The following is a 72,089-nucleotide window of genomic DNA, read 5'->3' as shown; positions in this document are numbered from 1 at the left end:
AGCCACGAATTAACATGTCTCTGTAATAATCAGTGGCGGTTCTAGACCAGAGTAACTGGGGGGGCCGAGCAGGGGCCACTTGTACTTTTAGGGGGCACAATTTAACATACATCACAAACTATTTAAACAATTATTCAAAGTCGTTTTTAGGCATAACTCTGCAGTCTTCATAAACATTCATTCATTAATTTTCTTTCCAGCTTAGTCCCTTTAATAATCTGGGGTCACCACAGCGGAATGAACCACTAACTTATCCAGCATATGTTTTACGCAGCGGATGCCCTTCCAGCTGCACCCATCTCTGGGACAACATAAACAATTTAGCTTAACTAATTCACCTATACCACATGGTTTTGGACTGTGGGGGAAACCCGAGCACCCCGAGGAAACCCACGCCAACACGGGGAGAACATGCAAACTCCACACAGAAATGCCAACGAACCCAGCCAGGGCTTGAACCAGAGACCTTTTTGCTGTAAAGCGATTGTGCTACCCACTGCGCCACTGTGCTGCCCTGTCTTCATAAATAAGCTAATAACTTGAACTTGAAATAATCTTCCATGTTTATTTATTTGACAAGTTACTTTGTATTGTAGGATAACACATTTCTAACATTCAAGTACAGCAAGGCACATTTTTACACCTGTGAACTTTAACAGATTCAGTTAAAGACCATTTTTTTGCCCTCCCATTAATTTAAAATTGTGTTTCCCGAGTGATCTAAATTAAACCAAGGAGATTTTCACAGTATTTCCTATAAAACACAAATAATTCTTCTGGAGTCATAAATAGTCTTATTTTTATAGTTTATTTCTTCAATAAAAGCAGTTTTAATAATAAAAAAAAACAAGTCAGTTATTAGCTTCCTTAAGAAATATTTACTGTATATTTTACTGATTGTCTACACAACAAACCAGTTATACAATAACTTGACTAATTATTCCAACTTTCCTAGTTAACATAACCTAATTAATCTTTAAATTACACTTTAATCTAAATCAAAGACTGTACTTAAAGGGACTTTGTCTGAATACAACTATCTTGCTAAATAACTAGTAAAGTATTATGCACTAAATGGGAATTCAGTGTACTATGTCACCATGGGAAAGATAAAAAAGTAGTTATTAGAAATTAGTTATGTAAACTATTATGTTTAAAAACGTGTTGTAACAAATCATGTGTTGATGACTCGTGCTTTATGTCACGACTGAAATCAAAAACGAATGAAGGCAAAACCATACTTGGCAACCGGTACTTGCCAACCGTTTGTAAGTTCAAGACTGCATTTCTGAAGGTAAATCTATGTACACTCAATTACTGATTATTAATACCTCTGCATAGCCGAGGACTTCCTCTATTAACAGTTTTGAAATCGCTATTAAAAACAGAAGTCTAATATAATCAACAGTGGACATTTTGATAGTGTTTCACAACATGAACATGACTGAAGTTGAGTATTTTTATTACCTGTGTCAATTTGGGGGTTAACTTCTGACGAATGCGGGGAACTGAAGTCACACTGACAGAGAGAGCGAGAGAAAGAGCGCAAAAGCAGAGAGAGCGAGAGCATACGACTGCGCGCGGCACAGAGAGTGTGTGCCACCGATGGCTGATCTCGCTTCTTCGTGGCGTTTTGACACAAAAATATGCGTCCAAATTTAGGGGGGCCAAGCTTGTTGACACGGGGGCACCGGCCCCCCCTGGCCCCCCCCCTAGAACCGCCACTGGTAATAATGCTTATAAACATATCATCAAGACAGGAAATGTGTAGAGTAACTGGGATTAAAAAATCTTTATCACCACAGCCGTATGTCAGTACAATATAAAAGAAGGCGCTTCAATCCTGGTTTGTGGACATTAAAGCAGGTTTATTTTGTACATGAATCTAACGGATGTTCATGCAGCAGTATATATCAATGTGTATCCTTTCACATTTGCCGAGCAAAAACAGTGCAAAGCTGTGTGTGTGCCTGTTGTGTTTGTGTGTCTGTGTGTGCATGAACTTTGTAACAACATTGTGTGTGACTCATCGTTGCAGAAAGGCTTGAATTAACTCCACAACAAATTCATTAAATAGTCATTGAAAAGTTCATACTGTAGTATTTCTCACAAACATTAGGTGAGATCTGCTTCATGTCTGTCACTGTGCTGTTTATCTGACGCAGCCGGAGAAAGTGATTAATAAAATCATGATACCTACACCCAGGATTGATGTAAACTTGCTTTGAAACTGAATTAATCTGGCTTTATAATACTGGAACAGGTGTTTTTTTGTTTTTTGTTTTTTTTTTCTTAAGCAATCACACATATTGTAAATTTTGGACAAAAAAACCCAAAAGTTTGCTTTGATGCACTGCAGAACAGCTGGTGACCAGTGACTTTGTGTTTTATTTTTTTAATAGTTGTGCAAAATTCTCAATCAATTTTTGTTCTGATGCAAATGATGAAGGATAAATCAGATGAGTACAGATGTCTCTTTAAATGTTTTATTTTTATCTTGGAGTTTTGGCCCATTGCTTTTGGGAAATAAAATAGTTAGCGAAAATAATATATTTTTTAAAAAAGCTCAGAAAAGCTTTAATAAACAAGACAAAATTGTCATTTGAACCACAAATAACTTATTTATTAACAAAATCCCACTCAGTTTGCAAAAAACAGAACATGAATGCTCAACTTTAATCATTACAGCTGGCCTAAACCATAACTTTGATAATCTGATAACCTACAATATTTTCACACTAAAAATATTCATAGGTCTTCTTCAATCCTTCTTCAATCCAACACTTAAAAATCTCTGAAAACTCAAAAAATCAACATTTTACAGTGCTTAAACCAACCTTGGGTCATGAAACTCTAATCCAGAGACACAGAGTGTGAAAGGACGATTGTCACAATAATAAAATGTGTGTAACACTTTACAATAAGGTTCATTAATTAATGCATTTAATAACATGAACTAATCATGAACAACACATGTACAGCATTTATTAATCATAATTGAACATTTACTAATGCATTATTAACATCTAAGTCCATGCTTGTTAACTTTAGTTAATGCACCATGAGTTAACATGAAGTTACATTGAACTACTGTATTTTCATAAACTAACGTTAACTAGCATGAACAAATACAGTAGTAAATGTATTGTTCATTGTTTGTTCATGTTAGTAAATGCATTAACCAACATAAGCTAATGAATCTTATTGTAAAGTGTGACCAAAATGTTTTTTTCTTTCTTTTTTTTTTGTGCTTGTTTTTTTCCTTTTATTCCTAAAGCAAAGTTATAGGTTATAAAATTGAGGTGTAGAAAAAGAGAACAGCTAGAACACTGTCACACAGACAGGTAAGGCATGCCTCTATTGCAGCAAAACACATTTATATTGAGATCCTGGTCTGACAGAGGCCAGACTACCTGACATCCTTATGAACATACAAGTCATCAGCAGATAGTGTCGGTCATTGTCTTATGAAAATGAAATGTCAGATAGTCAAAGACAGATGAGGGATACTTTATAGAGATTTATGTTTTATTTAAATGACTAGAACTTGGTGTCAAGTTTTCTTCAAAACTATTTTTACTCAGAAAAAGTAAATTTCATAATTATTTACAAATATATAACATTGAATAAAACATTTTACAATTAGAAACTCTAAAATAGCATTTTTTTGTAAAATACACCGTAAAAAGTATCTGTTATTTAACAGTTTTTGTATTTTGTGATTCATATTCTGTTTATTTTACAGTTGTACAGTAAATTGCATTATGAGACTTGATCTCTGCTCTGTCCACTTTTGATGTTAAAAATTCAACTCTACAGTTTAACAAAGTGACTTTTATTGACATTTTAGTAGTTTGAAATAATATAATGTTTAATAAATAATACAAAAAGAAATAGTCCATTAAATAACACAAAATGTACTGGCAGTATAACAACGTTTGTGTAGCGTAACATACAACACCAACCCAAACAATATTTAATAATTTCTTCTAAATTTTTTTTATTTTTTTAATAATTTTAAATAACTTTTCAAGATTAAAAGTTGTTGGAAGAAAGTTCAAGGTCTCGTAATTGGATTCAAAACCATAAATAAATGGGAGAAAATAAAAACATGAAGATAAAGAAAACTGCTATTTCTCTGATTTTTTACTATTTTTTTTTTTTACATACGGATAGGATTAGTATACAATTTATTCATCTTATTAAATAAAAAAAAAATGCATTAAGGATTGTTGAGATAAAATCAGTTTTAATAAAAATTCTGAATATATTTGTAATAATATTAAAAACCTCAGCAAGTTTATCTCCCATTTTGTTTCTCTCACATTTGTGAGTTAAAATTACTACTGCAAATTAATATCTCACAATATTCTTCTAATCTCAAAATGTCTATATTTGTTTATGTCTTGGAATTTTGGAAACTTAGTTGGCAATTAAAATTTCACAATTGTTTTTTTCTCTACGAAGAAGTTTATGTTTAAATCTTGTAATCTTTAACATGTAATTTTATATAACTTACAAATTCACTGATGCTAAATCTCACACTTATGTAAGATACATTTACAGTGAATTTTCTTTGAATTGTAAGTTTATATCTTTTACAATTTGCAGTTTTAAATTCACAACTGAGACTTTTCTTTGATTTCTTTTATTAAGAATTTATCACAAAATTAAAAAAAAAAGATTTACAATTTTTTGGTGGTTGTAAACAATTTATTTGGGCTAAATATGAACAAGCAAATTAAGTTGAGCAATACTAAACTTAATTTGATTGTTTAAATTCAACCCAAATAAATTGTTTGCAACAATTTTTGCAGACATAATTTTTTTCAATGGATTGATTTCTGCATTAAATGATTGAATTAAATTAGTTGAATTAAATGTAGTCATGTTCAACTTAAATTGTTTGCTTAAACTCAGCCCAAATAAATTGTTTACAGCCACTTAATGTAAAAAAAATTGTAAATCTAAGGAATCATCTTTGAATCATTTTTTTAATGCAATTAACACAAATAAAAAAAGACGAAAGTCAGAACTTCAAGAATTGAATTAAATTAAGTCAGAATTCTACTTTTATCTCTTTAAATATTAAGTTGCAATTTATTATTATTATAATGTAGTGAAACATGACTACATATTAATTTTCAAAAGTAAATATTTACTTTCATTACTGACACATTCAGAAAGGCACTTATTTATATATCATTTTTACGTCATAAAAAGTCAAATAAGCCAACTATTTTAAACAAGCAGCAATATAATGATCATTCCTAATGTCAAATTCCCCAATTGACTCTTTTCTGCATGACTGATTTTAATTCGTATAAGCTATTTTTTGCTTGACATTTCTAAATTGATCTGTTTCTACATGAGTAGTTTTAATTCATATAAGCTATTTTTGCCTGAGTAATTTTCTGTCAAAGTGCTTTGGCGCAAGTTAAAGTCTCAGCTACTTTTTTCCCCATATTGGTCTGCCAGGTGGATTCAGAGAGGGTTAATCTTCACCCCCTATGACTGACACACACACACACACACTGTACCCCTCATCTGCTGCCCACCAAAATGCCAGCTGTCAGTTAATGACGAGAAGCTCAAATTCATGGCATCACCAGGGGTTGTCCTTCTGGCCTACGCTCAGTATGCTGCTGCTATGACGTGATTTATGAAGACTGTGGTCATCAGTGCTTTTTTTTGCCTTTTTGTTGTCACAGTATTTCCTACAGTGCCCCCTCACTAATGACATCATGCATTATGGTCGGATGATTATTCTCCTTAAGTAACCACATTACTAAATTATGTGTTCTACAGTTATGTAAAATAGTAATTATTTGGTTTATATAATCTAAAGCTGATGGTTCATGGCCTCAAAATGGGTCACAAACTCCACTGTAAATTATATATCACTAGTTCAGAATTATGTACAATCAATGGTCATTACTGCAAATTATTACACGACTCTCAGGACCAATTGATTGTGATTGGTCAGTCATGCAGGTTTATTCAACATATAATGATCAGGCAACACAGGTCATACGACAGGTGAATGGTCAGTACAGGCAGCAAGCTACATGGGCAAACAAAACAGAGCGAGGGTCAAAGCAAGGCAAAGAAAACTCGTAATGTTTACAGTACCGACAAACAAGACTCAGCACTGATGCATGTGTGTGCTGTTTAAATAGTTCTTGTAATCAGTCTTTGACAATCCACCGGCTGTGTTTGTGTGTAATCAATCGTGATCCGGAACAGGTATGTGTGGTGCATGACAGTAAATGCAATTGTAGTCCATGTAATGGCAGATTTGTAGTCCGTTAGCGATCTATAGCCGCTAGATTATTGATAATCATAACACATTCATTCATTAATTTTGAATTGGCTTAGACTATTTCAAAGGTTGCCACAGCAGAATAAGCAACTATTTTGCATGTGTTTTACACAGCAGATGCTCTTCCAACCGCAACTCAGTACTAGAAAACACCCATACACACTCCAGTCAATTTAGTTAATCCAATTCACCTATAGTACATTTCTTTGGACTGTGGGGGAAACCAGAGCACTCGAAGGAAACCCATGCCAACACGGAGAGAACATGCAAACTCTACACAGAAATGCCAACTGACCCAGCCGGGACTCAAAGCCACTGTGCTGTCTGTACAAACATCGGCTGACATAACAAATTCAAAACTTATAAATAGACAAAACGATTCTAAACTTGAGCTGTCAGACGTTTAACAATAGTCTAATATATAGTCATTAAATAGATAGGTATAATTGACAGCACATGAAGACCCTATCCCAATTCTATTTTTGTACCCCTCCACTTCCCGCTGACCCTTACAACTGAGGGTTAAGGGGAATGGCTTCAAAAATTACCCCTAAGAATTGGGATAGCACTACAGCACCTGCACACGTCATCATTAGGGTTGGGCCGATACACGATGCCATCTTCCATCACCGAAGGACAATAGACAACACGATGCTGAGCCCGCATCGCTGATCCTCCACCCCGGCCCCGTTGCAAACCCGCTCACGAAAAATACACACAAGGCCCTGTTTACACTAATACGTCTTATTAAAATGGCATTTATGAACGAAAATGATCCACGTCCACACAGTGTTCATCACATCACGTGATCACACAGACACAGACACAACCACAGCCACGCACACACACACACAACCACAGCCACAGACACACACACACAGCCAGGCGTTCCTCTGAGCTCCAAAGAGCAGTGCACGTGGGACAGTTTATCAAGGATGTACCACTGGATTGCGCATCACTATAATTGTTAAGCGTGATATTTAACTAATCTTGTCTCTATTTAACAACACTTTGGTCTTTTGAATCTATTAGGTAACGTGTCACAGCAGCTGTACAGTGCTTCAATCTTTCACTTTCACACTTGTACTTAGTAATTTAAGTGAAAACCTCAGATACTGTTGGTTGTGCACCTTTTTTACCGACCAACCTCCTGCAGAAAAAGTGATTGACAGGTGGTCATTTGTGTGCAACTTATCTTTATTCATTTACGATTTGTTTATGGGTAAAACAAAGACCATGCGTGTCAGGTAGTTAAAACGGTAGGCTACAAATAATTAATTTGTTAGGAATTATTTAGTTATTCATAAATAATTAATTCAACTCCGCCTATGATGACGATGCCATCGCCCATCGCGATGTTTCACATTAGACATTGTACGATGCCATATTGGTCGACATCGCCCAACCCTAGTCATGATATGTCATTGCCATCTCTTGCTTCATATGAGATCAGTGGATTGCGACTGCTGTAGTTATTCCAGTTGTGCTATTTTTTGGTGTTTATCATCAGGAGATCACTAAAGGCATATATTATGTCTTCATAACGATCTAATGTGCCAATTAGATCGTAACTATACTGTGCATTTATACAGTGGCCATACTCATCTATGTAAACACACCAAAACAACATTAACATGATAGCAGACACTGTAAAAAGCTCATTGACAGCCACTAGACTTTTCTGACAGGGTATTCCAGTGTCATCAAGTGTCAGAATGTTGTGGGATTGCTGTACAGAAGTTATTATTAAGGATTATAGATCAGGAATAGATTGCAAAATTTAGCGTTTTTTTTTTTTTTTTTTTTTAAAGCATGATGGTAAAACATGAATGCGGTTATGAATATATTAAAACATGCGTTTGTTTGTTGTAAAAATTTGTTATAACGACAAAAAAAATAAATACCAATTTGTGGATCTCCTTACTCCTTACTTGCAGTTGTGGCTGGTGTATTATGGAAAATTTCTCTTACCCCTGGTTTCGAGTGTGGTCCTGGAAAATCTTCGTTTGAAGGGGTGTATACCCCTTGTCCTTAGCCCTTCGCCTTCAAGCTAAAGAGAATTGGACCACCACTACCCCTTCACGGGCACATGCAAAACGAGGGGTAGGGGTAAGGGGTAGAACTGGGATTGGGCAGAAGTCTGTTTAATCTGTCTATTTGATGACTACTTTAGACATCTATTTTAACTGACAGCACTAATTTTGACTTGTTTTAGTCTAGAGGTCTTTATTTGGGTGTCTATTAGATGTCATTTAAACCCAAATTTGCTTGGTGGGCAAAGTACCCCCTGTCCTTGTTGTGAAAGCTTGCTAAAAATTATAGCCAGGGGCTTTTATATTAAAAACTCTCTTTCGCTCAAATACCAGCCCTTCATAATCACAATCTAATCATTGCTGGGACACCACTGCGGACCCTTGACAAATCACTCACGCATGTCAACAGAGACTCAGAGCAGTCAGATCTACAAAATGAGTCGTAAGAGTGATTGATTGCTTGTGAAGGTAAATGGAAACTGAAATCTTCACTTTCTACAACACAATTATTCTCCTGTAGTGCAATGTAGTGTGTGTGTGCAGCTTTTGACACAATCCCTCTGATCCTGCTGTGGTTAATGGTGTTATCTAATGCAAATCGAGGCCGGAGAGCATTAAGGCAGTGATTCAGCCCTCTTCATACACTAATGATGCTCTACCTTCCGTCCATGTAATTCTGTCACGCTCCCTCTTTCATAATTTCTCCCTTACTGTCAAATAATCCACAACGGAAGAGAGAATGAGGGAGACAGGAATGACGCAGTGATGGAGCTAGACAAATTGTAATGATACAACAGGGCAGATGTATGAGAGATACTGTAATTTCTGTGATAAAATAGTACTGCGTGATACAGTGACCACAGACAGAGAGCATGAGACTGGCAGAAGAAAAGGACATCAAGATACAGTGGAGGACCGTGTTAGATTGTGATTCGTCCCGCTTTATGGTGATTGATTCAGTGCTCAGAGGGAGCGACAGACCGATAGATGATACCAAACATTGATGTGTTCAAATGAAGGGAATGCCACTTACTGTACCTCTGAGGTGGACATTATCAAAAAAAAAGGACAAACAGGGTTCCCACTTACCAAATATAAAATTCCCTTTACTTTTCCTGGACTTTCACTGACTAAAAAGCTGAATTTCAATGACATCTAATGAATGGAAAAACAAGCTGCTGTCGAGCTTATACAGTATATTATGAATATAATATTAAAATAATATGTCAACACAACATGATTTTAAAATGATATGTCTAAACAACATGATATTAAAATAATATGTCAAAACAACATGATATTAAAATGGTTTTAGCTCGACAATCTTAGCATGACTTTAATAGCCACTATGAGGACAACAATAGATAATTTACCTCAGATTCGGAAAATATACTGTACATGGCTATGGGAATGAATGGGAATTAAATTAAAAAACGATTTAGCCAATAATTTAATAGCATTTTGACATATTTAAAAAAAAAACATTTTGAAAACATGCTTTAAAATCTTTGGGGATAAGTTCCAACAAAATACCATTAAAATGTCAACCGTGTAATGGACTACAAAATCGTGTTTGTGCTGATGACATTAAGAGTGGCATTGCCAACTAGGCCTGGCAGTGTTTTTAGAAATGTCTTTGGATCATTCAGAGATTGTTTTGACAATATTGCCTTTATGCACAGCTTTATAAAAGCAAATACATAACTGAAGAACTGTTCTTTGGGAAACCGAAAATGGCTCTTATATTACATCACTTTGAAACACCTTGAATTCTTTCATCTTCAGGGTGATCTTTAAAAGGACATTTTAGATGTCTGTGTTAGTATTAAATTTGTCATCCTTTATAGTTTCATTTTATTTAACTTCCGTTGATTTGATTGGTTTAAATTCATTTTAATGAATTTATTTAAATTGTTTTAGGTTTAGATGTATTTATTTTCATACAAGGGGTGACACAGTGGCTCAGTTGTTAGCACTGTCGCTTCACAGCAAGAAAGTAACTGGTTTGGGTCCCGGCTGGATCAGTTGGCATTACTGTGTGAAGTTTGCATGCTCTCCCCATGTCCACGTGGGTCTCCTCGAGGTGTTCCAGTTTCCCCCATCTGCGCTATAAGTGAATTGGAAAAACAAAATTGGCTGTATGTATGTGTGTGTAAATGAGGGAGTGCATGGCTTTTTCCCAGTACTGAGATGGAAGGGTATCTGTTGTGTAAAACATATGCCAGAATAGTTGGTGATTCATTCCGCTGTCGCAACCCCTGCTAAATAAAAGACTAAGCTGAAAGAAAATTAATGAATGAATATTTTTATGCAATGTACACTAAAATAAAATTTTGCAACTAGCAAAATAATCAACACAGGCTCAATGAAAATACCTGCCTCAGCCTACATTTTTGCAAAATATAATATCCATTGCTCTGGGTACTTTTTGTTGCATATTTCTGATGACAAATCCACTAGAGAGTGTTGTCTAAACATTTGCAAATGCTAAATACACATTTTGATATATGTGTCTTATTTTGCACTTCAACAAAAAATTGAAGCTTGTCATAATGAATAATAGTGTTTTCAAAAGCAAACGTAAGAGAAAGTTCGTCACAGACACATTGTTTTACTTTGATTTACATTGCTTTTATCTCTTTTATGAAACTCTGCTTCACTCAAATGCTTTTTATTCGATAAGAAAAGATGCGCATAAACTATGACAGAAACACTTTTACCAAACAAATTCCAGTGTGTGCAATTAAAAAAGTCATGTGATTTTGTTATAAGAGATCATGTGATGATAAAAATGTGTGCGAATGGACAAACCAGCAGGCTGAGCACACTGTAGAACATCTGAAATATTGTTTTGGTCATTTTAAATGGTCTTAACCATCTCAGTAGTGTTATTATATTATTAATGATCTCCAGAATCAAGAGTGCCTGTGCTCCATGTCTCACACCTTCAAACACCACAACGCGTTCACTGTGTGTCAGGATTGCCTTGTGAAGTGCAAGTCATTTATTAAATGGAGAAAAGATTCACGCAGTTTCTCCTACGACAGCAAATTCTGTTTTCACTGTAGATATTTGGCGCCAGTTAATTAGGAAGTGACGACTTTGTTCTCACGTCTTTTATACGAAACATAGCTAATGTGAGCTACTAAGCAAACTGACCACACCAGAAAAGTTGTCAATATGGAAATAGAAAGGTGAAGCAAATGTATTAGATTACAAATGATTACACGCTTGTAACCTAGACTCTAGATTAAAAATGACGTCCCCACCAGTATCCATCTATTATTGAAATGTCCCCACCAATAATTTAATTCACTTAAAAAAAATTTCGCTGTCAGTAACATGACGAAAGGGTTAAATCACATCTCTCCTCTAGTCGCATATGAACATTGTGATTGGCTCTGCCTTTCCCTGCTGTCATGTGAGAGCCCATAGCAGTTCAGATACAAGCAGAGCCAAAACAATTGCGCAGGATAATTTTCCATGCAAGAAGGTGTGTGAGGTGTGTGACACACACAAGTGGGCATGGCAGCCGCATAAAAAAAAAAAAACAAAGTGAACATAAGGAGCTTTTTTCAATGAAAAGTGTAAGTCAAGCACATAAACTCAAGTTTGCTACGGAATAAGTCTATCATAATAGTGCTGCCCGTGTTTTCCTCCGCTTTAACGCACAGTCTATCGTTATAGCAGGCTGACAGTCTGCATAATATGCCCTAAAAGCTAACTGCAGAATAAACAGTTAAATGTATATACAGTTTAAGTCAGAATTATTAGCCCCCCTTTGAATTTTTTTTCCTTTTTAAATGTTTCCCAAATTATATTTAACAGAGCAAGGAAATTTTCACAGTATGTCTAATAACATTTTTTCTTCAAGAGAAAGTCTTATTTGTTTTATTTTGGCAAGAATAAAAGCAGTTTTTGATTTTTTAAACAACATTTTAAGGACAAAATTATTAGCCCCTTTAAGCTATTTTTTTTTCCAATAATCTACAGAACAAACCATTGTTATACAATAACTTGCCTAATTACCCTAACCTGCAGTTAACCTAATAAACCTTTAAATGTCACTTTAAGCTGTATAGAAGTGTCTTGAAAAATATCTAGTCAAATATTATCTACTATCATCATGGCAAAGATAAAATAAATCAGTTATTAGAAATGAGTTATTAAAACTACTATATTTAGAAATGTGTTGAAAAAATCTTCTCTCCATTAAACAGAAATTGGGGAAAAAAATAAACATGTGGGCTAATAAATCAGGGGGCTGATAATTCTGACTTCAACTATATATATTTATATATATATATATATATATATATATATATATATATATATATATATATATATATATATATATATATATACAGTATATATATATATATATATATATATATATATATATATATATATATATATATATATATATATATATATACATACACACACACACACACACACACACACTGTTAAGTTGTTTTGTGGTATTTATTTGGTGCTGTGCAAATAATTGCACAGCAATCATCTTTTATTGTTAAGTCAAATCCTTTAAATCCTAATAACTAATAACTTATATTAATAATGTGTAAATATTATTAGTGTGAAAAGGAATAAAAGCTGTTGGTGTCATACTTCCCTGTAGCATTCATTTTACCAAGTAAAATATGTGAAAGTTAATTTGTGCAGTTTCAAAAAAACACATGGTTCCAATAAGTATGATTACTACTACTAAAATATTTATACAAAACTAATGAAATGAAATTATTATCTTGAAAAGAACTATCTGAAGGTATTTGTATACCTACCTTAGCATAATTGCCCTTTGAAATATTAGAAAATAATGCACTCTCCTAGCATCAATTACTCCTACTATTATTATAATCCAGTTATCGTAACTGGAATGCAAAAAACATCACCATCCAAGATCTGTTTTCTAATACCTATTTTTCAGATAAGAGAAATTATGTGTCATGATGCAAAATGACCTCACAACACAGCACTTGCAACTGCACGAGGCAGTCAGCCTTTAATACATGTGCAATATTATGCACTATAAGCATATAGGGTCCATTTGGCAAGCAATAATTTCTGTAACAAATCAGTAGCAGGAAAAAAAGGCCAGTTGTCCTGGAGAAAACAGCAATGATTCATGAGGCCTGTTTAGCAAACATGAAGCTCACTTCACTGAGATTGCTTCATATTTCTCGCCAGAATCTCAAAAATGAATCTCACCGCAGACCATGGGAATAATGCGTTTTTAATCTGCGCTAGTAATTGATAGTTTGGTTCACTTGCGTCTGGGTTTGTGCATCTGAACCATCGCAGGTAAGGCACTGAATGGGTAATTAAAGCAGGTGTCAGGTGGATGATGCATGTTCCATTAATCCTCCTCCTCATCTTTAGATCAGCCCATTTATCTTAACCAAGACAAGCAGTAAAACTCTTTCACGCAGCTGCAGGAAGCCAATGCAAGGCCCTGTATATGAACAAGACAGACTCCACTGACCAATTGAATTATTAAAAGATATTCGTGTACTGTAAATGGACTGTCTCACTGCAGTCTAGACACAGGGAAAAATGTGTAAATCATGAATAAGAGAAAAGCATCATGTGGTAGAATCCAACATTGTATCAGCGTTATGAGAACAAATCACAGTTGTCCGTGTGAAGACGTGTTGTTCTTGTAATGTTCTAACAACTCAGATAAGCAGTCTGTTATCTACTTCACTATGCTGAAGGAACATGGCGGCTGGACAGAAGAATAATGAGGTGCTTACATCTCCTGAAGTCTTGGTCTCTAGTACTAACTAACACATATACTAGAAAGAGACACACTGAAAGTAGACGCAGGAGACAAAAGTGCACCTATTTGAATGATTCTTGATTTTGTTTTGAGGGTCTCTTATAGAACAGGGGGCTGTTTCCTAAAAGTTGTTTAGAAAAGCATGGATTAAAGTAAAAAAAAAAAAAACTGACTTCAATGACCCGAACGAAAAGCCCACGCTTAAATTGGTTCCATAACAGCAAGTTGAAGATCATTTGATCTAACTAATCTGAGTTCTGTTCACAGTAAATAGTCTAGATAACTACTCGTACACGATACTGTCGAGAATCTTAAAGGTTGTTTATAGATGCATCGGTTATGTTCTGTGCTACTATGGCAACTACGATGAAAGAAAGGGCTCTGGAATGAGACAGCTATGTTCACAGTGAGTGATCCGCATTTGTTGTTGGAGATCAAACATATAGTAATTTAAGCATAATAATCAAAAATGATGCATAACAACAATGCAAGAAAAAAAATGCAGATTGTCTCATTAGGCTACATATTTAAAAAAAAAAAAAAAAGAATAATTAAAATATAAGCCATTATTTAGGCCGATTCACGTTAAATTATATATTTGTCATGATACATTGAAATTGTGCTTGCGTGCATGCGAAAGAGAATAGGAGCTTACAGTGAAGTCTTGTTTGCAAGAAAAAGTTTTAATACATTGCAGGCTCACTGTAACCTTCATTAAGTTATCTTACGTTAAGCGCATTAAGTTTGAAATAATGGCTACAACAACCCATACACGCACAAGTGGTGGGATTTTTAATTTGTTCTGTAAAAAGAAAAAAATTTGCATGTCAACATGAAAACACAAAACTATGATGAAGTGCTGTTAAGAGAATGCCAAAGCAAACAGTGACAGTATAACCCCTAAGCAAATAGCCATGTTGGCCAATAAGAAGCCTGATGTCTGATACCCAAACGGTTTGAATGACATGTTCCCTGGAAACGGTGTGCAATGCGGTTTGAGATTTCATTAAAACGTCAGCCCAATCAGAAACAACGTGTATAAAAACAGATGCTATTAAAGAGACAGCTTGTGAGCACAAGAATAAGTAACTGTTTGCACATTTATTTACATTAAACTTTTATAGAAGTTTAGACTGTGTAAATATATTATAGTAATTGCAATTACTTTTATCTATATAATTTATTTAATAAGGTGTGCTATAAAGACTAATTAATGTGAAAAAAAGAACTTTATACACTCATCAGTCACTTTATTAGGTACACCTTACTAGTACCGGGTTGGACCCCCTTTTGCCTTCAGAACTGCCTTGATCCTTCGTGGCATAGATTTAACAAGGTACTGGAAATATTCCTCAGAGATTTTGCTCCATATTGACATGATAGCATCAAGCAGTTGCTGCAGATTTGTCAGCTGCAAATCCATGATGCGAATCTCCCATTCCACCACATCCCAATGGTGCTCTAATGGATTGACTTTGGTGACTGTGGAGGCCATTTGATTACAGTAAACTCATTGTCATGATTGAGAAACCAGTCTAAGATTGTTCGCGCTTTATGACATGACACGCTACCCTGCTGGAAGTATAGCCATCAGAAGATGGGTACACTGTGGTCATAAAGGAAGCAGTTAGACTTGTGTACCTAATAAAGTGGCCTGTGAGTATAGATATTTTTAATTTTGCGATTGAATTATGGAGTATCTCCATAAACTTTTACTTCTCTGATTATATAATGATACACATTATATCATTGTCCAGATTTGTAACATCAATAAGCCTAATACAGACAATACAAAAAAACGAGATCATACAGCACTTTCTCAGAGGGTAATGCATTATCCTTCACCTGAAATGTTTATATTTTATCCTGAAATGCGAGGTAAATATTGCATCACAATAATTAGTTCCCATTTCCATTCACTTACTTGTCCTCTTTTATTCTGGATGGCAAGGACAGTGATTGTTACATCGAGCACATTGTGCAGTATTAAACACATATTTACATCAATTTCATCTGACTACGAAAATTTTTCATTAGGAAAAAAAGAGAACAAAAATGACTTCTCAGCTGTCAAAGTTCCAATGCTAAGGGTCATGAGAACACTGTGTTCAAAGCACCACAGTTCCCAAAAAAACATTTTGCCACAATTTGTAATGTTTTGGTGGCTCAATCCAGCCCTGACATCGAACAAAGAAGATAACAGAGAGCACTCTGACGTCTAATCCAAAATCTCAGGTTTCACCAGCCACATGACAGCACTGCAAGCAGAGTTTCTGCAAATCTTCATCTTGGCTGGAGTTTTCCAAAAGGTTTGGTTGCAGTGACCTGATACTTTGTTTGCGTATGAACGAACAGCTAAACCACATAGAAAAAGCAGAGGTTTTGAGAGTGCCTCTGTTTGAGTGGACAGGGCCTGAAAGTTTGAGGATTAAAGTTTTAATCTGAGATAGACAGAAATAATTAGTATGATGGTATAAAAATAGATTTAAATTTTATGTTAGCATAATTAGCATATTGTAATGATTTATAGGGTACAACGGCCATTAGTAGCATTTTAACACATTCTTAACATTAAATGGCTTGTGCTTGTACCTAGCAAGTAATGAATTTGCATACTACTAGCATGTTTCTAGCATGTTGTTAGCATGGCTAACACATGTCTAGCATAAATTAGCAAGTTGATAGAATATTTCTAAGATGTTTAGCATGTTGCTCCTACAGTATACTTTAACACTATGTTAGCATATATAGGTATATTGCTACGATGTTCTTGGAGCCATAAAATGGTTGGATGCTGAATGACAACTTTTAAAAATGTTAAAAGGAAATAATATGCTGTTAAAATGTTTCTAGCATGCTTAGCTATTTGTTTAAATGACATGTTGCTAGCAATGCAAGAATCTGCACATTGCTAAAATGGTTTTAGCATGTTTAACATGCTGTTACTATTTGAATTGATTATTGATATTTTACATTCACAAAAAAGCTACATTACATTACAAAAAAAAAAAAAAAATATATATATATATATATATATATATATATATATATATATATATATATATATATATATGTATATATATATATATATATATATATATATATATATATATATATATATATATATATGTGTGTATATATATATATATATATATATATATATATATATATATATATATATATATATATATATATACAGTTGTAGTCAGAATTATTATCCTCCCTGAATTATTAGACTGCTTGTTTATTTTTTCCCCAATTTCTGTTTAACGGAGAGAAGATTTTTCAACACATTTTTAAGCATAATAGTTTTACTAACTCATTTCTAATAACTGATTTATTTTATCTTTGACATGATGACAGTAAATAATATTTTACTGGATATTTTTCAAGACACTTCTATACAGCTTAAAGTGACATTTAAAGGCTTAACTAGGTTAATTAAGTTAACTAGGCAGGTTAGGGTAATAAGGCAAGTTATTGTATAACGATGGTTTGTTCTGTAGATTATCGAGAAAAAATATAGCTTAAAGGGGCTAATAATTTTAATAATTTTCCTAAAATGGTTTTAAAATAATCAAAAACTGCTTTTATTGTAGCTAAAATAAAACAATAAGACTTGAGTAAAAAATATTATCAGACATACTGTGAAAACTCCCTTGCTCTGTTAAACATCATATGGAAAATATTTAAAAAAGAAGAAAAGAATTCGAAGGGGGCTAATCATTTTCTTTTTGGAAATTGCTGTTCAGGTGTACCTTAATCTATATGTGAATTGCTGCCATTATTAACATTTAACAGTGTACATTTTAGGCCTACTACAAAATGACATTTTTCACGAAACGCGATATCCGCCAGACCAGTTTCTTTATAAAGTGCTCCAAGTTTGCTCATTGATTTAGCGATAGAGGATGAAGCCTTCAACTTCACAAAAATGTATAAAAACGCTACAAAAGTGGACCAGAGTAGGATACTTCTGCGTACTCGGTGACACCGCAGCTCTGATCATACAGGTTTGGTTTTCAGCAGAGGTGTGAAGGAGCCACCCTCCACTCTCTCTATAATAAGCTACAAGCCGTTTATCTAACTAACTTAATCTCACTTATCTAACAAAACATTGATTTACTAGCTTTTCTTAATGGTATTACTGTAGTAAAATAAAATATAGCTTAAGGTGGATATATAGCGTTTTGCAAAAAAAGTCATGTTATGTTATGTTGTGTAGCTACATTCTGACCAATTCTAACTCAGAATCTTATTGTTATTAATTAATCCTTGAATATATTATTCCATATTATTCCATATATTTAGGATGTATAGTTTTTTTAACCAATTTAAGATGCTTGACAATGTTAAGATTAATGTGTTGCATTTTGGCATGGTTTTTTACTTATTTATGAACTATTTATGGACATGAAATTAAATAAAAAATATCCTGTATTTGAAAATATTGTGTTTCTGTCCTTCACTTTGCTCAAGTGATAGTTTGATGTACAAAAATTGTGAGTGAACTTGACTGTTGATGTCTTAAATTCTAATGTCAAATAACCAACATTTTTTTAAATGGATATATCTCCTTTTGCAATATTTATTAATTTATTTAAAAATATATAATAAATGATATATTAATAAATTATAAAATTACATACAGAGCACCCGGAGGAAACCCACGCTAACACGAGGAGAACATGCCAGCTCCACACAGAAATGCCAACTGACCCAGTTGAGGCTTAAACCAGCAACCTTCTTGCTGTGAAACGATTGTGCTACCCCCTTCGCCATCGCCCTATAACTTATTGTTCCAAACTAGAAAAAAAGTAAATTTGTTCAACTGCATTGACAGAGTTGACATTAAAGTCCAACAGTGCAATTTAAAAGTGTAAATAAACTCTTGTCATTTAATTGTGACTTTTTACAGTGTGTATTAAATATAATATGCAGAAAGTATAATAGGGGCACTTTAAGTGTCTCATAACCTTGAACACTGACCACTGTGAGTGCTATAATGAAGCAAAGACACAATGAGTGATGTTCTCCTGTTTGCTGCATGACAGATCCAATCTAACGTGATCAATAAAAGCGGTTCAATGAAAAGCACTGAATAAAAATGATGACAGATTTCATGAATACATGGCAGGACTGCAATTATCACCTCACAATTCATTATTGCACTTTTCTTTTTTTTATTTCTTTTTTTTATTTATTTATTTTTTGTTGGTTTTGATTTTATATTCCACACAACAAAGGGAATAATATTTAAATTTTTTATCTAAATTTAACATATTTACTTCTTCAGATTTGGTTCTTTCTTCTCAGAAGGTGAGATGAGCGGATGTTGCGATATATTCTTTGTGCTGGTCAGACATTGCTCATTGTGTTCATCTGAATACACCTCATCTGCTATCCCAGCAAAATGGGTCAGAGTGATATATGATCGTACAATGTGAAAGAACGGCGCCTACCTTTCCTCTTTCTGTCGCTCTTCTGCCTTTTGTTTTCTGCTTTGTTATAGAGTTCTCATCCATTTTGTGGCTTTGATAGAATTTGATTATTGTGTATATAATGTAATGCTTTTATTTATAGCAATCAAGTAAAATTTATTTATTAAACAAGCATTCAAATTCTTATTAGCTTGAAAAATCTGGCCTGCATGTGGCACTTCTGGCTTCTAATGTTTTGAACTAAGATTAAATCAGCTTTTATATCTTGGTTCAGCCTTTTTTCTTTGTCTTTGTTTTTTTCTCTCTCTCTCTCTCTCTCTTTTTCTCTTTGTGTACATTTGCTGTCTGCCAGTGCAGTCTCTGCGGTCAGGCTTGACTACATCTCTGATATACTTGTTTTTTCATGTTTCTGTTTTTGCTGTATTGACTGTCATTTTATTGATGTGCATGTATCTGACCAGCAGCTATGGGCCTCTCCTCACATCCCACTGGGTTTATATCAATTCATTCACATCCAGATGTCAGATGCACACACAGCAGGAGCACACCTGGACTCACACAGCTGGTTTGTTTTGTGTGAAACTGTTTGTGTGTTGCTTGAATAACAAGAAAAAAATATACAAGTAAAGTACATATATATATGTACATGAACATGCATTTCCAAATGAATAGGGCAGAACTTGATTTTGTCTAATGGGATTGATTGGACGGTTGATGTTTGCTGTTGGTGGATAGATCTTATGTCTCTGACAGGTTCACAAAGCAAAATCATCACGAAGCAAAATGTTATGTGAGAAAATATCTCATTAAAAAGATGTATGTAATCAGGTCGTGCATGAATCATTTTTAATATATGCCATAAAAATCACTTATCAATTTAGATATCATGGTTAATTATTAAGAAGAGGCTTGAAATATATACAGATATGTGCCAAAAAATCTGAATATTGAAAAAAATAACATTTATTTCAGTAGTTTGTTTAAAAAAGTGAAACGTGTGTGTTTTATTAGTTTACTATACACAAAGTGAAATATTCAAAGTGTTTCAATTTGAATGGTTATGGGTTAAAGATGAAAAAACTCAAATCCAGTATTTCACAAAATTAGAATATCATGACAAAGTTCAACATTTAAAGCTCCTAGTGTCTCAATCTAGTCTCCTAATTAATGCAAAGCCTTGAAATTGTCTCAGTCCGGCCTAGTGGGCTTCAGGATTATGGGGAAGAGAGCTGACTTGGTGATTGTTCAGAAGACTATCATTAGAACCTTCTATAAGAAGGACAACTCTCAAAAGGCAATTGCAAAAGAAACTGGATGCCCACAGAATGCAGTATCTAAACATGGTAATAGAGTGTTAAAGGGAAGTGTGAGGCTGGTGTCAGAGAATCAAGAACCACCACATACAAGCGTGTGAATGACATGGGCTACAGCTGTAGAATTCTATGTATCAAGCCACTCCCGAAACAAAAATGATGATAGAAGTGTCTGGGCTGGGCGAAAAAGTACTGGTTGCCCATGGTCCCAAGTCTTCTTTTCAGATGAAAGCAAATTTTGTATTTCATTTGGAAATCAAAATCCTAGAGTCTGGAGGATGAACGGAGAGACCAGGTGGTTTAAGGACCATGGTATCCCTATTCTTAATTGGCCAGGTTGACATGATTAAAAACACCTCTTGTTAAACCCCATTGAAAATCTATGGGCTATTGTCAGAAGGAAGATGAGGGAACCAAAAATGCACCCCAAAATGCAGACGAGCTGAAGGCTGATATCAAAGCATCTTGGGCTACCATAAAACCTCAGCTGTGACAAAGGATGATTGCCTCCATGCCCAGCTGCCTTGAAGCTGTTATTAGTGCAAAAGGAGGCCCAACAATATACTGAGGACAGGCTCCAAAACAGCCCTTTAAATCATCCTCCCAAGGATCGATCCCCCCACCACTACCCCCCCTCCGAGTGGTGGCCCTGGCTGTGTTCGTAATTGACCCTTAAATAGTGCACTAATTGAGAGAGCAGTCATTTTTAGTGGTGTCCAAAATCATACTTTACATTCTGAAGTGCATTCAATCCCACAATGCACCTCAATATTCAGTGCACAACCAATGTAGGCTGCACTTAATGGCTAGAGAATGTTCATAATGCATTAAATGTTTTTCCGCATTCGCAGTCTGACCACTAGTTGGCATACCTAATTTGCCTGAGGGATTTATCGACCAGCAAAGCACAAACAAAACAGCACCCCTTCCAGTGCTCTGAGTGCTCGAGTTTACTCACTCATTATCTTTCACTCTTTAGGTGGACTATATTAGTGGACTAATGTAGGGATTTGGCGAATGAGGGTGCAATTTTGGATACTGCCAATGTCTCCAATAGTTGTCTTCCTAAACTCTGCTTGTGGAACAGATTACAGATTTCCTGGCATATATAACTTCTTTAAAAGGTAGTTAAGAGTTTTTCTTGAGGTACTGTATTTAAATTAATATGTGCATGCCAATCTATTACTGTACATACATCAACTTGAAAAACTGACAGGGATTGGTTCCTTTACATGTCAGTCAGTCACCTCCCAGATGGTCCATGGCCAATGAAAGCTGTGACTGTGTGTAGACCTTCTGCTGTCAGATTGAAGGGCTTGTGCAAGGGTCACTAAACTTGGTCAGGGCCAGACCTCCAGGAATTGGTACTTGAGACAATATTACTTCTAACATCCTGGTTATGGGGTTTTGAAAATATGCAACATTGTGTGTTTTGACAATGTCATGCTGAATAAAGTGCACAAACAGGAGTTTGAATGACTTGCAAGAAGTACAAGGCAGACATATTCATACCATGAAGAGTGGGAACTTTCCCCGACCACCACGAGGAGATGGACTTTCCCACACCAATCTTTCCTGCCATGTCACTGTCTGTAAAGTTTTAACTCTTTTCTGTGTATACAGGCCTTTGGTTTTCTCTGTAGACCTTCTCATGCCTCTGTTGTCTATGTCTACCCCTCTCTATACAGTCTGTCTTACTCAGACTGTCATCCCTGAGCAGCAGAGATGTTAATTCCTGCCAATCCTAGAAAGCAAAAATTAGAGTATAACCATGCATAATTTTATTGAATGTGCACTTGCATATTATTCCATGTCTTAAGTTCACATTCTTGAAGTATTTTTGAAAATACTGTGTTTGAAAAAAAAACTCTGTAATGCTGCTGAAAATAATCTGTATTTTCAATCAATTGTATGGCAAATGATACACCAGGTTTAATGATGTTTGTACAGGCTGGTTTGTAGTTATAGTATATAGTTAATGCCAATGCAATCTAACGGAAATTCGTAACTTTTTGATTTAGGGGCTAATTCGTACAATTTAGTATGATTTGCTCATTCGCCAATGGCAGTTGTGGTATGGGGTGGGGTTGGGTGCCACGCCTCCTTTTTAAAACCATATATTATTGTACGACTGAACTCGAATTCATACGAATTAGCCACTAAACTGACAAAACGTAACATACTTTCGTTTCCTGTGAGATCATGGCTGTTAATGCTGGTTGAATTCTAGTCTAGTTGTTAGGCCAACAAAGTTGTAGTTCCGAACCAAAATCAGGACTCACGTTTCTTTTTCTGTGGAGCAACAGACCAGGCCATCATCCCTGCATGCATAATGTACCTTATGCCAGTGATCAGCAGTTTCTGATCATTGTGCAGGGTGCCAGGGCAGTTTAAGTCTTGGATGTATCAGCCTGGCTTACTACCAAGAATTCTCATCCAATGGCTATATAAGTTCCTAATATCCACTGTTGTCAAACATTATTCACTTGGTTCCTGCAAAGTATAGGTTTGAAAAAGCTTTAGAAAAATACCAGTAGCATACCCCGTATGGGAGTTCCATCAAATTAGATTATGATGGAAATCTCCAGAGGAGTTTAAAGTAATTTGAGTGAGAGAATAATCCAGTATCATGAACCTTCAGAAACTATAGAGTAGGAAGCATAGGCATAGCAGTGGCAAATGAGAAAAAGCTGGCCTTAGAAACATTGATGTACCTCATTTTCATGAAATATACAAGAGAAACCAATGGCAGCTGGTTTCAGATTAAATCAGGACAGTTATAGATCACAAGAGGACTCCAAACAGTAAATCCTTACACTTTGTCAAAATGGAGAAACTTCAACTAGAAGACTAACTTTACTGCTCATTAGAATGGAAGCATATCTTGGGAAGCAGCTGCAACAGAGACTGCATTGTGGTCTGCCATTGTCCTAGTTTTATTTATTAAAGAATGCTCTTACGTTTGAGCTCAACTTGCCTTGGGAAAAATGAATAGGGGAAGTCTTTAAGAAGATAATCTTGAAGTATGAGGAATCAAGGAAGGACTACCACATTATGTAATATAGAGTAATATAATGTTGGTGGCCTCTGGAGGTTGAAGGTCAGAGGTTTGCTGTTCAGTCACTGCACAGCACACATGGTTTCTGGAACCAAATGATAGAAACAAAGTATAGTCTTTTCTAAAACAATATAGACATTTGGCTTTCAGGTGGCTAAACTAGAGTGCAGACCTGCAAATTGCTTCTAATGCACAGACCAAGATCTAATCATCTCTAGTTGAGTTACCATTTAGAGTCAAGTCAAGTGACCATTTCTACAGCCCCTTATACAATGCAGATTGTGTCAAAGTAGCTTCACAGGAAATAACAGGTGATAATAGAAAAACAAAGTTCAACTGTGAAACAAGTTCAACAGTTCTGTTCAATTTGAATGTCAATTCTGAAGGATTCCTTGCACAGTAGCCTTACATAGCCCAACTAAGCCTCCCAAAGGTAACATTGACAGGAAACCCAAATTCTACAAGCTGACAGGAATGTACAAAAACATTGGAAGAGCAGAGGTGAAGTATCATCAAAAGTAGATGATTGGCTTATCAGTGCACAATATTTTTCCATCTACATAAAGGCGCAGGTCCTAGCTGGTTCTGTATGTGGTAAATTCAAGTAGGCCACAGTATCTGTGTATAGGACTGATCCCATCCCTGGGGTTTTTGCTGTGGAATAATCCCATGGGATTGCTTCATTAACATTCACTCTGACCAAAGAGGGCTGTGTTGTGATCATTAATCTGTGATCAAGGGTATATGATAATTAAAAGGATAGAAATTCCCTATGAGTGGACATGGGATTTTCTGGTCAAATTCATTTAATTTTATACATTTAACAATAAAGTCTTAACACAACCACATAAAAGAGCTTAATTCTGCATTTAAAAATAAGGTGAATACCTTCTAAACAAGATTAAGAGTAAGTGCATGTCTAATAACAATGTCTAGGTAGGAAATGAGAAACTTAATAACATTCTCTTTAATACTAAAACAAAATGGAACTACTAGTGTTATTCATACAGTGTTATGTATAAACCTACATCGAAGCAACAGGCTTTTAAGCTGCCTTACTAGTGAGCTATCTCTTCATTGTCTACAGATACGTTCCCTATTTCTATTTTTTCAGTTTAAACTGTTTTGTGCATCATCCATGTGTCATCTCACTTTATTGAATTCTCTCAGCTCTTGCTGGCAGCGGCTTGACTCCAATTCCTCACCCTACAATGCACAGCCATAGCAACAGGATGCATCTCAGGGGACTGTGGGAAGGAGAACGATAGAAGGAGAGAGTGGAAAAATTAAACAGAATAAGACAGAGGCTATTTTAGTCATTCCTGACCTTTCTATGTCTCCCGATAATGTTAAAATAGGTAATGTAGGTGGCAAGGACAAATAGGATAAAGATGATGTGATTGGCTTCAGAAATGGCAGATGCTTGTTGAAGCTGAGTGCTGGTTTCCTACATCATCAGGACGGGCCTCATCGATTTCTCCTTTTGTTCCCTTCTGTGGAAATATATCTGGAAATTGGCAGCGTGCCTCATTGTGGTACCATACTATATATTGTGTTTGTGGTTGCAGTGTGTGTTTTGAAAAATGAAACAATGCAACTGATATGACTTGCAAAATATTGTGGGGTTTAAAAGTGGGAAACCACAGTGAATTTCTGTCCATGTATCATATCAACCTGAAAACAACAAAACAATTGCTGAAATATTTTATATATTGTAGTATTTTGGTATTATAATTTCCATGACCATCCCATGACTAGGCTGCACATCTGCAATTTGTGTCAATTGAATTCACTGATTCTTTTTCATATCTTTTTACTTCCGCTTCTCAGTCCGTTTACTCTAAAAGTATAAATAATAAACATGTTTTTCTTAGTGATGGTGATAGAACATTCACTATAATTCTGAAGGCCAGAGCAAAAAAAATCATTCCAACGTGGGGTGTAATTCAAAGTGCACATTCAAACCCTGGTCGTTTTGAGTCCTGAATGAGGTAATTTGTAGCTTTATCTCCCAAGGTTATCATCGCAATAAAAAATCTCATGAAATTCTGATGTGATGCAAATGTCACTCACACCGCAGTTCAAGGACCCACTGAGTTCATCCACTGACAAAAGCCAACATAATAAGTGACACATTCATTAGAGATGCTGTCAAAACACTGGGAGACTCGCCGATGCTTGATGCAGCAATTAAACGTGGATTTTACCAAGTGTAGGAGGAAGTCACTGCCTCATCGCTCCGCATCACAAAGACAGAGATTCAATAGAGCTGCGATTTTAATGTCTGTACAGCACAAAATGTTCAACGGCGAGCGCTTCTTCAAGAATCCTTTAAATACTCTCATGACCTCTGTCCTTGAACGACTGGAACTTGAAGTTACAAGGCATGCAACGATTTAAAAGGGAATTTGTAAGTGGTTCTGGACACAAAGGCCTTCTTTCTCGCCTGGATAGACTTGAGAGGTTGATTGAGCACCTGAATCCACTCGTGACGTCAGCGCTTCTTTATAAAGCAGACAGATCTAGTGTCAGCCCTGTTATTGCTATAATGGCAATAAAAGGCCACGTATCTGGGAGGAGGAAAGACGAGGAGTCGGTGGGAGGATGAGAAAGATTATTCCGATTATCTTACTGATCCATCAAGGATGGTATATTTGCAGTTCTGCGCATTGAGATGCCAAGCGGAAGAACATATTCTGGGATTGAAGGATTTTGAAGCTTTCGGCCAGACTTGATAATGAACCAAGAGCCATTTTTTTTCCCTCAAAGCGCATAAAAGATTCACTCCATACCCGCTTAATAATACATTATCTATAACTCATCTTCTTGGTTTCTTGCAGTTGTGGGAGAGCATGGATATTTTAGCAAAGGCAAGTCTATATATCAGTTTTCACTAGTTATGTTTGTACCTATATAGCCTTTTTGATGGTTGGTTTTCAACCAGCACTCATGGGTGCAATGTTTTGGTGTCTACAAGCCACAGGGCACATATATATACGATCAAATGTTTTCTTTTCATGTGTGACATGAAACAAGGGAGACATTTTACAACCCACAGGGTCTATTCAATATTGAAAGAAGTGTAACGTACAGGTTTGATAATACCAAACTTGACAAGTCATTGCAAAGCAAAAACTGCTGCAAAAAAAGAGACATTTATAGCCCCTGTCAACACAAACATGGGTATTGGCACATAGTTTTTACCTCATGATGTCATCGTACATGCTGTTTTCTCCTTTTTGGTTGGCCAACATGTTTTTGAAAGCTTTCATTACCGCTTGTGGATTCAACGTTTTTTGATCTCATACTTTCACAGTATGTGGACAGAGATTTTTTTTTTTATCAAAGGTGGGAAAAACTATTTAAATATTACTTTGTACATATGGATATGGCTTTAGACTTAAGACCTGTTTAAATGTTTGCTTTCATTTAAGCAAACTCTGGTGTGATGGCTATAAATATATGACATTTTGTACTAGGGATGTCTTGATCAGGTTTTTTTGCCCTCGAGTTCAAGTCATTTGATTTTGAGTGTTTGCCGATACCGAAACCCGATCTGATACTTCTATAACACATAAAAAAAATCAAGAAAAGCAAAAAGACAGATCCAGAATGTTCCTTATCTTTATTTAATCCACCTTATTTTACCATTCAATAACTCTGTTAACAAACAGAACACTTCTGTGAGGTAGCTTGACCAATCAAGTAATAAATAACAAATACATTTTTTACTTTTGAAATTTAGTGCAACAGAAGCACGCATGTCTGCATTTAGTGGTATGACACCGTTCCGTTTCACGCTTACCAGCTGACTGCTTACCTCCATGTGAACAACTTTTCCACTGTTACCATTTTTATCAGTGGCTCGCCGCGTACATCGGAGGATTTGAGATGCCGATCAGTGTTGACCATGATGACAGGGTTCCAGAAAGCAGGTAATACAAAAACTAAACCCAAAAAAATTAAAAGAAACAAGTAAATAACAGGGTGAGAATGTGGTCAAATCTGAAAATGTGTTAAAAATCAGGCTGCTGCGAGGGCTTTTCATTTTCTGGATTGTTTTTGAAAACACTGTCGGTTGGGTTTAGGGAAGTGGGTGGGCGCTGTTCAATCAGTGCCTTTTAAAAGACTATTTGGTTGGGTTTAGGGAAGTGGGGGATCAGTCAGTCAATCAGTCAGTCAACAGCGGCCTCTGGTGGATTTACGTGAGAAGAGCAGGTGCAAATAGCACTCGCAAGAGAAATTTGAGATCTCAAAAAGTGTACACAGCGGCCTCTGGTGGATTCACGATAACAAAATCTGCAAAAAAAGTAGCTTCTGTGACATATTTGGCACTCTCCAGAAATGTATATAGGGGTACTTCTGAGTTAAAATTACATATAAAAAAATCCTCATTTACTGTCACTTCATATCTTTATATTAACGCATATTTGATGAATAAAAGTAACAATTCATTTAAAAAATACTCTATGTATCTCAAATTTTTGCACAGTACAAATTTAAATATAGCTCACTTGCAACATAGCACAAAATAAACTTGTTGGTTTACATCACACAAGACGCAGGCCATCTTTCTAATGGAACTATCAAATCAACAGGATTTCTGTGAAACTATTTATGTGATGCCCATTGCCCATCAAATTAACATGCCTGGAGTCAGAAGCAAGAATCTAGGATATTTCTAGCTCTGTTCCTTCCCCTTTCTGACCATATAAATTAAATATTGACTACCCAAATGTGTGTTCTCAGTCAGGAGGGAGAGAGAGATTGATTCAGTCTTCATCACAGTGAAGCGAGGCAAGCTATAGAGACAAGCCCATCCACACATACTGCATCACTAAATATGGATCCGCTCTAAATCTCCCTGGAAACTTCCTTCAGTCATAGAGGAACAAAATTCAACTTTTCTCAAACCAAAACTTTAGATTGAATTATTGGAAAGACTAAAAACTCAAGAAATTCAAACACAAGAAATTGGTTGGCAACATAATGTGATTTCTTTTATTTCAGAAATGAAACAGGTATTCATTTCAGGGTATTTCAGGGCATTTCAGGCTATTGTAATACTCATTTCAGGCATTCATTCAGAAGTCATTTTGTAAAGAGCCAGTTAATCAATGCATATTTCTCATTCTACAAAACAAGCACTTTCCAAGCATCCAAATACACAAGCTGAGTGTGAGATGCTTATTCATCAAAGATATGTTTTGAAAAATTGGGCTGCAAGTGTACAATAAGAAATAATTACAAATTACAGGTATTACTGTGTTTGGCTATATTCTACAAGTTTTCACATATATGTTTCTGATACTCCCACTGATCCCTCTGCATTTGTTTTCTACTGTGACCACACTCTGGAAAGCATCAAATTAAATAGTTTCAATAGTGACCTGGGGTTTTTTCTCTGCAAACATTGACAAACGTCCTACTTATATTGGGAAGTATCCGGTAATCCACTTCTTAAAAGATTGTAAGAACATATATTTCATCCTTTAAACTGCTTAATAATGATCATATTATTTGATTTATGATGGTTAATAGGTGCTGTCATGTTAGCCTGTGCTTACAGCTGCTGAATTTACAACATGTGAATTCATCAACTTCTCATGAAAAACATGAAAGTAAGTGACTGTTTGACATTGATGAATAGAGTAAACATTCTAGTTATCGAAACAGTGTGTATCTTATATGAATAAAGCACATCATCCAATTCCAATGAATTCAATTATTATTATTTGAGCTAAAGTTTGCTAGACATCGGCCCTCCAGGACTGAATGCATTTCTGATTTAATCACAGCAGCATAATCTTAATCAAAAGGTAAAGTGACAGTAAATTGAAGAACAAAAACTGCTTTCTGATCTGGTCCATTGCATAGTATTTGTCCCCAATATGATATTCAACATGTGCATGAAGTTATTGGTGTTTTACTGTCTGCAGGCAATTTTGTTTATATATTTACTTAATTTTTTATTTTATTTGTACTTTTTTGGTTTGGACAAAAAATGGCAGAGGCATGTTTTTTTTTCCAGTAAACCTAGTAGTGTTTATTAGCATAAAAACAGCTCATTAATTTACTCAACCTGCTTAGTGCTTTCCATTTTCTGTTTCTCCAACTTTTCTTGTCTCTTCTCACCTTAAACTGGGGCCATTACGTTGTGTGCATTTATCTATTCGATTACAGTGTGCCTCTATACTCTCCAGGGCTACCTGTCAGGGGAGCCACATGCACTTTTAATATGTATGACAGGCAATTACTCAAGAATGGGTCTCTGTTTGTCGCTGATTCCCCAGACTAAACATGTCTCTGTCACTCTCTCTCTCTCTCTCTCTCTCTCTCTCTTTCTCTCTCTCTCTTTTACTCTCTTCGACCTGATTGACACATTCCAATTTAAACGTATCTTGGCGTTGAGGTCATGTGGTTGCAATGCGCCATCTAGACTCAACCAAATATCCTGTAACAAAGGCAGAGAGGTCAAAGTCTCTTACCCACAAAGTCAAGGCAATAAGTGACAATTGAGTAAATATCTCTGTTAGAATCTGTATTATTGCTTTTTGTTCAAAAGACAAAATGTGGGTGGAAGAATTGTTTTGGCCTTTTTGTGGAGTGAAAAATTATAATACTCAAATAATGTCAACTACAAAAAAAATATATGGTTAGTAAGTTTTTTTTTACTTTTCAGATTTAAAAAAATGTCTTTAAAGAGAAATATTGTTCATATTTATATTGTTTATTACGATATTGGAATAATATTACAACATCAAATAACAACGTTTCTGTTTTAAATGGAAAAGAGAATCCATTTAATTTTTGCTTTCAGAAAGGATTAAATGACCTTGATCTCTGCTCCGACAACTTTTGATGTAGAAAATGTATTTCTGTAGTTTAACAAAGTGAGTCTTTTAAGAAATTTAAATAGCTCCTTTTCAATTTCATGAAGGGTTCATATAGGCTAAAATTAAAAGTTATTATAATATGCATTTATTTTTACCTTATTTGTTTAACAACTCCAAACAAGTTGCTGAATGAAACATTTTTCCAAACCTTTCCGTTGCGTAACAAAAGTCTGTGATGATTAGTTGGATGACCCAACTCCTGGTGATTGGTCTACTATGCATACAGCACATGTTAGAAAGGGTTGTTGAATCCCTGCAGGCGCAGGACATCAACATGACGTTGTGGGGAAATGAAAATGAAATGAAATTCGGATTGAAGTCAGAATTCAATGTCAGGCCGACATCAATGTCCAACGCCCAACCTAAAATCAACCCCATATCAGCGTCAATCCTTGTTACACCTTGATGTTGTGTGGACGTTACCACTATGACATCTATCAGACATTTGATTTTGGTCACTTTTCAACACAACCTAAAATCAACAAAAATCAACGTAATTTGACATTGTTTTTGGACGTCAAAATAACGTTGTCCTACGTTGACTACACATTGAATTTTGGTTTACCATGACATAAATCAAATCCAGTATTAACATCTTATGAAGTTATGTGCCTGCTGGGATGTTTGGTCACTCTCCCAGAATTTTTTTAAAAATAAAATTGAAGAAATATCTTTTAAATTTATTAATAGATTTTATCCAGTTAAACAGTTTTTACAGAAATTGACATGTCTTGCTCTTTTTTGTTAGACTTTTTCTCATTTGCTCACTTGTTTTGGGAATGTCCTTTTGTTAAATCTCTCTGGTCTGATGTGAATTCTCTAACTGTCCAAATGGTATGTGGTGATTTTTCTTTAAGAAAAGACATATTATTCTGGGGTCTTACTTAAAAAAACAATTCCTCAATTTAACTTTTTGTATAAACCTCATCATATTTATTGAAAAGTTTTTTTAATACATAAATGTAAATATATTCAATGTAAGCCATTTTTTGTATATTTTACACGAATTAAAACTGTACTTGAAAACCTCAAGTGAGTCTCATAACAAGCAGTTAAAACTTAATATTCTGCATTAATTTGTATTATTTTTACATGTGCCCTCTCATTCATTTATTCATTTATTTATTTATTTATTTATTTATTTATTTATTTATTTATTTATTTATTTATTTTTGTTTCTTCTTTTTACTGTCTCATTGTCTTTTTTATGCTTTCCCATTATTATACTTCTTAAAGATTGTCACATTTCTCTTGTTGCAAAAAATATATATTTGTATTGTTTGTACTATGCTTCTATTTGTTTTTCTATCTGTAGTAATTGCCTGTTGTTATTGCAATAAAAATAATAGTAAAAAAAAATAATAATAAAAAAACAGGTTGGAAAGGAGTTCACACTCACACATATTTGACTGACTATTCATTCATTTATTCATTTTCTTGTCGGCTTAGTCCCTTTATTAATCTGGGGTCGCCACAGTGGAATGAACTTCCAACTTATCCAGCAAGTTTTTACGCAGCGGATGCCCTTCCAGCCGCAACCCATCTCTGGGAAACATCCACACAGACACTCATACACCACGGACAATTTAGCCTACCCAATTTACCTGTACCGCATGTCTTTGGACTGTCGGGGCAACCGGAGCACTCGGAGGAAACCCACGCAAAGGCAGGGAGAACATGCAAACTCCACACAGAAACGCCAACTGAGCCGAGGTTCGAACCAGTGACCCAGCGACCTTCTTGCTGTGAGATGACAGTATTACCTACTGTGCCACTGCCTCGCCATGACTGAATAGAATATTCATATTTGGTGTGCTGTCCAGGGAGAGGGCTCTGAGCTCAGAAAGACACCCTTACTTATGTTATTGCCCTGATCACAATAGAGAAATAGATAGAGGTCTGAAGCACAGTGTCTAGCCAGGCTCCAGGACAATACCCCTCAGATTTAATTAGGGTATGGGTTTAATAGTGTGGAGTTGGGGTGGTGGAGGGATGATGAAGTTAAGAGAAAACAGAGGTATGTCGTGTTTGACTATTTATAGGTGTTTGGTCTTAAGCTGACTGAATACTAGTGATTGTTAATAATGAATTAGCCTCGTCAAAACTGATCGTGCTTCTTCCGTAATTTGTTTATAAAACATCACTAAGTGCTAAAGATTAAATAGAGTGAATGATTAGACAACACAGCTTCAGTTTTATCTTATCAGTTTAACCCTGAGTCTGACAAGGAAGCACCCTTCAATACGGGAAAAATGCTTTCTTCAGTAACAACCGGCCTGTAAATCCCAGATTGTATGCATTTAGGTTGGTGTACTGAAACGGTCAACAGTAAAATGACAGAGACGCATCACAAGGTCATGGCTATACTGCTGTGCTCATGCTGTAAAAATGAACTTCAACCATTGATTCTTCCCAGCCTCGTCCTTTGCCAGTAGAAAAATGGATTTACTCTTACCGTGCAGAGCACAGCATCAGGCACAGTCAACTTGAAGTAGTGCAGCGCAGAGCGATCAGTGCGTGACGTCAAAGTACAGCAAGAGCAATTATAGATGACAGTTCTCATACAGTACTTTGACATAATGCACGATCACTCTGGGCAGCACTATTTAAGTTGAACCCACCTATCTTTTTGACATGATGCTATCCTGGATCTGCTGAAATAACCCACATAGCAACATTTTTCTGGCCCACACAATTAGCTTTTGCTTGGCCCACATGCCGCAGTGAATTACCATACTAGACTGGACCAAGTCTGACTTTCAGACAAGGGCAAAACATGGACTATATTTAGCCCAAGTCTCAGCCAAGTTAATAATCCATAACTGGGCCTGAAATGGGATAGGTATGTTGGTGTGTCACGACTGCAATGAAATTGTTAAACCTATGAAGAATTGTGCTATTTCTCGAATGGACCTGATTAGTAAAAATTTTTCCTTTACTCAAAAATAATTTAAATGTATTTCAATTTTGGGTTAAAATAAGCCAAACTTACGTGGCCCACATATCCATTTTTAACATCTGGGCCAAATACTACATTTTACATCTGGCCCAAGTCTTGTGTTACGCCTTAGAGATGGTGCCACCTCTGACGAACCCGGGCCATGTATGCCCTCATGCTGTATGCAATGTCACTTTATGCCAAGTCTGGGCCAGAATTCTCTGCTACCTGGGAAGTAGGTGGGCTAATGTTTCATGTTGACATCAACAACATCAACTTGGGGTGGACCTTTTCTTTTAAAAGATTATGACTGCGTCCGAAATCACCTACTACTCAATAGGAACTGCATTTGAATTTAAATGTCTTGGTCCCTAGAAAAGTATGTGCTATATAGTATGAATGTCAGTAGCATGAATGGAATTCGGACTTACTACATCTGCCATTTTGTCATTATCACATGACCTACCTAAGTCACTTGCATCACTTCACTCCCTTTCATGAATTATCCGGGTTCTTCTCACATACTGTTTCTCGAATTCTATGAGACGTACTACTCGCTTCACATACTGTTTTTAGCATACTTTTTAGGTTGGAAATGTGTGATTTCAGACGCAGCTAATAACTTTATACATGCTGCTCATTCCATTTTAAACTTCTGTTTGCAATTACTTAGAGTTGTGGTACACATTGCATGAAAAGCAATTAAAAATCATAATAGGGGCCCTTTAAAACTCAGACAATACATCATTTTAACTACTAAAAATGTAAAAAAAAAAATAAAAAAATAAAAAAATTAAACATTAAACTTGTTTTAGCAAAGATTAAGGTCCAAAATGCAATAAATAAATGAAATGTAAGTCGCTTTGGATAAAAGTGTGTGCTAAATGACTAAATGTAAATGTAAATGGAATAAAAAACATGAATACAAAAATAAGGTAAAACAAATTGTACTGTGTAGCATAATACATCTATTCATAAACATCTAATTTAATAATAAACTATTAAATTTGTGCATGCAAGTAGAAGTATTGACTTCTTAAAAAAGACAGGAAAATGATTCTATATATTAGTGTAAACAATATTTTCATGTTTAAATACTCACTTTTCTTCGGTTTATTCTTTGCTTTATCAGGGGTCAATACAGCAGAATGAACCACCAATTACTCTGGCATATGTTTTTTTTACAGTGGATGCTCTTTCAACTGCATACATGAGAGTTCAAACCTCAGTGATAGAAGACACAAATTCATTCCCCCATTAATAATAATATTATCAATATTAAACAATTTTTTTTAATTTTATATTACTTAATCATGTTTGATAAACCAAGCACATGAAATATAACTATATTGATAGTCGAAGATTTGCTATTTCATATTTTACTATTTCTTTAACCCTTAACTGACAAACCAAAAAAAAAATGTAAAAATGTAATTGCATTTCTTAACCCCTAATGTTGCTAGTTAACACTCAATGCATTTTTTTTTTCAAAAACATCCCATAATTTCTAAAATATCAACCTCTAACAAATGGTAGATATGTCGGTTTATGGTAAAAGTACCAGAATTATTACATATACTATGAAAAATCTAAAAATATGATGTGTAAAACCAGTTTATTTATTTTAAAACAAAATCCAAATGAAACATTTTGAACACTAAATGCTCTTAAGTATATCTATAAAATATTTCAGATTCTCATGTAACATGTCTACTTATTTTTTTTTTACAAAAAAACAAAATCAGATGTAGTAGTGCAACAGGATTATGTTTGATTGTTTTGTAAACCAACAATGGTGTGAGTGTAAACCATTATTTAAAACAGTCATTCTTTAAATTCCTTTAACAGTCATTATTTAAAACAGTCAAAGTGTGGTAAACCGTTTAGTAGAGCAGATAGTTAATGGCTACTTAAGGCGTACCTTAAAATGAAATGAAATTGCGTTCATCTTTGTACAAATAACGGCTTAAAGCTTCAGTACGGGACGTTTCTACATCAATAAACAAAACCTCAGCGGTCTCCCTGTCATGTCGGCTTCATCTTTATGGATTCACATCTGCTTCACCTTCCTCTGACCTGTCACTGTCTGACCTGCTGGAGGTCCTTCAATCATGTTGGGGTCTTCGCGTTTCAATCAATATGAACACTGTCTTTCACTGTCAACAACAAAGCGACGAAGAAAAAAACTGCACCGCTTCGGGAATGCTTATTGCTAAATTTCAGACCGCAGTTTCAGTGTTTTTGTGTGCAGCTGCGAGTTTTATTTTTTCACTCGCTCATGCAGGAGTTTCAAAGCAATGGCCAAATTACTGAGGCGAATTGTAATGCGGTTATAGTTGAGTCAGGGGACACTGAACACCAGGTGAGATGTAACTCAATCTCGCAGAAGCCTTCACAAAGAAAATGAAGTCAATATCTGCACCCGAACAAAATCTACACTGCTTATGCTACTGTTCAAAACAACCAGGGTCAGTGAGGTCTTTGTTTTAGAAAGACTTAGTTTCAACAAGGCTATATGTATTTATTATTAAAATAAAAAACGCTGTTAAAACAGTGGCAAAGACAAGACGTATAATAGTAAGAGGTGTATTAGAATGACTTTTATTATTCTAATACATTTCTTATAATTGTAGAAAATTGTTTCTTATAAATTTGGAAATTTGTCTCTGCTTCAGAATAAAAAATCCATCTACAAAGAAAACTGTGACCTTTTATTTGAGACTTTATTCTGACTATTGCAATCAAGTGAACTTTTTTCTCAGAATTGCTCATTAAAAGGGTCACGAAACATTAAAATAAATTTTTTTAGATGTTGACTGTCATATATGTCATTCAGACAAACAAACATCGCCACCTAAATCCCGCCCACCCATGTCCCCCCGGTCTCCTGGAATTTCAGAAACAAATGTTGGCAGGTATGCTATTTGCAGCTTTCTTTAAAATGTCTTCTTTTAAAAGTTCCAGAAGAAAGACTCTCAAACAGGTTTGAAACAAGTGAAGGGGGTAAATGATAACAATTTAATTTATTTTGGGTGAACTATCCATTTAGGACCAACCAAAACATATAATTCAACAATAAAAATGAGTTCAACCATGAAGCTGTGTCTTGTTTAAATATCATTGTAGCTTTATTGTGTTCAGAGTTACCCAGCAGCTACAATTTCCAGCTTATTATTTGAAATCAACATGGTCATTGCTTGAGAAAACAAATTTGTATAGTTGGTATTTTGACTCACTTTCTGAGAAATTGGATTTTTAATCATCCTTGTTCTTCCCAGTGCACTTTTTCATCAGACCGGTGACATATCTGGGGACAAGGAAAATGATCTGGAATACACAATAAAAGAAACTGGCTCCTGCGCCCCTGCTTTCATGTATTTGGGGGAATGTGGTGCATGATGAAAGACCGATGACACACTGACCACACATACCCTGAATGTCCCCTAGCCCTCGCCGACAATGAATTACTACATGAATCATAGACAGAAACACAGAGCTACTTTACAAAGCAATATGAAAAGCCGAACATCAAAAGGATCTCTCAATATTTAGGTCAGCGTTAGGCCTTTGCTTTGTGAAATGAGCACATCTCTGCGAGTCCTGTTGCTCTGAGGGAGGGCAGCTCAACTAATGATCTTATGATCTATAAATGAGACGTCCCTGAGCACTGCTACCAGGCTACAATACTCTATTATCACCAGTAGCGGACACCATTAGTACCTCGACAGACCATTATGACCATTTAGCAAGACGTCAGCAAATTCGCTACAGGCCAGAACTGCTCTGTGTGAATGAAGCCATCAATAAATGCACCTGGGGAAGGTGTGGAGTAATACTGCATTACATTCAACTATGAAATGTCACAATTACGAAACGTCCTATTTGTCAAAGTTTGACCTTCAAGTTCAAGGAAACATGTTGGGGTCCATCTTGAATTTATAAATGTGTTTTTATACATAGCAAGCTCATTCAATGCTGGTGTCTAATTGATTTTTGTAAATAATTTTGTAGAAGAAATATGTTAAAATAAGCATTTCATATATATATATATATATATATATATATATATATATATATATATATATATATATATATATATATACTCTACCTGGACAAAAGCCTTGTCATCCATCCTAGTTGTAAGAGCAACAAATAATAATTCGACATCCAGTTGATCATTTAAAAAGGGGGAGATGATTTTTCCAAAGAATCATCTGTAGCACAGCATCTTAATCAACACAAATACTGCAGAAGACCTATTGGAACCAGCATAAACCCAAGATTCTCACAGAAATCAGTCAAGTTTGGTAAAGGAAAAATCATGGTTTGGGGTTACATTTAATATGGGGCATGCAAGAGATCTGCAAAGTGGATGGCAACATCAACAGCCTAAGGTATCAAGACATTTGTGCTGCCCATTATACTGCAAACCACAGGAGAGGGCAAACTCTTCAGCAGGATAGCGCTCCTCATACTTCAGCTTCCACATAAAAGTTGCTGAAAGCAAACAAAGTCAAGGTGCTCCAGGATTGGCCAGCCCAGTCACCAGACATGAACATTATTGAGCATGTTTGGGGTAAGATGAACAGATGAATTAGTTTCACACAATCACGATCCAGATTTAGACCACCTACAAACCCTCAAGATCCAAAACCAGACTAGTTCCAGCCCCTCAAGACCAGTCCAATATAAACTCTTAAGAGACAAATTCAGACCACTTCAAGCCCTTAAATACCCAGATCCAGACCAGTACCAAACCCTCAAAACCAAGATACAAACTGCTTCACAATACCCAGTCTAGTTCCAGATTCCAGATTTTCCAACTTCCACCCTCTTCAAAATCTAAACAGAGTCCAAACCCTAAAACACAAATCCAGACTAGTTCCACACCATCAAGATCTAGATCATGCTCAAGACCCAGAACTAAACCAGTTCCAGACCCGCAAGATGCAGACCAATTCTAGACTCTTGGGACACAGACAAGTAACAGATCCTTAAGTCCCAGAACACCAGAACAGAGACAGATCCAGACCAGTTCCACATCATCAAGATCCAGATCACTTTCAAATCCTCAAGACCCAGAACCAAACCAGTTTCAGAAACTCAAGACTAGACAAATACAGACCCTTGAGAGATAGATTGGTTCTAGATTGGTTCTGGACACAGACCCCAAGATCCTTCCAGATCTTCAAGACACAGAACTAGACCTTTTCTAGACCTCTTCTTCTCATTGAAGCACTAAGGATGACTCCAAAGAATAATTCCAAACAACTCTAAAGAATCTTGATTAACTCAGGGAGTCCTGCAAGAACGCTTTCTTTGCCATCCCAGATGACTTTATTAATATGTTATTTGAGTCATTGCAGAGATGTATGGATGCAGTCCTCCAAGCTCATGGTAGTCATACACAATATTTATTCTTTTTCCACTTCACCATGACTTTATATTCGATTCTGTACCTTATTTCTGTTAAGTGACAAGATTTTTGTCTAAGCAAAGTCAGACCTTACTGTCCTAATTAAATATATAAAAATCAAGGCATGATCATATTTTAATTTGGTAAAATAAGCATAATCTAGAGGCCTTTGCGTTTCATATAAGTCACTTCTGATACCACATGATCAACTACAAGGGTGCCTGCACTGTCATCCTTAAATGGTTCCTCTTCTAGTTCTGGGTCTGCAGCCAAACATTGTGTTGGTCAGTAAGTAAAATACAAGAATAACCCCAAAATCCCTTAAAAATAAGCTTCTTAAATAAAATAACAATAAGAGTTTAATTTTGTCTCACTGTGAAAATATTACAGCAGATACTCATTAAAATCTCTTTTTTTGTAATTTCAACTGCTGTAAAATTCAGAAGAAAAAAAAATTAGTAAAATTTACTTATTATGGTCATCTTGTTTGCGCCAAAGTACTTAAGGAGCTAAAGCAACCTGTACTCACAGACTCTTCCCAAAAATAGCCATGCTCAGTTTTTTGCTGTGTCACAAGCTCTCAAACTAAATATAGAAGCAAATGACGCATTATGAAGACGCAAAGCATGATTTATATAATCGCAGCTGCATCCCGCAACTCTCAACCGCATGGACCTTAACCTTCATGAGTATGCAAATTCAACCCAGTGGAAGATGAGTGCATGCATGAGTGTATGAGAAACTGTTGGGCCATTTCATTTAGGTTACCCAAGAGATAGTGTTTAGCAGGAGGAGACAAGCTGAGGGATGTTATGTAACTGAGTGCGGGGAAAGAATTACAGAAAGGATGAGTGCTTCATTGTGACATTTTCCAGGAACGGGGCATTGATGTTGTTTGTAATGATCCCTCACTTAAAGAAACCCTCCTGTGCAGAGCTACACAAAACACATCCATCACTGTACAACCAGCTCAACTGCACGGGCAGATGCACACACACATGCGCAAATAAGTTGGAATTTATATGGTAATTACATAATCCTATCATGCTTCTGGAAGCCACTGGAGCGTAGTTATTTTCTGACTGTGCATTTATTACTGCTTTAACCACAATCCACCATTCCTGAGGCTCATCACTCACATTTGACAGTCTGATTATCTGCACATATGTATTCTCATCACATTGAGAACCATACAAAAACATACCAACACACACTCAAGACCCATACTAGATCTAGACCCTCATACTCCAAATCCAGACCAGTTCCACACCTTCCCGACACAGATTTAGACCACTTACAGAGCCTCATAACCCAGAACCAGACCAGTTCCAGACCCTTAAGACCAGCCTAATGCAGACCCTTGAGAGACATATCCACACCATTTCTAGCCCTTTAAGACCCAGGTCCAGACCTGTACCAGACCCACAAAACCCAGATGCAAACTGTTTCACTCTCTCAATACCCAGACCAGTTCCAGATTTTCCAATATCCAGACCCTTCAAGACCCAGAGTCCAGACCCTCAAGACCCAAAACCAAACCAGTTCCAGACCCTTGAGAACCAGACCAGATCTACAATATTGTGACACAGACCAGTTCAACACCATCAAGATCCAGGTCACTTCCAGACCCTCAAGACCCAAAACCAATCCAGTTCCAGACCCTTGAGACCCAAACCGGATCTAGAATTTTGCAACACAGAGCAGTTCCAGACCCTCAAGACTAGACCAATACAGACCCTGAGTAGATAATTGAGAGATAGACTGGTTATAGAACCTTGGGACACAGACCCCAAGATCCTTCCAGATCCTTAAGACACAGAACTAGATCTTTTCCAGACTCTCAAGACCCAGAACCAGATCTTCTACTTTCCAGACCCTTCAAGAACCAGACAGTCCAGAGTCCAGACCCTAAATACAAAAAGTCCAGACTAGTTCCACACCATCAAGATGTAGGCCACTTCCAGAAGCAAAAAAAAAAAGTTCCAGAGCCTTGAGACCCAGACCGGTTGTAGACTATTGGAACACAGACCAGTTCCAGATTCTCAAGTCCCAGAACCAGACCCCTTCTAGACCCTCAAGACCCAAAACCAGACAAGTTCCAGACCATCAAGACCAGACCTATGCGGACCATCGAGTCACAGATATAGATAGTAAAGACCCAGATCCAGACCAGTACCACCCGTAAAAACACAAATACAGACCAGTTCCACACCACCAAGACCAAGATCTAGACCATTCCCAGACACACAAAACCAAGATACAAAATGATTTCACACCCTCAATACCCAGACCAGTTCCAGATCATCCAACTTCCAAATCCTTCAAGGGCCAGAACCAGACAAGTTCCAGACAATCAAGACCAGACCAATGCAGATAACCAAAACACATATATAGATAGTAAAGATCCAGATTCAGACCAGGACCAGAACCTCATAACCCACATACAAATCGGTTTCACAGTCCACCCCTAAAAACACAAATACAGACCAGTTCCACACCACCAAGATCAAGATCTAGACCATTTACAGACCCTCAAAACCCAGAAACAAATCAGTTTCAGACCCTCAAGTCCCAGACCAGGTCTAGACTCTCAGGACACAGACCAATTTAAGATCCTCAAGACCCAGAACCAGACCACTTCCAAACCTTTCAAGACCCAAACCAGCTTCAGACCCTTAAACGCTAAACTAGACCACTTACAGATCCTCAAGACTCAAGTCCAGGTGATTTCTAAGTTCAGACCCAGACCAGATTGTTACACAGATCTATACTAGTTCTTGACCTTTTAATTATAAGACCTTTAAAACTCAGATCTAGTTCTTTAAAAAACCCCATAGAATTTAAATGGAATCATGTATGCATATTGACAATTACTATTTAATTTGTTATATTTGCTTTAGTTTTTTAAAGCATTGTAGAATATTTTAACTCACCTTACTTACACTTTTACTCAAGTAATTTTTGATTGATTGATCTGTACTCTTACTTTGCAACTTTTCTGCAATGTTCCTGTAAAATCCGAATGATACTTTTAATAGTTTACATGATCAATTCCCAAGTCTTGTTACAGTGGCTGAAACATAGTAGGGGTGTTGAACTGAAAGCTGTGTTGGGCAGACCAATCTGAGAATTGGCGTTTGAGAAAAGATTGTCTTACTCCAGTACACATTTGTGATGAACTGATTTGAAAACAACAACAAAACAATGTGTACATTTTATGCTCAGATCGAATTCCTTGCACTGGAAGAGAACATAAAGTATTTGAGTTTGTTTGCCAATACCACTTCTGCTCCAGGAGAAATTGCTGCTGACCCTAGAACAGCCTGCTGATTCATCCACCTGCATCTCTCTCTCTCTCTCTCTCTCTCTCTCTCTCTCTCTCTCTCTCTCTCTCTCTCTCTCTCTCTCTCTCTCTCTCTTTCTCTCTCTCTCTTTCTCTCTTTCTCTCTCACTCTCTCTCTCTCCCACTGTTGCAGTCCTAAACTTATGAACTTCAGTTTTAGTGCTTGCTTGAATGGAGCTTTCAGAAAAAATCAAACACATTTAATCTGAAGGTAACATTTTACTTGGTATTTGCTTAATTTAAGTCAGATATCAGTGAAATTATCAAGTGAATATATCAGTGAATAGTCAGATATCAGTGTAAATCTCAAATCAAGTAGACTTTAAAGGTAGCAACTACTGATTTTAACAGTTTTAACAGACATTTAGTCCATATATTCTGTCATCATTATTTTTTTCACAAATTAATGTCAGTCAATTGTTTTTTATTCTTTTATTAACAGCCCATGCCTTCATCTAAAGAAAATGTTATGTAAATGCAAAAACCCAATAAAAGTAAATCAATGATAACAGAATTGTCTCTTATGGGGTACACTGCCTGTTAAAATGCTCCCTTTTACCTTTTAGAACATCCCAATTTCAAAATTGATTAGGAAAATGCATATGGGATGCAAACACCTCATGCAAATGCAACGGTTCTGCATCGAAATAATATTATATATGCATAAAGACCATAAAATCTTTTTTTATTTCATTTATTTTTCTGAAAAGCCACTCATAATCAGTTTAAAATAGTGCATTAGAATGAAAATCAGTGAAAGATATTATTATATCACTCAGGACTGGGTTATTTAGGGATAGACTGATCTCACATAATACCCCCCTGTGGCCAATGCAAAATTGCCTCTTAACTAATTGAAACACTATTCAAAATGATTACTCTAGGTTCTGTGCTTATGTGTGTGGATGTTTATGGTTACAGCTCAAGCATGCTAAATCACTTTTTCCATATTTCCATAATTATAACTAATAAATTGCCAGGTACAGACAAGCAATTTTGTTATTAATGTACAAATATTCATGAATGATAACAGCAACAATGCTGCTGAGAATGTTGTTTACAATATGTAAATGCTGTGCTTTTTCTTGTTAGTAGCAAAATAAACAAACATTAAAATGACAGGAATAAAAAAACACCATTTGATCATATCGATGTGGTTAAGTTAAGCAAATCATAAAAGTCAGGACTGCAGAAGAAGTAATTATAATACTAACTAACACTATTATGAGTGTAAAGAATATCTGACAATACAAATTATATACAAAAAAAGGATGTTTTACAGGTGAATTATCTAAGTTTGACAAGTGGTTAAAACCACTATTGGTATTGCACATCTGGGTTAAAACAAACACAAGCACAGGTTGCCAGATTGACACACCAACAGAAGTGTGCCTGACTAACAAGCCTAAAAACTGATTTAAGGCTGATTCAAATTATGTTCTTAATAAAAGTAATGGCACATAATAAAAGGATTATTTTTCGTATTAAAAGGTGTTTTTGTTCTAACCAACATGTCAGCGATTCAGCATGTATATCTAATAATGTTAAAGGGGATTATCATTTTATTGGAGTGTAGTGAGGGCACATATATTCTGCTCTTCTGAATAGCTGTGCTGACAGGAATGTTCATCTAGCATGTTTCTTAAATATCTGCAAACATATTATGGTATTGTTATGCTTTAGTAGAGTCAAAAAGCGTATACAAAGCCCCTTTAAAAAAAATAAATAAATAAATAAAAAAAACTGGGTATGGACTAATTTAACAGTTGAATTAAATACATAAAAAGTTGACCTAAACATTGGGTTGGTCCCAACACGATCTCACAGCAATTCGTAACTTTTTGATTTAGTGGCTAATTCCTATGAATTTGACGGTTGGGTGCTACGCCTCCTTTTAAAAACCAGACAGTTATGTATGACTGAACTCGTAACAATTCATACGAATTAGCCGCTAAATGTAAAATAGTTACATTTCCTTGTGAGATCAGGCAGGATGGTCCATACTTTGCCCTGGGTTCAAACAACCCAGCATTTTTCAGAACATAAATCTGGTTATATTAGTCTAAATTAATTAATCACAGTAAATATTGTTGTATGGGTGTTTTTCAGTGCTGTGTTGTGGCTGAAGGCTGATTTACAGTATACGGTGCAGCCTTTGTGTGGTCATTGGCCCTCGCCATAGCTGATGGCGACGCTGATGTGCACCAATAGCTACACGTTAAAATTAAGCATAGTGCAAGCTGTGTGATTGGTCAGCTTGGTAGCGATAACGAGAGTGGGCGGGACCGAGAGCCACGCAAACTTGCTTGACCGAATGTGTTGAGTGTTGTAAGTGTTGTAAATGTTGAGTCCTGTGAAGGAGCTCGAGGTAGAAAGTTTTGTTTTGTGTTTACCTTATAATTACAGTTGTCACACGTCAGCCAGTTCCTGCATCAGAATGGGAAAATTTTAGCTACTTGTACATTAAGGTAGCGGAAAAAATAACACCTACGAAGAAACTCGACACAGAGAAACATAAAAATCTGCTGCCTGCAAGCGTTTCGGAAGTGCTATAGCAGATCAACATAAAACGCAGGCGTCGTGGGTGATGGCGATCACTTGACGCTGTATAAACCAGCCTTAATGGCATCTGCTGCATAAAAGATAAGCAGTAATTGGCGATTCAATCTGCTATGGTGACACATGATAAATCAGCCACTAAACCTAAGGATACAAAATGCCTCTTTCTGAATTATCTTGAACATTATAAGTATTCATATGGAAAAGAGGCTCCCAGTAGTGTATATAAATGTCACATCCTTTTAATTTTCATGAAAAAATGTCCTGAGACCTTTAAAAAACAGTCTAAAGGCTTTCACAGACAACCTAGTAAGGTTGGAAAGGTCTAGTTTTCTTAGAAGCTCTTCAAACACTGCAATAGAAAGCAATTAACACTGGGAAATTCCTACATATAGCCTCTATGTTAGGATATATACAGAGTACAGAAAATAAAAGTGCTCTTATTTCTCCTAAGATATCATGAATTGTATTTCTTCCTTCTCTAACAGTAAACCAATTTATAGACAAATGGCAAGTGCAAAGGCTTTAACGTCATTCGTGACCGTAGTGCGCAATAAAGGTCGAATTGCTATCACGCAGGGCCAAATTGACAGGATACCTGACTCACACGCATATAAATGATGGCCATCCAGCAGGAATCTTCAGAGGAGAACAACAAGCTTCCAGCCGGGCACAATCTGCATTTCTCTAATCTTCCTTACTTTACCTTCAATCAAACCCCCTCCTGGGAGTCATAATTAGAGGTGTGCTGCTGTTGTGGTTTTGTACATTTGTCCCCAGAATGTGTACTCTTTTGTTATCCCTGCACCTGTGCTGGGAGGGTGAGAGTACGGACGTCACAATGACACCAGGTAATTCAATACAGCAGACAGAGACTAAAATATCATAGAGGTTTGAAGGTGGGCTGTTTTGACGTGTGCCTGTAAGAAGAAACTACCCGCTAGCAACAACCTAGAACATAGAAACCCTTTCCTATTACCCAATACTCCTTTGAATTGTATTTTTTTCATTACTCAGTTAAATATAAACACATGAATATCGATGTGTTGTACGTTCAGAGATGCTCTTCTGCATATCTCTGTTGGCATCAACAAGACATTTCGTCACCTTAGAATTATAAGGTTCTATCTGCGTTCTGAATGATTTTGAGATATTAAGATTTTTGCAATCCATATAGCAAACAATATGTGTGTAAAAGTTCTCTTTCATACATTAGCATAATAGAGACCCAAAGGGTTCTCTAAATGTAAATTATCAAAGTTCTCTTACATTTCCAAATTGGAGTAAAAAAAAACATGATAAATGCAGATAGAACCTTCTCATTCTGAAAAGTCATTTTCCACTTGGAATTGTAACGTTCTATCTGGCAGATCATTCGTTGAAGCATTACTTTTCAAGAAATATAATCAAACAATAAATAAATTGGTGCTGTAACAATATGTTGATGCTTGAGGAAATCACATTTGTGCTTTCTATAATATTTATTTCATGTTTTAGGATGAATATTTTACTTGTTTAAACTTAACATACAAGCCTGTGATAAATATTTTATCTAGTGCAGATATTAATTTTATGTAATTAATATGGTCATAATTATTAACTTTATGCATCATATGAATTATTAAATTATATTTATTGAATTTTACGCTATATTAATTGAAATATATGCCCCATCAATTAAATTAAGTATTTCCCCTTCAAGGCTTAATATTAAATTTAAAGAATTTAAAAGAAAACCGACAATGAGCAAATGAGTTTTATTAACACTGAAAAGTGTTTCACTGACTATATATACACAAATAAAAGTATTTCACATTTGATATATATATTTTTTAAATATTTTGTTTCTATTTCAACAGTGTAAAACTTTACATTTAATCTAATGTCAAAAAAATGTTTCTAAATCATCACATCTCAATTTGTGTGCTATGGCGTTATTTAGCCGACTCTGATTTTGTATGATTTTTTGGGTTTCTTTCTGGTCTTTCCCACTGTCAATGGAGCAGTCCGGCGAAATGACAAAGAAAGCTGATCCTGATTGGTCCTCGTGCGTGCATTAAAAATGCTGATTGGCTCACAGAAAGAACCTTATAGAGCTAAGCTAAAGTTTTAACTTTGTAGATAAACCGTTTTTGTGTTTTAAATAAAAAGTCTTAAAATGTAAAAAAAAAAAAAAAAAACTTCACATAATGTAAATAAGTTGTAATTTAATATGTTAATAACTCAATTTTGACAAAAATGTCAGATAGTACCTTATAATTCTAAGGCGACGATTTGCGCCCACAGAACTGGTGCTTACTGTATATAATCTCTTTATATGAAAAACGAGCAGTTGGACAGGTGTGCCAAATATAGTTGCTGGTAAGTATATATATATATATATATATATATATATATATATATATATATATATATATATATATATATATATATATATATATATATATAATCTTTAATCAAATGATGGTCTTTACGTCATATGACTTTAAATGTCACCAAAGCACTACAGGTGAACAACCCAAAAGTGCATTTAATTCCCCCTGTAAATGATTAAGTACAGCCTCTTCACCTCTTCCATCAATTAAACATTCAGTGGCTGAGTTACATGATGCTGAGAGAGGCGTGATGAGCTGTGTATAAGGATGACATGCTGACGGACTCTGAATCACTTGGACTGAATCACTGACATTCGTCAATTACGTAATTTGCAGTTATCTAATTTTAAAGTTCAGTGTAATTCAATCTTCCACGTGGTATTAGATGCACTTTGCAAGCCACAAGCAATTTGAAGATATCAAATGCAGTTGTAAATGTGGTCTGAAAGGTTTTAAGCTCGTCCACTTTCAAATCACTGAAAATGTTGAATATGTATTTGAACTTATTGCAATATGGAGTTAGATTTGTTTCTTTATTATTCAATCTTTTTGTTTGTTTGTTTGTTTTAGAGAAAAACTAATTATGTAGTAATTAAAAAATAAAAGATTTCAAATAAAAAACATGTTTAATTAAAAAACTTGTCAATGATAATAAAAAAAAATTGCAAAAAAAAAAAAACAATTGTCCTATTATGCATTTACCACAATTTTCATTAATTTTCTGCTGTCATTTATTGCACATCTAGAATCTTTGTTTGGGGGTTAAAATGGAGCAGTCCGGAGAAATGACAAAGAAAACTGATCCTGATTGGTCCTCATGAGTGCATTAAAAATGCTGACTGGCTCACAGATAGAACCTTATAGAGCCAAGCTATAGAGTTCGACTTTGTAGATAAAACTATTTTGTTTTTGAAATAAAAAGTCTTAAAATGTAAATAAACTTATAAAAACAAATCACATAATGTAAATAATTTGTCACTTAATAAGAATATGTGAATAACTCAATTTTGACAAAAATGTCAGAGCTCTCGGATTTGATCTAAAATATCTCACTTTGTGAACACCTCCACATGCCCTAGTTTTTATACATTATGGTAAGTGTTGTTAAAGCAGGCTGGCCAATAGGGTTTGCAATAAACTGCATATGTTCTGTGTAACAATGTGATCTCTTAAATCACCAATGTCATTGTTTGTTATTATACATGAACATGTTCTGCTCCATCTACATTTACACATTCAGTTCTAAAGTTAACTAAATGTCAAAATTCACCTGCCAGGTTTCCTTTATTGCAAACATTGTTTCAATGCCAATTTCATCTGTTACACAATGAGTAAAAATTAGTACCTCTCTAAAACATGTGAAAGAGATCATAAAGCTAATGCAGTGAAGATAGTTTTTTTTACAATCCTTTAAAATTAGGTATTAATATTTTAATGATCATTAAATCATCTGAAACAGAAATCCGCCATGATCTGCTCAAACTTAAAACATATAGAAAGGAAACGGAACAAAAAGTAACATAAGAAACAATCATTCATAAAATATAACGGAATGAATTAAACATGGTCATAATAAGGTCATCAAACAGAAATGTAGCACATTTAAAGGTTTGTTCACACCAACATGAAAACTGTCATTATTTATTCACCCTTTAATGTTGTTCCAAACCCATAAAACTTGCATTCATCTGCACCAACTCAAAATGAAGACAATTTTAATAAGCTCTGAGAGACTCCTGTCTCTCTGTTCATAGTCTTTTCAACTCAAACTTATTGATAGATTAAAGAAAATATGTCAATATGAAACAAGCCTTTTAATCAAAGTGTTTTGAAGACACACATTGACCTGAAATTAAGAATTCATTTAGACTTTTATTTACATAGAAACTTGTAAATTTGTATTTTTAGAAACAAAAGCTCAACCATTCCTATCTGGTGAGCAAAAACAAATATTATTTGTTCTTACACAAGCTGAAAGATTTCATGTGATGCGTTTCATTGGTTCTCACACTTGAAGTAAAAATGCCAATTTAAATCTTGTTAACATTGTTGATCAGTGTATAGCTTAAATGTGTCCATATTATGAACCCTTTTTAAACTTGAATTAATTCGAGTTCAAATTGAATTATTTTTGTATCCTTTTAGGAAGATTTTGAATATAGTTCAACCCAAATAATCCTACTGAATGCAAAAAAAAGATATTTTGTGGCAACAGAATAAAGAAACCCATAAAGCCAAACCTTAGTCACACCAGACGCAGCATGCGCAAATAAATCATATAAATAGGCGCGTGAACATTTTGAGTTTACTCGCTTTTTTCGCACATCAAACTCCCTTCATAATAGATGTGGATTTACATCATTGGCAGGGCTTTTGTCTACCTAATGACTCTAGCTTCATTGCTAAACGACTAAAATGGATTTTATTGAGATAGTAGCTGTGCTTTATGTGCTTTAGGAATACTGAAAAACAGCATAGATTCGTTCGGCACCAAGTCTACTAGACCCTTCCTGAGGTACACCCAGCTCTGTGAGTTCAATAACTCCTCCAGAAACTATACCATTATAATGGAGGCTTTCAGCGGTGCTTCTAAGCAAGAATATTACAGGTGTATTACATACTGTAAACCACATAATCCTGTGAATAAGAAAGAGATACCACACACTACCACAAGAATACTTCCGAAATATTACATACTCTACAACAGAATCATGTGGTATATACTACAGAAATGTTAAGGTAATACCACACACTACCACAAGAATACTACAGAAGTATTACAAACTGAACAATAGAATCATGTGGTAAATACTACAGAAATGTTGAAGTAATACCACACACTACTACAAGAATACTGCAGGAGTATTACATGCTGAATAACAGAATCCTGTGGTAAATACTACAGAAACATGAAATACCACACATACTACCACAAGTATATCACAGGAGTATTAAATAAAGTATAACAGAATCCTGTGGTAAATACTACCTAAATATGAAAGTAATACTACACACTACCACCAGAATATCTCAGGAATATTTCATAATGTACAACAGAATCCTGTGGTAAATGCTACAGACATATGAAAGTGATACCACACACTACCACAAGAATACTACAAGAATATTACATACTGTAGAACAGGGGTTCCCAAACTTTTCAGCCCGCGACCCCCAAAATAACAATGCCAGTGACTCGCGACCCCCAATATCCTCTGAGGTGGTTATAAATAAAGAAACCTTGCATGCAATGACGCAGACACACCAATTAAATTTTTTTAACGTGTGTCAGTGCTTTAAATGTGCCAGAAAGTATAACCTGGTGTTATAAAATCAAAATGCATCTGACGCTATTGCTGCCTTTAATATAATGTAATTACCCCAGGGGTCGCAATCCAATAAAACTAGTAACTATAAGCTACTATAGTAACTATATAGTAGTAACTATAAACGACTATTTTTATTTTCAGAATAGCGATGGATAAAATATGTTAATTCTTATGGTTTAATAAAAATAAATCCCCCCTTCATTGCCCCGCGACCCCTCGCGGGGTCCCGACCCCCACTTTGAGAACCACTGCTGTAGAACACAGAATCCTGTGGTAAAACGTCCCAAAAAACAACAACTACACAATTGCCACATCATTTTTGTTGTACATTTGATGGTTTACCCCATGAAAATACCGCAGGTTATTTTTGTAAGAGTCAGACTGAGCTGAGCCCAGTTTGATGAGCTCATCGGGACACTTCATCAGGCACTCAGGCATTCAGGCACTACATCATAATCAGGCCCCTATAAGAGTAAGCACCTGATTGGTTAACACTGTGCGAATGTACACTGATTTTCAGATTGTTCAGCTTGAGCAATATGCTCATTAAGTGCATCAAAAATGCAACACGCTCAACTCACTCTACTTCATTCACGCAAATTGTGCCGCAGGATGTCTGTACACATTTTTGCATTGACTTAACATGTAATTCACTCGTGCTTGACGCTTCATCCGCATCTGGTGTAAACGCAGCATAAAGGTTTGACCCCCTTTAAGAGTATAAAGTGAGTACATTTTCATTTTTGGGTGAACTATTCTTTTAAAGAAGCGACAGATGTTTCCTCTTATATAACGGAAAATGGAAACTACAGCAAAAAAAAAAAAAAAAGATTTACATTATCATTTGCTCCAATATAAAAATTCACAATATCACTTCAATGCATGTCTAAAAGTGGAAAAATACTGAAAGTTTGATTATGTTAGCTAGTAGAGTAGCATTAGCACTAAATATAGAGTAGTTTAATAGTACACATAAAGTGCTATTAAAGCACACACGAACACACATCAGAGTAAACAAATATTTTAATACCAAGGTCATTAAAAAACACAAGTATAGTAACACTATAGCATGGTGCAAATATGTTACCCCAGTCTGTTTATAGAGTCTATAGTTTCACTGAATGGCTGCCGTTGGTTACAGATAACCAGCTTAGACCAGTCATATCAGCCAGCTCATGTAGTCACATTAATCTCTCCTCTCACTCCTTGTGGAATCTTCAGTGGTTACAGACTTAAATCTTTTAGCTTTGCTACGTCACTTCAGCAAACAAATGTGACTCACAGGTCCAACAGCCAATCAAAATGCACCACCTTGTTGCGTTTTCCACACAACCCGCTCATCCGTCATTTACCCTTCCCAGAGGAGACATCGCCTTCATCAGGATGTTCCCTTTCATTTACTGACAAAGTAAACAGCTTAGCAAGTTAAAACACACTAGACACAACAGACCGTCACTGTCCCTGAGGCTTATTTCAATGCTGTTAAAACGCTCTCAGATTATTAAATCGGTCTAAAGTGCAAACACTGACACATAACAGGACATGCGAATACTTAGTTGATCATCTGTAGTCTGAATGTCCATGAGTAAGACACCCAACAAACCTTTTTTGAATAATGTTCTCCTATTTATCATCACCTTGTGGCTGCCTGGCTGTCACACAACACTGAGTATGTCCCTTTTTAACAGCAGTTATTTTGACCTGTGTAAGCCTGGATGATCTCCTTAGTGAGGGCTGCAGTGAAACAGTTACAGTGTGTGTGAGTCTAGTAGCTAGACAGTGCTTATAAAATTACCTTTTAAATACAGGTTTGCTCCTACTGTACTACGAAAAGTCAAAGAATATTCATTAGAGCAGTGGTTCTCAAACTGTGCTAGTGGTACGCGGGCTTCCTCCAAGTGGTACGCGGAGGAACCGCTGAATAATGAAAGAAACAATTAACACTTTTTATCCTTTAATGCGTAATATAACATCGATGTGATCAGCATTGGCTGTTTTGTGAAGCGTACGATCACAGCGCTGTGCTTAGAATGTTTATTTAAGTGCATTGTGTCATAAGCTGCTGAAAATCAGTTTCCGAAGTTTAAGAATGGATTCTGAAGCGTGATTTGACTGACATGAAAAGTAGCCAATCACAGTCGACCTTGTCTAGTTGCGTGAAACGTAAGGGCGGGACAAAGGCTTTCTGTGTTGCAGAGACAGAAAAAACAACTTAAAAACAAATGTTTTGTTGGAATAATGCTTCTCGGATGTTTTCACTATAGAGATGTCTAGCAGAGTAATTAAACCGCGGACATATTTCCTGCCTTTTTGATGATCTACTACATACACGTTTCGCTCTCCGACAGCCAGTCGACTCGCCTCTGACCTGTCACTCAAATGGAGGTATTGCGCAATTACTCATTTCTGCAAATGCGGCGAGTGCTTTATTTTAACACGAGTGCGCATTCATACGCAAATCGCTTAAACAGATATGCGAGCTCTTAAATATGCTTTTTTCAAATAAACTGCAAGTCCTCTCAGGATCGCCTGTGTGCTCAGATTGAATACAATCGCGATCTCTCCACTATTAAAGTAGATATTATTTATATTTGGTCCCTGACTAAATTTAGTCAAAAGTATTCAAAGTTATCAAGTATTTAGAATTAGATTGATGCATGATCGATGCCAATGCTAATGGTCTTCTTATTTGGCTGTGTTATGAAGTGAAACTAACTTTAACAAAGGTGGATTTTTTTTTAGTTTCTTAACGACAAAATAATTATGCTGGAAATGTTTCTGGATGAGGTATTTGTGTGATTTATACATTTAGCTGTATTCTGATCTGTCTTAAAGCATTACAGGTCAAAGCAATCCGTTGTTGCTTATTGTTTATTTATCAAAATAACAATAAGGCTCTTAAAGCACTGCTTTGATAAATGTAGTGTTGTCATATTTTAAATACCTCATGTAAAATGAAGTCATTTGTTTTATTTGTTTACTGACAGTGTACTTGTATTTTTTTTTTAATTTCTATTTTAGATTAAGATCAAGTGTAAAATAAAATCTACATGTGATGTACAGATATTTAAGAAACAAATTTGCCATATTGTAAAGAAAAATAGTGTAACAAATGTAAATAAAAGGTTAAATTTAAATCTTTTTACCATATACTTTAACCTTTCAAAGCTTGAAAATATCGTTTAAAAAATGGGCAAAAAGTGTCTCTATGGCCTTAAAGATTATGTGGTAGTTTTACCAGTGCTATTGAAAAAGATTAATTGTCATGAAAGGAAAAATCGACCATACTTCCTTTGTTAGTACAAATTCCTGTACATGTAGTTTTGTGATTTAAGCAATTAAACCATTCAATCAGGTTTAAACTTAAAAAAAGTTATTTCATTATGAAAATCTGATTTTTTTTTTTAAGTAACCAACTAGTACTTTTTAAAAGAGTACTTTGTACTTTTACCTAATATTGGTATTATTTACTAAAATTTGTGTTATTTTTAGCAGTGTAATAGTATTTTTACTTGAGTACAAAAAAGATTTCACAAGCATTTAGTGCAGGTTTATTATATTATTAATATATGATTAATAAATATTATTATTAATGGTTTTTATTTGTATCTATTCCTATGCAATGTTTTATGGGTTGCTGAGAATACATTTCAGGTCTTCAATACATAGCATGTCAGTCTTGGAAAAAAAAAAGGTGTTGGAAAAAAGTGCTTAAAATTCCTTGATTTTCAATTGGCTGTGCCTGTATAAACCCTGTCATATGTACATTTAACATATATTTCAAGATTTGTCTGAAAGTGTGGGAATATGACATATAGCCTATATTCATAAGGTTCAAGCAACATCTCCAGCTTTTTGATGAATAGGGTACTATGAATACTTTAGATTTAAGTACAGCAGTTTTCTTTTTACTTTTTAAGAACAGGTCATTTTTAATGAACTTTTAAAAGCACATTTTAACTAAAACTTTTTATATATATATCTGCAAGCACAGTTAATGTTCAGACTATTTAAAATGTTTAAAGTGATTGACAATAATACATATTCTTAATAATAGGAATTAATTTGCATCATTTTTAAACTGTGCACACCTGTAGCTGCTTAATTAGGCCTAGGACGCTATCTTTTAATACTGGTTAAAAAAATTGCATCGTAAGGTGGTACTTGGAGAGACAATTTTTTTCTAAGGTGGTACTTGGTGAAAAAAGTTTGAGAACCACTGCATTAGAGAATAAAAGAAAAAGTTAGGCTATACACACATAAGCTACCTCTATGCATATAATACAAATATGAATTTTACATTTTAAAGGGCACCTATGGTGAAAAATCTTAGTTTCAAGCTGTTTGGACAGACATGTGTGTAGGTATAGTGCATAGACCGTCATATTGGGGTGATATAAACCCACCCAGTCCTTTTTTTTTTTTTCAATTTAACAACATAAAAACAGTGGACCAACTGGAGCGGTTTTCAGAGTGGCTGCAACTTGACGTATTAGTGTTTTAGTGATTTCTATCAGGGTACACACAACAGCGCTTCAAGTCGGCGGCTGTCATGGCGGCCATCCATGATTTGGGACATGTCATGTTTCTGCTGCACCACAGAGCTCCATCTGAATAGTTTCATTTTAAATAACATGCGAATATGCGTGTTGTGAGTGTGCCGTGTCACGGCTCTGGTGCCTCTGTCAAAGTTAATTCAGTGTGCGTGGTTATTAGTCTCAGTGTACAAGCTCGGAACTTTAAACTAGCACACAGTTGGCTGTAAAACTATACAAAGACACAAATTATTTTGTACTCTCTGCTTGGCCTTTGTCCGAGACTTACATGTACAGCTGAATGATGATGCTCTCACTCATGTAGCTTCTCTCTGTCTGCCTGTCTGTTGCAAACACAGGGCGGGGAGCTTTTGGCTCCACCTCCTTGTTATGTTGGGCGGGAAGTCGAAAATAATTTTTATGTGAAACAACACACCCCTAAAACAGCAAGCTGTGTACACGCCCACAACACTTTTTAACACATTATAATAAAAACATCTGATCTGTGTTTTGAACTGAACCTAATCTGGCACACTCAGACGAAACATAATATTAATATTAAATCATAAAAAGGGGTAAAATATGTGCCCTTTAAAAATTTTATGACTTAAAATATATATTTATTGATATGAAACAATAAAATTTAGAAAACCTTCAATTAACAACTAATTATTTATTCATTCATTTATTTATTTTCCTTCGGCTTAGTACCTTTATTCATTAGGTAATGAATGCTAAATGGCTAACATGTATTTAATTTAGATAGTAGCTGTGCTTTATGTGCTTTGTGTGCTTTAGGAAGGCTGAAAAACAGCGTAGATTTATTCTGTGTCATGTTTGAGTCCACTAGATCCTTTCTGAGGTGCACCCAGCTCGGTGAGTTTATCAGCTCATCCAGAAACTGTATCTGAATTATGAAGCCCAGTTTGATGAGCTGCTGTCCAATGTCGGCAAGAAGATTTCCAATTGGGACACCAACAACAGGTGCTACATCATAATCACGCGGCACGCCCCTACAAGTGTAAGCTCCTGAAGGTTAATGCAGCATGAATGTCTGCTGAAGTTCAGATTTTCCAACTCAAGCTATTTGTGCGTTAGACATGTTAACATGCCTTCATTCACGCAAATCATGCCGCAGGATGTCTACAACTTTAAATTTGAGATTTTAAATAATTTAATGACTTGAAATATATTTTATTGCTATGAAATAATAAAATTTAGTAAACCTTTAATTAAGAATTAATTATTTATTCATTCATTTTCCTTTGACTTAGTTCCTTTATTCATCAGGGATCACCACAGCAGAATGAACCACCAACTATTCCAGCATATGTTTTAGGCAGTAAATACCCTTCCAGCTGCAACCCAATTTAGCTAATTCAATTCACCTATGTCTTTGGACTGTGGGGGAAACTGGAGCACCCAAAGGAAACCGGGTAAAACATGCAAACTCCACACAGAAATATCAACTGACCCAGCCAGGACTCGAACCAGCGACCTTCTTGCTGTGAGGTGACAGTGCTAACCACTGAGCCACTCTGGCGTCAATAATTAATCACTCATTTGTAATATATGTTATTACATTATTTATATAAATAGGTTAATAATTAAATAATAATAGTTATCAATAATATACTACTACTACAACAAAGGTGACTACTTCAACCACTACTTATACTACAACTAATAATAGTATTTATTAAAAGAAAGAAAAATAGCAATGGAAGTATTTTAGTATACTTTTAAAATTTGTGCATTTTTAGTCTTTCAACCAAGCATGAATATGCATATTATGTATGACTCATTCTAGAATTGAGGGAATAATTAAGACATTTTACATTCACTTTTCTTAAACTAAAATGACATAATACAAATGAATAATTTACAGTAAACTGAATCCATTATTCATGTAAAACCATGCTTAAATGTGTTAGGGAACATTTGGTTTTGTTACTAAGTGTTGTTTGAATTGTTGTTAACGGATTAAACCACTAACAGAGTTGACAATAACATTTTCAATTTTTAAAATAGATTTTGTTTTATCATTTATCATGTAAAGACATACCATTGCATGCATTAAAATATGCTAAACCATATATCACATGGCTTGTTTAAAAGGCACCTATTTTATCCCTTTTGTGGGTGTAAAATAAGCCTTTGATTTCGCCAGAATTTGTCTGTAAAGTTTCAGCGCAAAATACCCGTCAGATTATTTATTATATAATTTAGAATCTGCCCATTTTGGTGTCTGAATATATTGTAGCTGATTTGGTAGCCTGTGGCTTTAAACTTTAAATCCAAATGAGCTGCTTCTCCCCGCCCATCGCTCCCACATGCGAGTCTACTTCTTAATCCGTTACATCAGATATACAGCAGTCAGTGACAGAGACAGACTCGGGTGAAACTGAAATGCAGTTCATTACTCAAAAAATACCAAGTAAGTTTATTTGTGGTGGAGTTTATTCAAGCCTTTCTGACTTTTTGCAGTACACACAAACACACACATATGCATGTTCAAACCATGCAACCATGGTGGTTATAGCGGTTAAGAATTACATGGTGATTTTACTGATTGAGGTGCAGCTGATCACAGAGAGTTTTAACACCAGTTTCTTTGTAAAAAAATGTTCTGTGGACATGTTTATGCTGCCACCTGTCATATGCACACTTGCACCTGTCGATTAATTCAGTGGGCGGGGAAAACTGCACTCCTACTTTTCCTTGCGGTCGGCCTCAAAATCACTGGGATTTGGATCCTATTTTAATATCATGAAATTTGAAAAAAAGAGACTTGTTGTGTTTAAATCACTCTAGTATGACAGTGGACACACTATACCTACACAGAGTTCTGTCCAAACAGCTTACAAAAGATGATTTTCATCATAGGTCCCCTTTAAAACACAATGCTTTATCGTCATATTAGTCTTTTTGAAAGGTGAATGGGATATTCACTGGGATATCACAATAACAGATTTTATCAATAGTTTCTGGTATATCCACCAATAGTTTAATAAACATTTTGTACAAATGGATGTGAGAAGAATAATGGCAAGACCTATGCCTGTTTCCACCAGAGGAAGTGACATTACTCGGAGCAAGTCACAGGCTTTCAGTTAAAGTGGGGTGAGTCTGCTTCAGCTATTATGCCCCCCGCTGATAGAATCAGCTTCCATAAATGATCAGATGTGCTCCAACATTAGGCAATAGTATCTGGATGCAGCCTTTATGATGCAAGCTAGGATTGCATCGCTCAGAGATGCAATGTCAGACACTATGCACCCAATGGAGCTAGTGACATCACTGTGAGAGGTAGGGTTAGGAGTGGGGTTAGGTGAGCGCATTAAAACGCATTGAATGCAGCTCAGATTGTATCTGCACCGAGTCTGCGGCCAGACCCCTCTCACATTAGGCACATTCAAATCAAGACTAATAGCATCTGTTCAGCTGTGCCTTTACTGAATGAGCACTGGGGTATGTCCCACAAATCGCACTGTTATGTCTTTCTTTTCTTTTACACCTGTTTTAAAACCTGTTTTATCACATTTTAATGTTTTTAATTTTATTTTAATGTTTTTATTTTTTTATACTGGTTGCATGTTTATGTAAAGCACTTTAAATTACCATTGTGAATGAAATGTACTATATGAATAAACTAAACTTGTCTTGCCTTATTTCTCAGAGATGGATTGCAGCTGGAAGGGCATTCCCTGTGTAAAACATGTGCTGGATAAGTTGGTGGTACATTCCGCTGTGGCGACCCCGGATTAATAAAGGGACTAAGGTGAAAAGAAAATGAATGAATGTCTTGCCTTATCAGTGCTTTAAAGTGATCATTTTAAATCAGACAAAAAAAATGTATAACTGAAATGATAAATAATACAATATTGTTCAGGATAAAACAACCCTAAATACACACAAACAACATACTTAGAGATAACTGGATATCATTTTTGTTACTATTCAAAATTGTTTCATTTGATTCGTTGTTTTTGAAAATTAATAGTTAAAAGCTTTATCTTGGAGATGTAAAATGTACACCCGCAATTCCAGAATCATCCATTGCCTTAAATAAATTTCATTAATCTGAATGAATCTACTCTGACTTTGAATATATTAGCAACTCAATTCTCATAAAAAATGAAATGTTTTAAAAACAGCAGCACAAATGCAGTCATCAGTTTCAAAACCAGAAGAAAACACATCATTAATGTCACTGTAGCAGCCACAATCATTATTGCTATTTATTTAACAAATTGCAAATACTGTAGGTATTTACATAAGAACAGATTTTCATTCTCATCCACTGACAGATTTGTAATGCCGGATTCACTGCACAACATCCCTCCTATTTTCATTCATAGAGAGTTTTGGTAAAATAAAATAAATCACTGAAAACGAGCTGAAATCACAGGCAGATCTTTGCTCATTCATCTTAGTGACAATTGTGTTTGCTCTTTATTATCAAAGATGGCACCAACAGGAGAATCTGTACGCTCCATTCATACTGAGAAGACAAAGATCAATCCATTTGTCAATTTGTAACAACACATATGCCGTCAGATTGTTAGCAACCTGTCACTAGCACAAGCAACGGGATTTCACACATGGCAATGATGAAATGCAAAGCTGTCTAAATCTTCATGGGATTTGTTTTATTTTTTTATTTCTGTGCTCCGGCTGCATGAAGATATCTTAAGAGCTTATCCCTTAACACAAGCCATCTATCAGCTTTAACAGCTAGAGATCACAAGGGGATGTTCAAACTGTAACTATGACCATGTTAGGGATATTTGGCACAAAACCGGAAAGAAATGGCTGAAGCTTTCATTTCTGGTCTGATTCGCTTGCTTTAAATATTTGAAGCTTCCTATCTTTGTTTACCATTGTGGTACTTTGCAATGACATAAATCACATTTTGAGTTGTGATGCCTGGTCAATAATAATAATAATAATTTCTTACATTTACATAGTCCTTTTCTGATTTCTCAAAGTGGTTTCCAAATGTTGGGGGAATCTGCCTAACTACCACCAGTCTGCAGCATCCACATGGCAGCCATTCTTTACACCACACTGCACACGGTGATGGAGCCAATTATGATATGGGAATGGTTAGGAGTCTAGTGGGAAAATTTGCCCAGGATACTTGGAACACAGTCCTACTCTTTTTGAAGGACGTCCTGGGTTTTTCAACAACCACAGAGAGTCAAGACCATAATTTTATCGTCTTATTTGAAGGCCAACTTTACAGCAGAAAAAGAGGTGTTTACAGCCTGGTACAAAGAACAATTTTGATTTACATAGCTAACATTACCCTTCATGACAACTGTGAGGAGGTAAATTTTTTTATAACTCATCTATTTAATTTATATTAAGTTATACTAAGTCTGCATAATTAAGGACGTGGTCACTTGAGTGACAGCTAGGTCTCACTGGTTGCCGTCACTTCACCTCAGATGTTTCCAGCTTATTAGCTGCTGAACTCGGCATATACATCATATTTTTTGTTTTGTTTTGTATGGCTTTACACAGTCAATTGCCTTTTAGAATTATTTCCTACAATTATCAGATAATATGGCATAATGTGTGCACTTAATTGTGCTAATTGTGGTCAGAACAAAAACAAGTCACAGGTAATGAAGTGTTAAGGTCTAATCCTAATTCTACTACTTAAGCCCTTCCCCTTACCCATTTTGCACGTTCCTGTGAAGGGGTGAGGGTGCCCTAATTCTCTTTACCTTGAAGGCGTAGGGCTAAGGGAAAGGGGTAGATAGCCATTCGAAAGAAGATTTTTTTGTAACCCCCTTATTACATAAGCAGTACAGTTTGTTCCCTTATACCTACACATACGTTCTTTATACTCAGGGCTTTACATTAACACCCGCCAATCCGCCAAATGCGGTTAGACAGACACTCCCACTAGCCACTTTGGCTGGTCGAAAGTAATTTTTAAATTGTAGTTTTCCTAAAAGCAGGGTTCGACAATATAAGGATGACCCAATATGCGTGCAAATGTGATCTTAGAATCGTGAAGTAAAATAATTGTGATCAAGCTAGCAGAAGAAAGCAAATGAATACCGAATGATAGAATTGATGATCACTCGCGGTAACAGCTGATGTGATGCGCGCGATTTCTTAAAACGGGTGCGCGCGACTGCTTAACGCGTGCGAGCTCCCTAATTGTGAAACAACCGTGTCTGAAACAGGTTCTGGAAATGCAACTGTCATCGGTTCTCTTTCAAATAAACTAGACAAAAAGTGATGAACATGTACTCACAGTCCGGATGCTTTTAAGAGCTCAAAATGTATCTTTTTCTAAGCAGCACCGGTTGCTTTTACTTTGAACAGATTATTAAATGCCCTAAAGTTAACCGTGAGCATGTGATCATCCTTTCATTATCACACACGGTATGTTTCACCTGCTTTCATTTGCTTACGGTTTTATTTGCTTTTATTTTTGTTAAAATGGTTTAATTATATTTTTTTACAACATTGCTTTAATGGGAGATGAACTCTCCATTTATGTGCAGTCAACTGGTGATCTGAGAGATCTTTAGCCACGACAGATTACTGTGCATATTTTTGATACATGACAATAGTTATTTTTTAATAGTCAATTGCTTTTCTTTCTTTTTTTAAGAAATGTTTAGTTAAATAAAAAATAAGTATACAGCTGCATTTAGCTTGTTTTGACACATTAAAAATTTGTGGCTTAAGAAATAATTATTGTTCCGTGTGGTTATAGAGATAAATTTGGTACATCATTAATTTTGAGCTCTAAAAAAAGTCATGTGAAATAAAAAATAATTGTAATATAACACTATGAAACCATGACCCATTTGCTCATGCTCACTGAGCAAGCTCATACTCGACACAAAAAAAGTGAAATGAATGAGGAGGCATGTGGACATAACACAAACTTTAAAAAAAAGTATTTTTGCATGTCAATGTTAAATTTGTGCATATAAAATATATTTTCCCAACAATAAAATTGTGACTAGTGAAAATGCAGAGTGGCTAGTAACATTGGAAAACTACTAGCCACAGTGGCCGGTGATTAAAAAAGTTAATGTAAAGCCCTGATTATACTTATACTATACGTACAGAAAAGTACACCGTTATTTTACTGTAAGTAAAGGGTACTTTGCGGATTGTAAAAGAAAGCGTTACCGAAGATTTTTCAGAACCGCACTCGAAACCAAGGGGTAAGAAAATTTCCCAGAATACACCAGCCACAACGGAAGTCAGAAGATCTGCAAATTAGTTTTTTTTATCATTATTATGAATTTTTACAACAAACATGTTTTAAAATATTCATAACTGCGTTTGTGTTTTACCATCATGCTTAAAAAAAACGCTAAACTAAAAACAGCTAAATTTCGGAATCTATAATCCATAATAATACCTCTTGTCAACTATACAATAACTCATAGCAACTGGAATAACTACAGGAGTCACAATCGTCTGATCTCCTATGAAGCATGCGATCACGATGACATGTGACGTGTGCAGGTGCTGTAGTAGTGTCCCATTTCTTAGGGGTAAATTTTGAAGCTCTTCACATTTGGTTTTAAGGGCCAAGGGAAAGGGGTACAAAAATAGAATTGGGATTTGACCTAAGTGTTTCTCCCAAAGAAAGCCCATCTAAGCAAAATGCTAGCAGGCATCTGTAGCTCCACCTCTTTGACCTTTTTTCTATACCCTTGGTTGGCAAGATGATGCGTGAAAAAAATAGCAACGATTGGCCACGCTCACTTGCTCTCTTGAGAAACTTATGGGTGATGTCACACATACCACGTCTATATTTTTTACACTCTATGGATAAAACCCACACTGATCGCAGGTTTAGCACCTCTCACTGGCCTCTCTAGTTTTCCAACACAGGGTCATTGAGAAAATGTACCCTGGTGTACATTTTAGAGAACTGAGAAATATGTGTTTGCAGGTACATATGGCTGCATTTTATGTAAAAACAAACACTATGAGGGGTAACACTGAATGCTTATCATATATGACTTTTTCTATATAACTGGTATGCGCAGTAGTTCACCACGAATGGCATCAAACTTGGGAGTCGGAGCAGACCAGGATTTAAGTCCAGCGAAAGTAAAGCGGCTGAACTGTGCAATGGCTTTTCTCTACTAGTTTGCTTTTGAAAACAATGTTAGTTGGTTTTAGCGAAGGGGGGATGTATAATAAGCTGATATATTATGCTCAGCAAAAAGTGAAAGAGGGAAGGGTTTGCATGAATGAGTTTTATTACCTTTACGTGCTGATTTTCACTGAGGTAACACCAGGGCCGGATTAACCAATGGGGCTAATGGGCACAGACTCAGGGGCCCGTGTGCACTTGGGGCCCCTGCAAAGAGAAAAAAAGAACCAATTTCAGAGTGTCTTTTAAGGCTAATTGCAATTAGCGCACCTAGTTGGAATAAACTATTCACGGTTTACGCCCTTCGATGCCTGATTGACAGAAACAACATGAGTAAAGAGCAACGTAGATTACAACGTGAGTGGCGTATCTTGTAAAGCGCACAGCAACATCTTTTAATGTGATTGATCAACCCGGTTCGAATCCACCATCGGCTGAACTTGTGCAACTTTTTCTCTCCCCATAACATATCAGATTGGAAATGTATTTATTTTTAATAAGAGGGAAACATTTTGTAAAAAAAAATTATGCAAATGTGATCTAAAGTCACAATTGCCTAGTGGGTAGACTATTTAATAATGTTTAGCCTATTTCATATGTGTAACAGCATCTAAATAGTGATTATATTTCATAAACAGTTATATTCCACCTGGTGTTAAATGTTAGCAACATCTTAAAAGAATTGATTTGTATCTACAATGTTATCTACAATCTTCCGAACTCTGTTCGTCATCATCATTGGCCGCAACTAGCCCTATTTCACCTGTATTCTCTGACCTCATTGCTCTGTGTGAAGAACACTTAAAAGAGAAACATGACAGAAAGAGGAGGCATCTTTATTGAGGCATGTTCAATTCACACCATCTTTAAACAGACCCATGATCAGGAGAATGAGGGTATAGAAAAATATGTTATGGTAACATTAGATGAGTAAGCTAGCACTGACCAGGCGGAGGAGGCTAACGGCAGCGCAGCGTGGACAGAATTCATCATGTCAGAGAGACAGACAGAAAAAGGAGAGAAAGAGGGAGAAAGAGAGAGAGAAAGGCCCTAAGAACAGAGAGACCGGAGAGGTATAGTGTGTGTGATTTCGGATACTTTTAGGTTTATAATCAAGTTTATCTATGCTGTTTGCATACTCTTCATCACGAGGAGAGGAGAGAAAATACAGGGAGAGGAGGAGAGAGACAGTAAATCATTAATAAGTGTGTGTATTATGGAAGACTCAGATTCATAGAACTGGATTAGAGAGGCATTGTGTGTTAAATGCCATGCCAATAATATGCTTTATACATTTGTAAAAGTTATACAATTAAAATACCCTTAAAAAATAATAATAATAAATATATATTAGTACAATAGTATATATAGTACTGTTTCAGTGAACTTGAACAAGTATACTCAAAAACATTAATTTTCACTAGTTTTATTAGTATTTTTTTTCAATGGTTTGAAAAATAAGTAAAGTCTTTGTAGACTATAAATATATATGTACTATAATATCATTTATTTAAATTTGTGGGTAACAAATTATAGATTCATTTTACTTAAAAATTTGTATATTATTCTTACTTTTTAATTCAACTATAAGGGTGCGCCCGGGTATGTGCCCAGGGGCACCTGAGTTCTTAATCCGGGCCTGGGTAACACAAATACAGTCGCAGGGGAGATAGACAGTGACTACGTTTACATGGACATCAGTAATTGAATTATTTGCCTTAATCTGAATAAGACAATAATATGATGAAGATGTTTAAAGAAGATGCTTATTGGATGTTCCATTCATGATCTCGTTTTACATGTTATAGCACACAGAGCGATTAACGTCACCATGCTATCCACAATTCCTCTGGAGTTTCATGTAATTTCGAGTGTTTCATTCTTGATTTGTCAACTTTAACTGCAGTTTGGCACTTTCACTTTCATTCAGGAACATTTCATGCATCCTCCCCATGACAAACTGAGGGATTGGATGCAAGGAACTGCAGGAAGAGTGTTGTTTTAATGGAATATGATACCGCGCGCCGTATGGAAAAAAAACAACCCCCTCACAGCTCAGAGCTTCGACTGGGTCAGTTGACGATTTTGTGTGGAGTTTGCATGTTTTCCCAATGTTCATGTGGGTTTCCTCTGGGTGCTCCGGTTTTCCCCACAAATCCAAAGACATGTGGCATAGGTGACTTTGGTAGGCTAAATTGTCCATAGTTTATGGGTGTAACTGAGTGTGTATGGATGTTTCTCAGTTATGGGTTGCAGCTGGAAGATCATCTGCTGCGTAAGACATATGCTGGATAAGTTGCTAGTTCATTCCGCTGTGGCGACCCCAGATTAATAAAGGGACTAAGTCAAAAAGAAAATGAATGAATGAATGTGCTAAAAGCTCGATTACATCACTTTGTACGCCCCGGTACAGACAACCAATGTCCACGCTGGAATTTACACAATGATCTCATCAACATCATGTAGACAACAATGCAAAAACGACCAAATTTCACTTTTTTGTGAAATGTATGCGTCCTAATAGTTTAGCAACGTGGGACATATATGACTGTCAACATCTCAAAAATGTGTTTTGGTGTTGTGTGACCCTTTAATATTTGCAGAAATGTATACAGTGGCCTCAGGTGGATTTACAAGAAATGGCAAATAAAAACAAAAACGTGCCCCACTAAAGTATTTACAAAAATATACACGACGCCCTCCTGTGGATTTGTGAAAACAAAACTAGATAATCCAGGATACATATTTGTAGGTTCTCAAAAATGTGGTCCTGGGCATATACTTCCAATGAGCCTGGATTCTATTGTGGTCTCTCATTCATGTGCCAACCAGGCGCAACCCTGCTTAGCTCCAGCGGGCCACCATGTGAAAGATGCAGAGAGCTAGCTGTCAGCTAACTGTAATAACAATTCAACATTGCAAATTATGCTATGTGACCAATGCTGTATTGTGCAGCCCAATAAATACAGCACAGTTGCATTTAAAAATTGTTGCATAAATGAAAACGTGTTTGTAGTTGAATGATAAATAAATAAATTATACACACATACACACTGTGATTATTTCGTCTCGTTTCATAAAAGTACCAACATTCAGTGGACCAGCAGCACCAGATGCAGCCAGTGTCTTTCAGAGGCATGACTCATGCTGTAATAGGTGTGTATGAGAGGAGTTATTCTGCACTGAAGCACTGAAAGCCTCATGTCAGAAGAACACAAATCTGATGACTCATGCAGTGAAACTACACTTCTCTCTCTTGATTTCACAGTGTACGCCAGAGCATAAATCTTTTACACTGCAAGTCAGAGGCCATGCAACTATTAACTGACAGCTAAAGGAAAAAAAGATCTAAAAAACACACACAAACCATAGAGCACGGGAAATAAGAGTAGAAATGTTGCCGCAGCTCTGTGGATGATATTGTCGAGGGACTAGCACTCTGGTCGTGTTGCAGTAAGAATAAATGCAGGTTGATCTCACAGTATTCTCTCATTCCAGCCCTTCTGTTCATAAGAGGACAATTCGCTGACTAGGGTTTTACAGTACAGTCAGCGCTTTCAACCAATCTAAATTTGGCCAGCTTCACTGCACATATAAAAAAAAAGCTTTAACAGTCGCCAGGGACAAACAGATGAGGGACAAATATTATTACAGAGGGAAATGAAGAGTAATATATGCAAAACTAGAAGTAATAGATGTGGACATTTTTTTACACTGCAACATTTAACTGCGGCACATTAATGGATTTTTTGTACAATGCTATACATTTTTAAATGGTGTTTTGCGTTAGTGAAATGTGTGTTTTGGATATTTATATTTAAACTTGTGTATGTGAATTATAAATACACTCACTGGCCACTTTATTAGGTACACCTTAATAGTACCGGGTTGGACCGCCTTTTGCCTGCAGAACTGCCTTAATACTTCATGGCATAGATTCGACAAGGTACTGGAAATACTCCTCAGAGATTTTGGTTAAAATTGACATGATTTTCGGCTGCACATCTGTGATTCTCCTATTCCACCACATCCCAATGGTGCTCTATTGAATTGAGTTCTGGTGACTGTGGAGCCCATTTGAGTACAGTGAACTCATTCACATGTTGAAGAAACCAGTATAAGATGATTCAAGCTTTATGACATGGCGCGTTATCCTGCTGGAGGTAGCCATCAGAAGAAGGGTACACTGTGGTCATAAAGTGATGGACATGGTTAGCAACAATACTCAGGTAGGCTGTGGTGTTGACACGATGCTAAATTGGTACTAATGGACTCAAAGTGTGCCAAAGAAAATATCCCCCACACCATTACACCACCACCACCAGCCTGAACCGTTGATATAAGGCAGGATGGAGCCATACTTTCATGTTGTTGATGCCAAATTCTGACTCTACCATCCAAATGTCGCAGCAGAAATTGAGACTCTGATGGTCTGATGACCATTACCAACTAGTTTACAACCTATAATTCAAATAATCCAGTGGGAGCGAGCCTCTAGTTTACAACCCCTGATTCCAATGATCCAGTCAGAGTGAGCCTGTAGTTTACAAACCATGATTCAAATAATCCAGTCGGAGGGAGTCTCTAGTTTACGAACCATGATTCAAATGGTCCAGTCAGAGCGAGTCTCTAGTTTACAAACCATGATTCAAATGACCAGTGAGTCTCTTTAGTGGACAACTTGCTGATGCATAATCTGGTCAGAGTGAGGATTTACTTAAAGATTTTGGGCCCTATCATACACCCGGCACAATGAGGTGCAAGACATGTTTGGTTTGTTGTTTGTTGCTATTTTCAGACCAGCCTAACCCTAATTTTCTTAATTTTCATGCACCACTTTGTGGATTCATGGGTGTGCCGGTCTAAAAAGGAGGTGTGTTAAAGCGCAGTTTGGAGCATTGCTATTTTGAGAAACTGAAGTAGACTGCGCTTTTGACCTACTAAAAGCTGGTCTAAAGTCCAGCACAGAGCATGTTAGTTATGTGCCTACGCGGTCCAAATGCTTACACATTGCTTAATAGACACAGGATGTACAGCAATACACAAATATCTTTTCATACTTAAAAATCATTATGTCTACATAAATATAAAAAAAACTCTACCTCCATGCCTCATCTTGAGTTTTTTAGTTTATTAATGACAATTTGTATTTTTATATTATTATTATTAGTAGTAGTATTTTCTTATATGCATATTTATATTTGTTTAAAAAAAAACAAGTTTAGATGTGTCCACCTGACGGGTTTTGGAGATGTGTGCATCACCATGTGGGGCATAAGAATAGGATGTGTGCTTGGATATAACTTTTTTGACCACACTTTGGTATTATTATTTATTAAATTAGAACTGAATTTAGAAATAGTTTTGAAACAAATATTTGCGCTTAAAAAAACGAAATTAAATATGTAGGCTAATAGATGTATTAAGTGGAGTGCGTACAACACCGTTTCCTTATCCACAAAAGTAAAGGAGTAAAAGTAAAGAGTAAAAGTAAAGTATGATCTGCAAGTACTGTTTTTAAAATGCACTTTTAAAATATGAAGCACACTACAAATACACATTCAATGCAGTTAAGTGCACTCCGCTCAGCACAAGACCAGTTAAAGCAGTTTACATAAGCTAATGCATCAATGTACAGGAACTTTGTTGCTGTGCATATCACTCCAGACTGCACAGAATGCCTCACTGCTTCCAGCAGGTGTTATTTCAGTCTGTCTCACTCAATAACATACAGTCATTCAGTCTCCCAGGCCTATGAAATGCTGTCTAGCAGCACAGACTGTCTTTTCTAAAAGAAAAAAAAAAAAAAAAAAAAAATATATATATATATATATATATATATATATATATATATATATATATATATATATATATATAGCTTTTCTTTATAGCTGAGCCTGGCCTCTGCAGTGCAGTGCTGTAAGTTATTTATGTCTGGCATCTATTGACTGCATTCAAAATCACATCAGATTGAATAAACTTACATTTAATAATCTGTTTTGCTGCTTCTGGTAATGCTGCATGTGTCTCTGTCTTTTCTTTATTGATTGCCAGTCCACTGCTGAATTCTTCTTCACTTTTTTATTGTGAAAGCACATTAATTGAATCTGGAGTGTGTGTAACACCAGGCTGAGTCTTTCTTTATGCACATAAATGACAAATAGTGCGGATGTGTGCACATGCAAGAAGCTTAATGGGGATTAATTGGATTACTGACGTTAAATCAGAAAGCTCGAAATTATGAGGTCTTCATGAGGAAATCCTATTTCTAGTGCAGTTAGAAAGGCTAAAGGTTATATAACATTATATAACAGTGAGTACAGTTGCATTGACCTGCTGGCTGCAGGATGCGATTAAGAGCACCATCCTCAATGCTGGAGTTAATTGGTTTTATTCTCAAAGGCTTAAAACTTTCACTGATGGCCGAACAACAAATAGACCAATTGGAAACCTTTAGCTAACTGTAAATAGCTTCAGACTGCATTCTAGCTACCTTGAATGGCACAGTAGTAATATGTAAATGATTATCTTCACTAGTATCAATCATATAATATCACACTGTTTAAATATATAGCAAGTGTTAGCATTTAGCAAAGTTTAACACAATTATTTAACACAATTCACAAACTTCTACAAGACAATTTTCAGTGCTACAAGATATTCCTAAAGAAAAGTGTTGTGTCAAGTCTTGATTTTGTTTATTGGGTGCTTAAATAGTATTAGCCATTAGCTTGGGCAGTGTTGTTTTACTTATCTTGGATTTGCTTTGCTTTTTATGTATTGAGTATTGTAAATATGGTTATCAACAGGGATGAGCAAAACGTAGACGTAGATAAAATACTGTTTTTTGTAAATAAAATACTTTATTTTTTATTTTTAAATTGAGAATGACATTTATTTACAAATCTTCCATCAATAAGCCTATTGAATCAATCCCTTTACCATCAAACTGACTTAGTAAGGTAAATAATGTTTGGCAGCAACAATTTTTTTTCTGCCACCTTATTCACCTAAGGGACGTTATGGCTTGTAACACAACTTATGTTTTTCTTTGAGTTAAAAATTACAATCCATCCATTATATGTACAGTATACTCATTCTCTCAAGATTCTTTCAGTTCTTCTTTAACAGATTTTCAGTTTACCCTCTTAAAAAACACCAGTACACCATATTGAAGTGTTTTGTTTTTATTTCTAAAGTTCCTCAGCATTTCCACCTGCAACACTAAGACTGTCGATGATCTGAAGACTCCTCGTCCTGTTCAGATGGCCTGATATTTTATTCCATCTCATTTCTTAAGCAAAGATGCTGAATTGTACACTATAGCCATTGTATTCCTCTGGTATTAGCATTGCTCTGTAGCTGTTTTAAATGGTTGTTGACTTGCTCTTGAATATACCCTCACCCTTTCTCTGTTAGTTTCTTTAAGCATCATTTCCATCCATACTCCAAGCATTGCCCACCTTTTTAAAAGTAAATCAATTTTCTGTTCTGATCTCAAGCTTAAGCAAATAACTGAGAAAGCACCAATCAGAGGCCTCATTTTAAACATGTCATCATGTACTGTAGACTTCTTGCAAAGTGTTTTACAGTATTTTACAAAAATACAAGATACTAATTTGATACTAATTAAATCATTTTCATCAACCCTATCAAATACAAATGACAAAATACTATTTTGTATTTGAAATAGTACATATTTGAATACTGCCTATTGCTGGTTATCATGTTCATATATGTTGTGAATAGCTTTTAATCACTTAAAACTAGTATTCAACAGCACACACGTTTTTATTTATTTATTTATCTGTCACCTTCAGTATATATTGCTATAAATTTTCCATCTCAACTCTTTCATTTTTGACTCTGCAACAACAGCTCGTTTCATTTTTAACACTGAAACTACACATTTTTAAATGCAGACCCTTTAAAAATGTGTAATTTGATAACCTAGTTGAAATAAAACCCATATGAGTCATATGGTGACTGAAATCGGAACTTTCTGAAAACCCCTGCCAGGGGAACTTTTTTCAGAAACTCTGGTTACAGTGTGGTCCAGTGGCCACTAAGACCAGAATTTTTACCTTATGATTTCTTCTTTCTGATTGGCCAACATGGCAAAATCTGCACACTTGTGGAAAATGAGTCATGCATTTCTCACCGTTTGCACCATGCAATGGTAATTTGTCTCTGTTCGTATGTTTGCATTGACTTTGTACTGTGTAACTTACTTGGACAAATACTTAAATCCACAGTTGGTGTAAACCCTGCATTGTTGGTTCAGCATGTCCTTTACAGTATACATATTTGCATTTTCATGTCAAGATGAGATGAAATATTTTTGTATAAATATTTTAGTTTTTGACTGTTAAAACTATTTGCCTTAGTAATGTTGGTAGGTTAAAATGAAGTGGTTAAAAAAAATCCTAACATTCCTAAACGTATTGATAAATAAAATTCAATAATTATTGATACCGTATGATATGTAACATATCATTAATTTTTTATTTTATTATTATTATAATTTATTTTTTTTTGCTGTCTCGCCCAGCCGTAAAACAAACATAAATTTACATCAGACA

Source organism: Danio rerio, chromosome 19, assembly GCF_052040795.2.
Source record: "Danio rerio strain M-AB ecotype USA chromosome 19, GRCz13ab, whole genome shotgun sequence".
Classification (NCBI taxonomy): Eukaryota; Metazoa; Chordata; class Actinopteri; order Cypriniformes; family Danionidae; genus Danio; species Danio rerio.
This window is presented reverse-complemented; position numbering follows the sequence as displayed.